Source organism: Salvelinus namaycush, chromosome 26 (assembly GCF_016432855.1).
Source record: "Salvelinus namaycush isolate Seneca chromosome 26, SaNama_1.0, whole genome shotgun sequence".
Lineage (NCBI taxonomy): Eukaryota > Metazoa > Chordata > Actinopteri > Salmoniformes > Salmonidae > Salvelinus > Salvelinus namaycush.
Window position 1 is genome coordinate 10,649,119 of NC_052332.1, and position 72,089 is coordinate 10,721,207.

General features: G+C 42.6%; 2 protein-coding genes across 2 annotated transcripts; one reads left to right on the forward strand and one right to left on the reverse strand.

Annotated features, from left to right (window-relative positions):
- Positions 1 to 22,228: 22,228 nt before the first annotated feature.
- On the reverse strand, positions 22,229 to 26,443 carry march5l (membrane-associated ring finger (C3HC4) 5, like). Its single transcript, XM_038964626.1, has 7 exons — positions 26,312 to 26,443; positions 25,775 to 25,861; positions 25,405 to 25,607; positions 25,133 to 25,263; positions 24,747 to 24,921; positions 23,258 to 23,424; positions 22,229 to 23,076 (listed from the first exon to the last, which is right to left on the reverse strand). Exons 2-7 carry the CDS (start codon positions 25,801 to 25,803, stop codon positions 22,900 to 22,902), a joined length of 882 nt encoding a protein of 293 aa, XP_038820554.1. The 5' UTR covers positions 25,804 to 25,861; positions 26,312 to 26,443; the 3' UTR covers positions 22,229 to 22,899.
- A 5,838-nt stretch (positions 26,444 to 32,281) lies between these two features.
- On the forward strand, positions 32,282 to 40,787 carry LOC120020972 (beta-centractin-like). The gene is made up of 11 exons (XM_038964644.1): positions 32,282 to 32,481; positions 34,686 to 34,750; positions 34,872 to 34,947; positions 35,147 to 35,272; positions 35,417 to 35,541; positions 35,641 to 35,857; positions 35,982 to 36,074; positions 36,224 to 36,398; positions 36,556 to 36,617; positions 36,777 to 36,817; positions 38,761 to 40,787. Exons 1-11 carry the CDS (start codon positions 32,434 to 32,436, stop codon positions 38,861 to 38,863), a joined length of 1,131 nt encoding a protein of 376 aa, XP_038820572.1. The 5' UTR covers positions 32,282 to 32,433; the 3' UTR covers positions 38,864 to 40,787.
- The last annotated feature ends 31,302 nt before the right edge of the window (positions 40,788 to 72,089 follow it).

The window sequence follows — 72,089 nt, forward strand, 5'->3', positions numbered from 1 at the left end:
CAAGCTTGGCACACCTATATTTGGGGAGTTTCTCCCATTCTTCTCTGCAGATCCTCTCAAGCTCTGTCAGGTTGGATGGGGAGCGTCGCTGCACAGCTATTTTCGGTACTCTCCAGAGATGTTCAATCAGGTTCAAGTCTGGGCTCTGGCTTGGCCACTCAAGGACATTCAGAGACTTGTCCCGAAGCCACTCCTGCGTTGTTTTGGCTGTGTGCTTAGGGTCGTTGTGTTGGAAGGTGTACGTTCGCCCCCAGTCTGAGGTTCTGAGCGGTCTGGAGCAGGTTTTCATCAAGGATCTCTGTACAGTTCTCTGTTCATCTTTCCCTCGGTCTCCCACTCCCTACCGCTGAAAAACATCACCACAGCATGATGCTGCCACCATGCTTCACCATAGGGATGGTGCCAGGTTTCCTCCAGACATGATGCTTGGCATTCTGGCCAAAGAGTTCAATCTTGGTTTTATCAGAGCAGTGAATCTTGTTTCTCATGGTCTGAGAGTCTTTAGGTACCCTTTAGCAAACTTCAAGCGGGATGTCATGTGCCTTTTACTGAGGAGTGGCTTCCGCCTGGCCACTCTACCATAAAGGCCTGATTGGTGGAGTGCTGCAGTGATAGTTGTCCTTCTGGAAGATTCTCCCATCTCCACAGAGGAACTCTCGAGCTCTGTCAGAGTGACCATTGGGTTCTTGGTCACCTCGCTGACCAAGGCACTTCTCCCCTGATTGCTCAGTTTGGCCGGGCGGCAGCTCTAGGAAGAGTCTTGGTGGTTACAAACATCTTCCATTTAAGAATAATGGAGGACACTGTTTTTGGGGACCTTCAATGCTGCAGAAATGTTTTGTTACCCTTCACCAGATCTGTGCCTCGACACAATCCTGTCTCGGAGCTACGGACATTTCCTTCGACCTCATGGCTTGGTTTTTGCTTTGACATGCACTGTCAACTGTGGGACCTTATATAGACAGGTGTGTGCCTTTCTAAATCATGTCAAATCAATTGAATTTACCACAGGTGGACTCCAATCAAGTTGCAGAAACATCTCAAGGATGATCAATGGAAACAGGATGCACCTGAGCTCAATTACGAGTCTCATAGCAAAGGGTCTGAATGCTTATGTAAATAAGGTATTTCTGTTTTTTGCAAAAATATCATTTTTTTTTTTGTCATTATAGGGTATTGATGAGGAGAAATTGAATTTAAACAATTGTAGAATAAGGCTGTAACATAATTAGAAAAAGTCAAGGGGTATTTTCTGAAGGGACTGTATATAGACGGGGATTCTCGTTGCCTCTTCAGAAAGTTGCAATAAATACGAATCACTCGCATTCTGTTGATGTCTTATGATAAACTTGGTCAAATTAATAAACGTTCAAACATTTAGTTGATTGCTTGCTAAGTTAGTCCCGTGTAGCTCAGTTGGTAGAGCATGGCACTTGCAACGCTAGGTTTGTCGGTTCAATTCCCAAGGGGGACAAGTATGAAAATGTATGGACTGAATACGCAATACTAAAATGTCAAATGTCCAACATATTGTTGAATTCCATTATAATGTCTGGATTCAGTGTTTTGCGGCCATGGTCTCCACATCACATATTTTATAGGGCCCTATACCATGAAATGTCCATGGTCCCAAAGTGGGCTACATGAATCATTTGATTGTACAACTATACAACCCAGCTGAAGTACGGTTACATAGAGAGGCTGAATGTCTGGAGACAGAGAAGAGGACATGTTGAGAGTAGCACTGGATAACAGCTCACTGGTAAGACCATACACTTCTATCTACCTCTCCACTCTCTCTCTCTCTATATATATTTTATTATATCTATCTCTCTCTCTACTCTTCACCCATCTGTCTCTCTCTTGCTCCTCCCTGAATGAGGCATCTGATATAGAACAGCAATTACAAATTCGCTCCGTTCACAAATTAGTCAGGAGTTCTTACACACACATTCAGCGTCTCTCACTGTTACCCCGGTGAGTAAGATTTCCAACGTATGCATTATGCAAATACACTTGAAACTGAACTCTCACACCATGACATGATTATCATTATTGTGTGTGTGGCTATATTACCCTATATGTGCAGATATGAAAATACAAAGTTGTCTTCTGAACATAATGTTCCGATTTCCCAGACAGAGTCTGGTTCCCAGACAGAGCCTAGTCCTGGCCTAACAATGCTCAATGGAGAATCTCGATTTAAAGTGCTTTTTAGTCGAGGACTAGCTTTAATCTCTGTCCAGGAAACCGGTCCAATAACATTTTCAGTGCCACGGATCATGTGGCAATATAACTAATTCAATTCCATTCTATTCATCAGCCGGTGCCAGTTGGTTCCGCGCGTGAGTCACCGGTCAAGCGCGGTGAGTCAACAAAAATCGCATGCATCAGCCAGGTCTCATCAGACGTGACACAAGCGTCATTTACCGTACACCGACACATTTACAGCCACGTCTGTCGGACACAATGTCCCCACATTAGCAGTGACCTGTGACTGACTGCTTGTGCTGTGTTCCTCAGAGAGAGACATGGGTCAAGTATTACCACCTGGACTCTCCCCTCTGGTTTGTAAATGTGGTCACCTTTGTGTATATCTTATACATTATTAATGGCGCCTTCATAAGCCCTTTATAAGATATATGGATTAATGGTTATAAGTCATTTGAAGCATTGTAGTTCATGAAGGGTTCGTTCGTCTAGCTGATAAATCAAGAGGAAACCCTCGGATATCCAACTAATTCCAAACAAGCCCTTTGTTATTGCAGTTACATAGTTATTCAATAGGCTACCACATGCAGGGGCTCTAAAATTCCATAGGCAATTTTTCTTAGAAAGACTATGCATTTAAAATCTATATGAACATGCTTGACTAGATACCCTACACCTACTTAATTTAAACGTAGCATTGTTTTTATCAAAAGAGCAATGATTCTGAAAAATAATGAACCAATGTTTACAGACCACAGAATGCAAGCTGCATGCAACATTGTGTGACTACAGTCTTGATATTTATTGGATTGCATTGGTGTCTCACCTGCGTTTCTGATCCTTGTGCAACTACCCTCGAGGAGGTAGGATAGGAATTAAATGTCCGATTCCTTTGATGCCTTCAAGTCACAACGCCGAGTTCAAATAGAGTGGCGCGGCTAAGCCACGCGTAATGGACGTTGACTGCGGAGTATGGTGCGGTCTCTCTTTCTACCTTCCAACAATGTTTTAAAACTAAGACTTTCAGTTCGAATACAACATAATTTAGTTGTTTATCCGTTTCAGTAAACCAGCAAACCTCAAGGCATTTTAGTTTACTCCAAATGTGCCTATTCCTGCCTGGAGAAAACGTCGGAACTCCGACCGTTTTCTGTATTGTCTTGGAACGGTCGAATAAAGTCGCGAAAAAAACGTTTGCACAATCCTGCAACCTAATATTTTGCTAAAATTATATATTTTTTTTTTAAGTCAACAACGCAGAGATGTACTGTATTTTGTGAATAGCATGTGAGGTGAAGTGGCTGGCAACTTCAACTAATATATTTCAGAGCAGCGAATTCCAACTCCCTGCAGGCAGCGTCTGTGACCTCCACAAAAAACTTCGCACCGCGCAGTGTGTGCGTTGTATGCGCGTGTTTGGGAGGATGGGGTTACAGAGCTGGGAGATTCTGAAGGAGACCTCCCCCTTCCCTGCTTGTCGCCCCACCCTCCGTCTCAATTGCAGGAACTCCAAATTATTTTAGCCTACACTGTAAACCTGTTGGTCTGTCCCAAATAAAACAGAGTTCTCTACTGACTTGACTGACCAAAACACGGCATAATTTGGAAATAGACAGTAGCCTATGTTTGTTTGTGTTTTGGCAACATTCTCATAGGCATTGATTACTCATCGTTGTTGTCCACTGCATTTTTAACTATGATCTAACAGGGAAATTGCCTTCATATCTTGTTGGAGGGAGAGCCCTGCTGTGTGAGTTTGTGAGTTGTGGGGGAAGGGGGGCTGACTGGCTAAGCAGTGATGTAACTGGGCCTGGTCTAAGTAGGTTATACAGTTGATTAAAATAAGAGGAAAGCTATGCCGAGAGAGAAACACACACACACTTTTATGTTCTGTCTGCGTCCATTTACAGGAAACCTTGGGATGGGATACTGTATGTTGGCTGGCTACAGTAGGAATGGCTGTTTTATAATTAGCAGTAAATGCTATTGGGCTGTGATGAATGAACTGTAAGGAGTGATAGAGATGTGATACAGACAGTAAACGCGGTCCTTACATTCAGTACATTCTGTTGGTGTGTGTGTGTGTGTGTACGTGTGATGGATGAACTGTGAAGGGTGTTACAAGCTGTACTTCCTGGTGTTGTCAATAATGTCAAAATTTTAACTACTTTCCTAGCATGCATTAGAGATCCCAAAGTGGAAAATAACCCAATAACATCTATTTATGGGGTACCTCATTCAATCTATTCTATCTATCTGACTGTCTATCAGTCTGTCCGATAGTGTGCAAACTCCACTGAAGACAGGTTAGTGTGATGCTATATAAGGAATACGTGCTGTATAAAAATGCTTAATAAAATGCAAGCAAACAAATAAAAGGCCCCTAAATTCTATAAATAAGCCTACAGTTATATTTGTATACATAGGCTATCTCAGTTGGATGGATTGACACCATACAGTCACAGATCGCTAACCTAGATCACATCGTTAAATGCCACACATGTTGCACTACAAAGCAGCACTCGTCACATTGTTCTGGTTAATCTGCTGTTAATGCAGACACAGAGTCTGCGCCCTGAGTGTGTGACACACACACACACACACACACACACACACACACACACACACACACACACACACACACACACACACACACACACACACACACACACACACACACACACACACCCACACACACACAGGGCCTGGTCCGCTCTATGGCTTTTCTAAAAACACCTCATAAACCGAGAGCTTCTTTTCTCCTCTGGTGGCTGTGTGTGTGCAGAAGCAGGTGTGTATGCATGTGTGTGCCTGTGTGAGTTTGTGTGTGTGTGTCTGTGTAGGGTGGGGCATAGGCAGGGTAGGCGGGCAGCATGGCGCCCAGACCACATCACATGTGTGAGCGGGGGGCACATATGGAGCTGGTTGCTGCTGACGCCACATTAGGGGGGGGGGGGGGGGGGGACAACGAGAGATGAGAATGAATGAGGAATGGAACAGGAGGTCCTAAACCAGTGGTTTATTTTTTTAAGCACAATTGTTTCTAGTTCCACCCCAGCCAGCCCTGTCTCCAGCCCCAGAGACAATCAGCTTCACATACCATTAAGGAAACACTAACACTAACACTGTGTGTTTATCCTCTAGATTAGAGAATAAACAGCTCTGATTGCCTCGCAATTGCGGAGCCCCAAACACCCCTCTACCATCTTTAAAAGGTGGCCAGAGATCTGTCCAATACACACCGCTACACACACACACACACACACACACACACACACACACACACACACACACACACACACACACACACACACACACACACACACACACACACACACACACACACACACACACACACAAGTAGCGTAGCCAGAAATGTGTTGGTGGGTGGGCCTGCGGAAATTTGGGTGGGGAGGACAGATAACTTCTTGCTATTCTACACATTTTGCCACGAGGCTGAGAGAACATTTAGCGTTTTTTAAGCTAATTCAAGCACAAATATAGGTGTTGACTTTGATAAAGGTGCTGGATTATGACCTGTCTTGTTTGCTAAATGAACAAATGAAGAAGGCAGTGGCATGATGCATATACAGCCAGGTCATCCGTGATACAAATCAGTATTGTCCATGTCTGAGGACGTCGGGAGACGATGTGGAACCGGCCACTAGGGGCAACAGTGAATGCTGTTACCTTCAAGTAGGTTTTTGTTTTGCTAGGTCATTGGGGGTGGAGATGGCATATGGTTGTAAGCATATGCCTCTGGTCCAAGGTTGCATGTTTAAATCCAGCAATAGAAAGTTGTTTTTGAGATGTTATTTTTAAGCCTATCCCAAACCTTATCTCTTACCTTAACCATCAAGAGTTAATGCCTAACATTAAGATTTTGGAGTTAATACCTAAACGTAACCTTAAACACTTTGAAATGTGATGTTTGGAAAAAATTTGACATTTGAGAAATTTGGATGAGTGTCTAATTCTGACGTGAGACTGTGAGAGCTAGTTCTGCATATAGCCTTAGAAGCACAATGACATATGCCTCAATGCGGTCATATTCGTGCGGTGGAGGCTCCTCAGAGGAGGAAGGGGAGGACCATCCTCCTCAGTGAATTTTATAAAAATAGCGAAACACTTAAAAAGTTATAATTTTTAGATAAAACTACAGTAAATATATTCACATGTCACCAAGTAATTAAAATACACTAGTTTGCAATGAAGGTCAACAGTAGCCTCAACAGCACTCTGTATGGTAGCACCATGGCGTAGCCGGAGGATAGCTAGCTTCTATCCTCCTCTGTGTACATTGACCTCAAGACAAAACTTGGAGGCTCATGGTTCTCACCCCCTTCCATAGACTTACACAGCAATTATGACAACTTCCGGAGGATGTCCTCCAACCTATCACAGCTCTTGCAGCATGCTGAAATGTTGTCCACCCAATCAAAGGATCAGAAAATGAATCTAGTACTGAAAGCATAAGCTACAGCTAGCTAGTACTGCAGTGCATAAAATGTGGTAGAGATAGAAAGACAACAGTTGAACAGTTTTGAAAAATGAATTTCTTCAAAAATTATCGAGAAGCAAGAGAGAGATATTTCGTCCTCTTTTTCACTTTTACTTACTTAGCTAGAAAATTCAGCTAGCTGGTTTAGCCTACTCAAACACCTGGCTATGACTATTCAACATAACACTGGAACTCTTCCAAGTCAAGGTAAACTTTTGATTTGACTAATTTATTGCCAACGGGGCCCGCCTGTGTAACTGCTAAACTGCTTACTGACTGTACTGCATGATTGTAGTGGTTTTGTGCAAGGCGCTTTTGAATGTGTCACTGTCCATGTGTCACTGTATGTCACCTCAAATTTTTCTCTCAACCTGTTTGCATCTATGTTGTAAACTTTCATTCATAGGCTAGGTTGTAGCAACCTCATGATGTGGGTATAGGGAAAATTAGACTATCATGTAGTAGCATACACCTATCAATGCTGTGTGAATGGAATATGAATGACAGTCATCCAATATGCTGTAATAGTAATAAGGCCATGCTCATGAAAACAAATAATAGTCCTCCCTCATTTTAAACAGCACCGACCGCCACTGTATTTGTGTCTTATTGGGGATGTGGCTTTCAGTTAGTTATTTTTGGCCACCCATCCCATGAGAGTCAATGTCATTCCAGTTCATCTGAATGTCATTCCAGTGCACTGCTTGCTATGAATTCAATCGGATGGTTTTTGCATGCTTAGGTAAAAATAATAATGTACCGTTTGAAACACTGACAAGTAGAGAGCATAAAAATGTATTAAAATAAAACATTGTTTTAGTTATTGCTCAATCTGATTGGGTGGACCTTGCTCCCCAGCGGGTGGGCCCGGGCCCACCCAGGCCAACCTGTGCCTACACAGCTGACACACACACATACACACCAGGGCACATAAGGACGTTACCAACTGTAGCAGGCTCAGTCCAGTCCAGCCCCAATCCTCTCCCCAGACCCTAACCCGGCCTTGTCAAGTCACAACAGTCCTCTCCCTCTAGCACAGTAAATACTGTGAGACCCTTGTTCTCAGCCCTGACCATGCCACTGATCTCAGCCCTGTCTAAGTCACTGTAACTCCAACACACAGATACTGTACATACGCTCAAGCACAAGCAGGAGCACACAAGGACATCAAGTCATGTCCACTACTGCTTAATATGCACGTTTTTCAGGCCTGCCAAGCTCTGTGTGTGTGTGTGTCTTCTGTCTTCTGGCCTAGCCCTGTGTGGTCAGGCTGACCTCAGAAGAGCAGTGAAATATGTTTTTGTATATGTATGTGTGTGTATGTGTTTGTATGTGGCTTTATATGAGGCTGTTTTATTGGGCGTTACCCGGGACGACCTCGGACCACAAAGGGTGACATGCCATGAGGAACCAAAATGGTTGCAGAGAGCGAAAGAGAAGGGCAGAGGTAGAAAGGGGGATGGGGAAAAGGAGAGGGAAGCAAAGAGAGGAGGGTGGCGAAAGAGATAGAAGGAGGATGGGGGAGACTCCCAAACCCTCGAAACCACAGGTCTTATAAGAGGCACATAACATCCTAGAACAGGATTTAAAATATGAAACATTCCCTCAAACCAACAGGAACATCCTGGAAGGAGCCTTCTTAAAGACATTCATGGTCTGTAGAAACACGTCATTACGTCTGTGTGTCGAAGGAGAGGACACTTGGTGCATTTAGCCACCTCCTCCAGTAGTCCTAGGTTCGCTCCACAGGCAGGGTGAGCCAAGATGGGCATGAGTGATGACCATGCCTGCCTCTCTGTGTCTGGTCAGGTCCCCACCTCTTCACTCTCACTTAAATAGGCACAGAATCAGCTAACATTAACTAAACCATACACACAGCTCAAGAAGTGAAATAAACACACAACCCTCAAGCAGTCAAACCCTAACCTCTCATTACACACACCCACTCGATCACCTCATCTTATCTTTATCAGCTATCCTCTCCACATCTCTGCCTTCTCTCTCTCTCCTTCCCTCTCTTCTGTCTGTCTCCAGTGACAGTATGCCAGCTCATCTAAGGACCTGGTCCTTAGATGAGCTCATCTAAGGACCAGCTGCTGGAGGGAAAATGGTTGCTGTTGCTGAGTCACCAACTGCCCACAGGGCACACACTGGTTGAATCAATGTTGTTTCAACGTAATTTGTCAACGTATTGTGATGTGGGATCAACGTGGAAAATACATTGGATTTTTAAAAAGTAATCAACCAGTACTGTTTCCATCTCGTCTTATTAACAAGCGTTGTAAACACTGCAATTAGGGTAAAACTTCAACTTAAATACGTTGACTTAACCTGACTAGCAAGTTGTTACATCATTCTAGTTTCAACATAATCATCAGATCTATGTATACGTTGAAATTGCGTTGAAAATTCCACATATAAACTTTAAAAATATATTTTTCATATTGGTTGGTTCAAATTATGTTGCATTTTAGATGTGATTAAACATATTTTAGTCGACCTTGTTTCAATGTTGATAGTAAAATGGCATGTTTGAATAAACATTATTGTTTCACCATCATGCTATGATCCCTAAATAATCAGGTATATTTAAATAAAATGTGAAGCCAAAAGTCCAGCAATTCCTGCCTGAACAGTGACTCCTGCTGGTATATGAGGGGTGATGCACTTCAGATGCTTCTAGATGCTTTCCTCTATGTACCCCGTTTTGCTTTGGAAACAAGATGTGCTTGTTTCAGCTGAGCTACCATGTCAACACATTCACATTGATCCGCATCCATACTCATTTGCGTAGACTACCTAAATCAAATTGAATAGTTGAAAGTGACTCCTCCAACTGTTCTTACACAAGCCATATGTGAAAGTAAATTCGGAGTGAGGTTGGGTTTATGTAGGCTACATTGACCTCTGATTTGTCCAACAAAGGACACCATCATGTAGCTAGGTATATTATCATTCGTCCATGGTTGATTGGTTCTTTGGAAGTTTAGAAGTACACTACCTGACTACTATGTGGATACGTGCTCGTCAAACATCTCATTCCAAAATCATGGGCATTAACATGGAGTTGGTCCCCTTTGCTGCTATAACAGCCTCCACTCTTCTGGGAAGGCTTTCCACTAGATGTTGGAACATTGCTGCGCGGACTTGCTTTCATTCAGCCACAAGAGCATTAGTGAGGTCGGGCCATGGAAACCCATTTTATGAAGCTCCCGACGAACAGTTCTTGTGCTGACGTTGCTTCCTAGGACAGTGGTCCCGCTCAAGGCCTACCACTTCACAGCTGAGCCGTTGTTACTGCTAGGCGTTTCCACTTCACAATAACAGCACTTACAGTTGACCTGGGCAGCTCTAGCAGGGCAGAAATTTGATGAATTGACTTGTTGGAGAGGTTGCATCCTATGACGGTGCCACGTTGAAAGTCTCTGAGCTCTTCAGTAAGGCCATTCTATCGTCAATGTTTGTCTATGGAGATTGCATGGCTGTGTGCTCAATTTTTTCCACCTGTCAGCAACGGGTGTGGCTGAAATAGCCGAATCCACTAATTTGAAGGGTGGTCCACATACTTTTATATATATATAGGGTAGTTACCATTAGCCCTATAAATAGGATGCCAAATTAATGATATTACCAATACACTTTTACCTTTGTATACTTTTCGACCTCAATATATTAAGTTTAAGTTTTACCCTAATTTTAATGTTTACAATGCTGGTTGAAATGAGATGAAAACAATACCGGTTGATTACTTTTTTCAAATCCAGTTTATGTTCCACGTTGACAAATTATGTTAAAACAATTCAACCAGTGTGTGCACACTGGGTGTGTTCAGACTGGCACGCTGACCTGTGAGTGTGTGTGTGTGTATATATGTGTACATGTGAGTGTGTGCACGCGCGTGTGTGCATGTGTTTGCGTGAGCATGCACGGGTGTGTGTGTGTGTTTATGTCAGTCCATGTGTGTGTCTACATGCGCGTGTGTGAATGAGTGTGAACTTGTTCGTCTTCTCTGAGTTTTACAGCTATGTCTGAGCTTTACAGCTATGTCTGAGCTTAGCGGAGAGAGGAGAGTGTCTTTATAAAGGAAGTGAGTTCTGGGCTGACTGAAGGGACATTCTCTGTTCTCCAAATAAAACTGCCTGGCCGTGTAAACTCCACGTTCCAGAGCTGGTGGTCTCTCAGTCTCTCTGAAAGGGAAGGACTGGGGCAAGACTATATTCATGCTCTTCAACCACACACACACGCACACGCACACACACACACACACACACACACACACACACACACACACACACACACACACACACACACACACACACACACACACACACACACACACACACACACACACCACGCCATTACCCACAATGCATACCAGGGGTTACCCAGCAATCCCTCCATGAATGGCCTTGCTGACCCTCAGTTCTGCTTTGTTGGGAGAGAAGGGGCACATACGAACACGCGTGCAAATTAAGGCCACACACAGAGCTGGATCATCTGTGAGGTCATATGAATTAAAGCTTCTCCACCATACACAAGGCTGCACTATAAATACAATGCATTACCATGCATATTATACGCACACTTGCATACGCATGTGCAGTGAGCACACACACACACAAGTGCACACACACGCTGTCCAAGCCCGCACACACACAATCTAGCCCAGTATCAAGACCCTGTCATTATTTTAGAGTTCACTGGGTCTGAGAATTTGAAACTCACCAAAATAACAGTTTTACAGCCCACATTCATGATCCACCGAGAGAGAGAGAGAGAGAGAGAGAGAGAGAGAGAGAGAGAGAGAGAGAGAGAGAGAGAGAGAGAGAGAGAGAGAGAGAGAGAGAGAGAGAGAGAGAGAGAGAGAGAGAGAGAGAGAGAGAGAGAGAGAGAGAGAGAGAGAGAGAGAAACTTTGTGTCTCTGCCCCGAAAATAGATATTAAGTTGTTTTGGTATGTCTGGCTTTGTGTAAACGAGTGGGAGCCATTTTCACTTGTACTGAAAGATAGGGAGAAAACAAATAGTAAGAATTGATGCTCAGTAATAACATGAGAGTTCTTGCTGAAGTAAACACTCATGAACTGTCATTCTACCTATGATGTGTACCTCATCACCCTCTCTGATTGGACCACTGGCCACAGCCCCCCAACCTCTCCCCCCTCTCCCGTGGTCCCGCCCCCACAGCCTCAAACATCCAAACAAGGCCCCCTACCCACAACCCCATTTAACCATCTTCTTCGACACACACGCACGCATGCACACACGCTACCCCATCAGTCACAGCTTGTTAGTGAAAGCCACATCCATCCAATCAGCCCTGTGGTTTGTCTAAAGAAACAAGGAAAAAGAGATTGACAGTTGACTGTTTATCACCATCATTTTGGCTGCAAGGACTTTTTTAAGCCACGCTCATTGAGATTTTTAAAGAGAGGTGGAGGTGTTCTCTGTCCTGGGACCCCAATGGTGGAACAAGCTTCCTCCTAAAGTCAGGACAGCGGAGTCCCTGCCTATCTTCTGAAAACGTCTGAAACCCTACCTCTTCAAAGAGTATCTTAAATAAATCCTGTCATATGCAGGAGTCTCACCTGGCCATTTTAAGATGAAGGGACCAACTGTAAGTCGCGCTGGAAAAGAGTGTCTGCTAAGTGACTAAAATGTTGGATGTAAATGTGAAGGATCGTCTTTCATTCTTTCCAATGGATTTATACCTGGAAAACAGGGTCTGCAGACCAAGCTAATCAATGACGTTGATTGATCGATTATACAAAAAAGTCCGGAAAAATCCAAAAGGAAAACCCACAGTAAATGCCCAGGGTAAATCTCTGCACTCTTTTCAACAACTTCTGAAGGAATCCTGTATGATTTTTAAAAATATATATAAGGGCAGGCATCTGACATTTGCTTAGGCTAAGCACTTGATACCAAACCTGGCCACTGATACTGAGACACCACCACTGAGACATCACTGCCCTCATCTGGATATAGAGGGAATTACAGCCAGCACCAGTAGTATGAAACTGTTTTTCAAATCCAATCTTATTTGTCACATGCTTTGTAACAACAGGTGTAGGATAACAGTGAAATGCTTACTTACGGACCCTTTCCCAACAATGCAGACCGAAAAATAAACAATTATTATAATACGAGGAATAAATACACAATGAGTAACGATCATTTGGCTATACTGTATAAACAGGGTACCAGTACCGAGTCGATGTGCAGGGGTACGAGGTAATTGAGCTAGTTATATAGGTAGGGGTAAATTGACTAGAAAACAGGACAGATAATAAACAGTAACAGTAACGTATGTGATGAGTCAAAAGAGGATCAATTCAGATAGTCCGGGTAGCTACTTGGTTAACAATTTAGTAGTCTTATGGCTTGGGGGGTAGAAGCTGATCAGAGTTCTGTTGGTTTCAGACGGTGCATCGGTACTGCTTGCCATGCGGTAGCAGAGAGAACAGTCTATGACTTGGGTGGCTGGAGTCTTTGACAATTTTTAGGGCCTTCCTCTGACATCGCCTGGTATAAAGATCATGGATGGCAGGGAGTTCGGCCCCAGTGGTGTACTGGGCTGTACACACTGCTCTCTGTAGAGCCTTGCGGTCGGATGCCAAGCAACTGCCATAGCAAGCAGTGATACAGCCAGTCAAGATGCTCTCAACAGTGCAGCTGTAGAACTATTAGAGGATCTGAGGGCCCATGACACATCTTTTCAACCTCCTGAGGGGGAAGAGACCTTGTCATGCCTTCTTCACGACTGTGTTGGTGTGTGTGGACCATGTTAATTCCTTAGTGATGTACCAGGTTTCAAACCAAAACCCTCACAGTGTGGTACATTCCTGTTCCTGCACATTTCTTCTTTGCCAAGATAATCCATCCACCTGACAGGTGTTGCATATCAAGAAGCTGATTAAACAGCATGACCATTACACAGGTGCACCTTGTGCTGGGGACAATAAAAGGCAGTTTAAAATGTGCAGTATTTTCACACAACACAATGCCACAAATGTCTCAAGTTTTGAGGGAGTGTGCGATTGGCATACTGACTGCAGGAATGTCCACCAGAGCTGTCAGAGAATTCAATGTTAATTTCTCTACCATAATGCCATTTTAGAGAATTTGGCAGTACATCTAACCATCCTTCCTCACAACCGCAGACCACGTGTATGGTGTCGTATGGACAAGCGGTTTGATGATGTCAACGTTGTGAACAGAGTGCCCCATGGTGGCAGTGGGATTATAATATGGGCAGGCATAAGCTCTGGACAACAAAGAAAATTGCATTTTATCGATGGCAATTTGAATGCAGAGATAACACGAGTAGGGCCAAATGAATTGATTTCAAACTGTAACTCAGTAAAACCGTTCAAATTGTTGCATGTTGTATTTAGATTTGTGTTCAGTATAGATACTAAAAATAGGCTAGAGACTTACTGTAAAGAACTACATGATAAAACAGTAATTATCCAGTGATGATGAGATAATCAGATACAGTGTAGCAGCACCATGTGATGAGAATCCAACACCAGCCATGACATGGAGAACATGGCCCATGTAGACCAGTGTACATTGCCACGAGCAGCAGAATGAACTGCAGATAATGCAGATAAGAACAAGGCAAGACGGTGCACTCACAGAGTATCTGCGCATGTGAACGGGTGCATTTCACGTTGCGGCGACGTGAGAGCTGCGGGACCAAAACAGCGGAGAAGTTTAGCCTCTTGCCTCATATTCTTAGTTGTAGCGGAAGTCGGCCCTACTCGGTTGCTTACTTTGTGCACCGCTGAATTTACTTTTAAAAATAAATCTAGTATTTTAAATAGATGTGGGACCTTTTTTCAATATTACAAACAAACGTTTGATACATTCTTGTGTGTCTGAGACCAACCTGGTAGTCATTTCTATCAAGGCACAAGGCGAGACCCAGATGCAGACACAGGAGGCAGATGGTTGGAGTCTTAAAATGTTTATTTATCCAAAAAGGGGTAGGCAAGAGAATGGTCGTGTACAGGCAAAAGGTCAAAACCAGTTCAGAGTCCAATAGATACCGATGGGCAGGCAGATTCAAGGTCAGGGCAGGCAGGGTGATCAGGCAGGCGGGAAAGTAGTCCAGAGTCAGACAGTGGTCAAACCCGGGAAGACTAGCAAAAGAGAATAGAAAATGAGTACAGGGGGGAAAACCACGCTGGTTGACTTGACTAAACATACAAGACGAACTGGCACAGAGAGACAGGAAACACAGGGATAAATACACTGGGGAAAATAAGCGACATCTGGAGGGGGTGGAGACAATCACAGGGACAGGTGAAACAGATCACGGCGTAACAATTTCACATTCTCTGCTCATCATCCGCTGCTCTCAGACAAGGCCAGGGCAACCAACATACTGTCTAGGAGGGGTAACTAAGTACAGCAACAACAACAAAAATGTTCTTAACTGACTTGCCTAGTTAAATAAAGTTTAAATAAATAAATAAATAAACACCAACATAAATTGTCTTAATAGGGCGTTGGACCATTGCCAGAACAGCTTCAATGCACCTTGCATAGATTCTACAAGTGTCTGGAACTCTATTGGAGGGATGTGACACCATTCTTCCACAATAAATATTTTAAATACATGTGGGACCTTTTTACAACATTACAAACAAACGTGTGTTGAGCCTAGATCTGATACATTGCTGTGTGTCTGAGACCAACCTGGTACTCATTTCACATTCTCTGCTCATCATCCGCTGCTCTCAGACCAGGCCAGGGCAACCAACATACTGTCTAGGAGGGGTAACTAAGGACAGCGCAGCTCTGACTTGGTGGGTGTGGCCAACAGGAAACGCACACACTCCTTCCTGGTTAGAGGGGAATGGTCATCGGCAGGCTGGGAACTCTGGATAGGAGACAAGATGGTTCAGTGAGGACACATACAGGGATTGTGCGCACCTATAGCATTCAAGACACACACAGGCACACACACACCTTGATCAGGGTCTCCAGTTGCTCAGCCGGCTGATCGATGCCGAAGAACCGAGCCTCCTCCAGGACTGATACAGATGTGTGTGTGGGGTACCCAGTGGGTTGATGATGAGTTGTCCGTATCTCAGGTAATTGAGGATGGGCTCAAAGTAATCTGGACTACTGTCTATTAGATAGGCACCCCTCTCTCCAATTCCTCATTTGTCAGTGTGCATCAAACGCATGGTGTGAAGAGAGAGCGGTTGTCATGGTTACCGTGTGGTGGTGAAGCAGCAACACCCGACATTGAACATCAGCCAATCAGTGTGAGCCTGGAATCTCTCTGGACCGCCAGGGCTATCCTGAGGATCTGCACACAGATATCATACAAATAGCTAGTACAGTGCTCAGAAAGTATTCACACCCCTTGACCTTTCCCACATGTTGTTGTTGTTGTTACAGCCTGAATTTAAAATTGATTAAATTGAGTTTTTCTTTACACTAGACTACACACAATACCCCATAAAGTGAACGTTTTTAGAAATGTACTAATTAATTAAAAAAAATGAAAAGCTGAAATGTCTTGAGTCAATAAGTATTCAACTCCTTTGTTTTGGCAAGCCTAAATAAGTTCAGGAGTAAAAAAGTCACATAATAAGTTGCATGGACTCACTCTGTGTGAAATAATAGTGTTTAATTAACATGATTTTTTATGACTTCCTCATCTCTATACCCCAGACATACAATTATCTCACCCTCAGTCGAGCAGTAAATTTGATTTGATTTGAATTTCAAACAGATTCAACCACAAAGACAAGGGAGGTTTTCCAATGCCTCGCAAAGAAGGGCACCTATTGGTAGATTGGTAAAAAAATAAAAATAAGAAGCAGACATATAATATCCCTTTGAGCATAGTGAAGTTATCAATTGCACTTTGGATGGCATCAATACACCCAGTTAATACAAAGATACAGGCATCCTTCCTAACTCAGTTTCTGCAGAAGAAGGAAACCGCTCAGGGATTTCACTATGAGGCCAATGGTGATGTTAAAACCGTTACAAAGTTTAATGGTTGTGATGTGAGAACTGAGGATGGTCAACAACATTGTAGTCACTCCAAAATGCTTACCTAAATTAGTGTAACGAAAGAAACCTGTACAGAATATAAATATTTCAAAACATTTATCCTGCTTACAACAAGGCACTTGCACATACTGCAAAAACACAACACAGCCCTGAGAACCACTCTTCATATTTTCAAGCATGGTGATGGCTGCATCGTATTTTAGGTATATTTTAGGTATGCTTGTCATCTTTCTTTACCAAGACGACATTGAATGTTCCTGAGTGGCCTAGTTACAGTTAACTTAAATTGGCTTAAAAATCTATTGCAAGACTTAAAGGGCTTTCTAGTAATGATCAACAACCAACATGACAGAGCTTGAATTTATTAAAGAAAAATGGGCAAATATTGTACAATTCAGCTGTGCAAAGCTCTTAGAGACTTACCCAAAAAGACTCACAGCTGTAACCACTGCTAAAGGTTTTTCTAATGTATTGTCTAAGAGGGGTGATTACTTATCTAATCAAGATATATTAGTGTTTTATTTTTTTAATAACTTTTTAATAAATGTTAGAATTGTAACGTTAATCCCACTTTGTAAAACAACAAAATGTGGAAAAAGTCAAGGGGTGTGAATACTTTCAGAAGGCACTGTATCTTCTTCCCGGGGGACTTTGGTTAACACCCTGACGCTAGGTCTTGACGCGAACACGCATCGCTTGAGGTACTGTTTTGGAAACATAAGGAACGTACCTTTCATATCAGCGAGAAATAACACAAAAACTGATGAGGTTAAATTACTACACACCTTTATAGGGTTAGTGTTCCCTCATGGCCATATCTCTATGTTACAGCGCATGTTTAAGGAAGACAGGCGTAAGACTTAGGAGACCAACTGTGCTAATTAGCCTTCTAGCATGCTCCGAACATCTGTGTGGGACGGAAGAAGGCCTCCAGAAACGTGTTGTAACTGAAAAATACTGTCGCCTGCAACTATGATAAAGCTGGGTAAAACAGTAAGTGTGTACTTTGCATTTGTGAAATTATTTTGGATGTGATATGAAAGTAAAGGGCTTGATGTTTCTAGACCAATATCGCAATTGAGAGTCGATTCATGTTTAAATGCAATATTTGGCTGTTTTGACTGCCAGAGCCAGTCTACCTCTGAAAATAACATACACTACATGACCAAAAGTATGTGGACATGTGCTAGTCGAACATCTCATTCCAAAATCATGGGCATTAATATGGAGTAGGTCCCCCCTTTGCTGCTACAACAGCCTCCACTCTTCTGGGAAGGCTTTCCACTAGATGTTGGAACATTGCTGCGGAGACTTGCTTCCATTCAGCCACAAAAGCATTAGTGAGGTCGGGCACTGATGTTGGGCAATTAGGCCTGGCACGCAATCGCCGTTCTAAATCATCCCAAAGGTGTTCGATGGGGTTGAGGTCATGGCTCTGTGCAGGACAGTCAAGTTCTTCCACACCGATCTCAACAAACCATTTCTGTATGAACCTTTCTTTGTGCACGGGGGGATTGTCATGCTAAAATCAGGAAAGGGCCTTCCCCAAATTGTTGCCACAAAGTTGGAAGCACAGAATCGTCTAGAATGTCATTGTATGCTGTAGCTTCCCTCCAATGGAACTAAGGGGCCTAGCGCAAAGCATGAAAAACAGCTCCAGACCATTATTCCTCCTCCTCCTTATGCTCTGATAGAAATGAGTACCAGGTTGGTCTCAGACACACAGGAATGTATAAAAACTGTACAGTTGGCACTATGCAATCGGACAGGTCGCGATTTTTGATTTGTCAGTCGAACTGCCAGATGGTGAAGTGTGATTCATCACTCCAGATAACGCATTTCCACTGCTCCAGAGTCCAAAGGCGGCAAGCTTTACACCACTTCAGCCAACGCTTGGAATTGAGCATGGTGATCTTAGTCTTGTGTGCAGCTGCCATGGAAACCCCTTTCTATAATTTCGATTAAGACATTAAATGAGCGAGCAACAATGGATGTAGTCAATGAAACTATGTGTTCAGCACTTTTGAAATGTACAGCGACAGAATGCAGAACATGGGCTGCTCTTAGAGTATTTTCCCTGTACACCAAATCAGAACCGTAGGATGAATAAAGAGGGCATATAAGCAGACAGTGAAACCTCTTACAATATTAGATGATGACATTTCTCAAAACAGGTTATAGGCTACATGTGCAGCACCACCGAGTCAGAACAGTCACGTTAGGCAAAATTAAGAGGTGAAAATAGACATATATTAGGGTGAGGCACATTGGCTACTAACAGCTTACTACACAACTTACCCTTAGTATTACTTTCTTAGCTACAGTATGCATATCTCCCTTGCATATTACATAATTTATGCAGCAGCATACAAGACATTTTTGGACTCACCTTGGCTTGTGATGTGCTCACTTACATTTACATTTAAGTCATTTAGCAGACGCTCTTATCCAGAGCGACTTACATTTAACCTTTTTTTAATTTATTTTTATTTAACTAGGCAAGTCAGTTAAGAACAAACTCTTATTTTCAATGACGGCCTAGGAACAGTGGGTTAACTGCCTTGTTCAGGGGCAGAACGACAGATTTGTACCTTGTCAGCTCGGGGATTTGAACTTGCAACCTTTCGGTTACTAGCCCAACGCTCTAACCACTAGGCTACCCTGCCGCCCAGGGTAGCCCCTGGGCGGCGCGGCGCGACTTAAACATGAAGGCGGCGCGGCGGTTTTGTTATCAAACTTTGTCATCAAAGTCTGACATTCTCTGGATTTATGGTGGGAACTCTGGGGGAAAAAACACACAGCCACTCCATTGAATAGCAGGCTACTGGTTGCTTTGCACTGCTGGAAGTTGGCAGTTAGCCACCGATTCATTCCAAACTACTCATTGTTGAATTTGTGATTTCCAACTTGTTGTGTAATCTTTATGTCCAATGGCCGATACGTTTTATCTATAATTTCTCTTCATTATCTCTCTTCATATGACAAGGATTAAAAAGGATTTGCCTGTAGATTGTAGACTTGATTCACGATGACGACTGCTAGCTAAGACTTTGAAAGTAATTTGTTGACATGATCAGTCCCATCAAAGCTACTGTACATATAACGTGATTTGACGTCATTTTATCTGTGGCCAATGACATTGAGCCTTCTTGGAAGGGCACTTGTAATAAACTCATCAAAAACGTCCTCTCACTGTCAACTGTTTATTTTCAGCAAACTTAACATGTGTAAATATTTGTATGAACATAACAAGACTCAACAACTGACACATAAACTGAACAAGTTCCACAGACATGTGACTAACAGAAATGGAATAATGTGTTCCTGAACAAAGGGGGGGGGTCAAAATCCAAAGTAACAGTCAGTATCTGGTGTGGCCACCAGCTGCATTAAGTACTGGAGTGCATCTCCTCCTCATGGACTGCACCAGATTTGCCAGTTCTAACTTTGCCAGTTCTAACTCTTCCACCAAGGCACCTGCAAGTTCCCGGACATTTCTGGGGGGAATGGCCCTAGCCCTCACCCTCTGGTCCAACAGGTCCCAGACGTGCTCAATGGGATTGAGATCCGGGCTATTCGCTGGCCATGGCAGAACACTGACTTTCCTATCTTGCAGGAAATCACGCACAGAACGAGCAGTATGGCTGGTGGCATTGTCATGCTGGAGGGTCATGTCAGGATGAGCCTGCAGGAAGGGTACCACATGAGGGAAGAGGATGTCTTCCCTGTAGCGCACACCATTGAGATTGCCTGCAATGACAACAAGCTCAGTCCGATGATGCTGTGACACACTGCCCCAGACCATGACGGACCCTCCACCTCCACATCGATCCCGCTCCAGAGTACAGGCCTCGGTGTAACGCTCATTCCTTCAACGAAAACGCGAATCCGACCATCACCCCTGGTGAGACAAACCCGCGACTCGTCAGTGAAGAGCACTTTTTGATAGTCCTGTCTGGTCCAGTGACGGTGGGTTTGTGCCCATAAGCGACTTTGTAGCTGGTGATGTCTGGTGAGGACCTGCCTTACAACAGGCCTACAAGCCCTCAGTCCAGCCTCTCCCAGCCTATTGAGGACAGTCTGAGGGATTGTGCGTTCCTGGTGTAAGTCGGGCAGTTGTTGCCATCCTGTACCTGTCCCGCAGGTGTGATGTTCGAATGTACCGATCCTGTGCAGGTATTGTTACACGTGGTCTGCCACTGCGAGGACGATCAGCTGTCTGTCTCACTGTAGCGCTGTGTTAGACGTCTCACAGTACGGACATTGCAATTTATTGCCCTGGCCACATCTGCAGTCCTCATGCCTCCTTGCAGCATGCCTAAGGCACGTTCACACAGATGAGTATCTTTCTTTTGGTGTTTTTCAGAGTCAGTAGAAAGGCCACTTTAGTGTCCTAAGTTTTCATAACTGTGACCTTTAATTGCCTACCGTCTGTAAGCTGTTAGTGTCTTAACGACCGTTCCACAGGTGCATGTTCATTAATTGTTTATGGTTTATTGAACAAGCATGGGAAACAGTGTTTAAACCCTTTACAATGAAGGATTTTTATGAATTATTTTTATGAATTACCCTAGACAGGGTCCTGAAAAAGGGACGTTTCTTTTTTTGCTGAGTTTATAACTCTGGCAGGATACAAAGGGCTGAAATTTTGTATGTCTACATTTACTAAGGACATAAACTTCGCGATGACAGTGTCCCCATGAGTGACAGAACAGAGCCAATCATGGCGTAATACTCCTATTTTTTGGTGGCTCGCCCCACCGCCACAGAAAGCACTGAGCTAGGCTGAAACACCTGCATTTTGGAGCTGCCTTACTCAAGAAAACAAAAATGAGACCATGTGTGTATGATATATATATTTTTTTACATTGTTTACAAACCTATATGTGACACATATTAATGCCAAAATAACATGCAAAACAGGCAAGTCCCCCCCCCCAAAAAAAATATTTATATTATTTTTTGCTAAAAATGTGGGGCTCAAAACATGTAGGGTTCTGATTTAGCTTATTCATAATTAATTCATCATTAACGTTTGGTTCATGCATGTGACCGACCAATACCTCACAAGGCTTCTTCTCTCCAAGCTGAGACCTTGAAACTGAGATATCCCTTTGTTCTGGGCGTACTGCCAAATTGCTTAGGCTGATGGTGAGGATTCCTCCCAGGCACCATCAATCAGTCACTTGTATGAACCCAGTCAAATTGGTTATTAGAAAAGCACAAACATAAAATGTTCCTTCACAAATTGTTGCAATAATGTCAGCCAATCAGCAATCAATGAGTAAATGTTGTCCAATTGCAATGGAGGCAGTAACTCACATGGACTTACCGAGATGGCATTGGTCATCATTTGTTCCCCTTGTTTCCTCACTTAAAGTTCTACACCACCCCTACTATCAAATTGACCTACCTCTGGCTGATGAGGCACTAACAGAAAGTAGAAGTCATCCCACTTCAATAATAACAGAGAGAATGTAGTATTTAACAATCAAATCAATTTATTAGCTAATTCATTCTTACAGGCAAATAAAATAGCAAGGGTTCTACAAAGTAGACCAGGGGTGTCGAACTCCTTTTATCCAGGGGGGCACGTTCAGTCTTCAACGAGGTCCAAAAGGGCAGCACTAAAAATTGGTTATATTTCCTTGTATTAAAAACTTGCGAAAAATTGTTCATATATATATATTTTCTTTTTAATATATACTCAAAGCACCCACGGGCCGGATTCGACCCCCTCGCCGGCCAGATCCGGTCCGCGGGCAGTATGTTAGACACTCCTGGTGTAGACATGCGCACACACAGAAACACACACACACATGATTGGGTGGATATCTTACAATGAAATACCAGAGCATGGTTGAGTTCAGGAGACACCAATGGGAGAAAACACTTTCAAAGAAAAAACTAACAATTGCATTTCTATTTGACAAGTTATCTGTTTGGAAATGTAACACACCTCTTAAACACACCCCTTGTCTGAGTAAAATAAAACTACATTGTGCTTGATTGCAGGTTTCTCTTTGTGTGAGGTCAGGGAACAGAGAGGATTCTGGGAGGCTGTCAATCGTTTCTGCTCCAACTTATTATATCTCCGCTCTACCTCTCCGTCCCTCCTTCGCCCTCTAGGGTTAGGGGGAGTGTTGTGTTCACTCGTTTCCACTATCCTCTGTGTCGTCCTCTCCTCCCTCACTCCGTCCCTCTCCATCTATGTCCCTCTCTCTCTCTGGGTAGTTGAGGATGTGGCGGTTGGCCTGGGTGAGGTACTGCTGCTGTTTGAAATACACCTTAAACACTCCCTTCATCACCACAAATGCTATACCACCCTACAACACAGAGGGAGAGAAAGGGAGAAAAAGAGAAATATAAAACACCTGCCACCCCAGACATACTGTACACACACACACACACACACACACACACACACACACACACACACACACACACACACACACACACACACACACACACACACACCCTCACCCTCACCCTCACCCTCACCCTCACCAGAACGGTGCGTTGCAGAGATGAAGGTACCCTGCTGAAGATCAGCCGTCCCACCAGGCTGGCCACGGAGGGGAAGATGAGAGCTCCACACAAAGTACGAGACACTGACAGGTGGTCCCCTCCATTACTCCCATCAGCTGGCACACGGGGCAATGGACGCCCTATACCTGTGTGGGATGGGGGTGAGGGGAGGAGAGAGACAAAAAGGAGAGTTAAAAAAAATTATTATCAAGTGAATTTCATTTGCAGAATGTACCACAGCGCCTTTGTAAAATATTCAGACACCTGGAATTGTTCCACATTTTGTTAGGTTACAGCCTTATTCTAAAATTGATTAAATGTTTTTCTTCCCCCTCATCAATCTACACACAATACCCCATAATGACTAAAGCAAAAACAGGTTTCTGTAGCATTGAAGGTCCCCAAGAACACAGTGGCCTCCATCATTCTTAAATGGAAGAAGTTTGGAACCACCAAGACTCTTCCTAGAGCTGGCCTCCCGGCCAAACTAAGCAATTTGGGGAGAAGGGTCTTGGGCAGGGAGGCGACCAAGAACACGATGGTCACTCGAACAGGGCTCCAAAGTTCCTCTGCGGAGATGGGAGAACCTTCCAGAAGGACAACCATCTCTGCAGCACTCCACAAATCACGCCTTTATGGTATAGTGGCCAGACGGAAGCCACTCCTCAGTAAAAGGCACACCTGACAGCACTCTTGGAGTTTGCCAAAAGGCACCTAAAGAGTCACTGGTGTGATGAAACCAAGATTTAACTCTTTGGCCTGAATGCCAAGTGTCACGTCTGGAGGAAACCTGGCACCATCCCTACGGTATAGCATGGTGGCGGTAGCAGCATCATCATCACACTGTGGTGATGTTTTTCAGCGTCAGGGACTGGGAAACTAGTCAGGATCGAGGGAAAGATGAAAAGAGCAAAGTAAAGCGAGATCCTTGATGAAAACCTGCTCCAGAGAGCTCAGGACCTCAGACTGGGACAAAGGTTCACCTTCCAACAGGACAAGGACCCTAAGCACACAGCCAAGACAATGCAGGTGTGGCTCCGGGACAAGTTCTTTAGTGGCCCATCCAGCGCCCAGACTTGAACCCGATCGAACATCTGTGGAGAGACCTGAAAATAGCTGTGCAGCGACACTCCCCATCCAACCTGACAGAGCTTGAGAGGATCTGCAGAGAAGAATGGGAGAAACTACCCAAATACAGGTGTGCCAAGCTTGTAGCGTCATACCCAAGAAGACGCTGTAATCGCTGCCAAAGGTGCTTCAACAAAGTTATGAATAAAGGGTCTGAATATTTTTATATATTTGCAACCATTTCTAAAAACCTGTTTTTGCTTTTGTCATTGTGAGGTATTGTGTGTAGATTGATGAGGTGAAAAACATTTGATCCATTTTAGAAGAAGGCTGTAACGTAACAAAATGTGGAACAAGTCAAGGCGTCTGAATACGTTCCGACTGCACTGTGTGTGTGTACCTGGAACTAGCAGCTGTAGTTTAGAGGAGTGTCTCTGCCACAGCCTCAGTATGTAGTCCTCCCAGCGTATCATCTTGCCCAGGACCAGCATCACAGGGATGGTAGGTAGACCCATCAGGAGGAACAGAGGGTCGGCTCTCTCCATCACATCCAAGCCCTTCTTATGGCCTACCACCTGTAGAAATAGGGGGAGGATGGAAAGGGAGGGGGGGGAGGAGGGAAAGGGAGGGAGGTAAGGAGGGAGGGAATTGTGGATCTCGTGTTCTGTGTTGCATTGGCGTTCGCAATGGATTCACTGAACTAGTTAGTAAGTTAGTGTTAGTTATGGTCAATGGCAAGGGTATAATGGTTTGAGGTTCAGGGGTCAGGAGTAGAGGGTCATGTACCTGCATGACAGTCACAGCTCCATAGGTGACAGCTGACCAATAGACTGTCCCCACCACCACCCCAGCAGCAGCGAACGGACTGGCCCGCGACAGAGCCCTGTCCACCTGCTGGAGGAAGTACACCAATGGCCCTGGAGGGGGGGACAGACAGACATATACAGTCAGTAAAATACGCACACCTGGACAGAAGGCACTACAGAGTAGAACTATCTTGTGTGTGCGCTGCAAGTTGCCCATATCGGGAAAGACTATACTCTGTGTGTGTCAGTTACCCATCTTGGGGAAGACGATGCTGTACTCTGTGCCACACTGAGGGCAGCAGACAGCTCCTCCACTGTTTCCTTTCTGCTTCTCATCGAGCCAGCGCTGCAGGCAGGCCTGGTGGATCCACTTGGTACAGCCTTTACACCTGCAGGGGCTCACCCACTCTGCCACGCGGTCCTCTTTCTCTGTCGCAAAACACACCCAGCAGTGCCTGGACATGCACACACACAGTGGGAGATACAGGTGAATACACACAGACAAAGGCAGGCAAAGGTGACACACACACACACACACACACACACACACACACACACACACACACACACACACACACACACACACACACACACACACACACACACACACACACACACACACTTCTCAGGGGGCTCCTCTACACAGGCCATATTGAGTCCGTTCAGTTCCTCTAGGTCCCTGTCTCAGCATGGGCCAGCCAGGAAGGACCTGCATACAAAGAGTCATTTTCACTTTCTCTACATCCTGCATCTGGTTATTTTACAGAAAACATTTACCAACTGTCTGTATTAGCTTGCTTCTCCTACATTCAACTAACTCACTTTTGGTTTGGCCAAACTTGTAACTAATTTAACGTTAGCTGTCTCGGCCATGCCAAACTGACATGCCCCAGTCAGTGAACAACTGCAAGCTAACCTGAGATAACGTTAGCTAGCTAATGCTGTGATGCTGGTTTTCTGTGTTTTAGTTAGATCATAAAATGACATGTCGTCCATACAACTTGCCATTAAAACGTTTTAATCGCTTTGTGATTTAAGTTTAGGCCGAGATTGCGTCAAGTGTATAACGTTACCGCAAATAGACTAGCAAAATAGTTTAGTAGCTATGGAGGAATTCATAACTTCTAGTTGTTGTTGAACAATGACAGTGGTTTCTTACCTCAATAATGCCTCTATATAAATACCCCGAAGTACCTCACAGTCAGTTTTAAACTAGCTGAATGACAAGAGAAGAGTTTTGATCGCTAAATAATCTTCGTCAACTGTCACCACCATAAAGCAGACAGGAATAATAAAGTACTTCCGGGTCACGTATTTTTGGAATCCTTCAGAATAAGAGTAACGTCCTGTATACGTTGTAGCTGAATTAATAAACAGAGCGAAATTGTGCAGAATTATATATATATATATATATATATATATTATACTAACTATCATACAAAGAATACTTTCAAGTATTTCTATGACATATTATGGGATTATTATTTGTATAAATATTAAGCCTAAATGGTGAACAATATTTTTTGTGCATGTACAGTGCACAGTGCACTCCAATCATTTAGAGAACCATACACAATTTCCTGTAGGTTGTGTTGCAGTAAATGGAGGTTCCATTCTACTTAGCAGCACTTCTAGTTTCCAAATCCACAGAGTTACACCCAGAGGAGCGTCACTGCTTGTTTTTCGGCCCTTCAAGAGAGTCCAATCAGCTGAAATCCAGTTGTTTTTTCATATCGGACATAAATATTGCACTGTACATAATCGATTGTGTGTCCATAAAATCAGAGGCCTACTTACTAGAGTCCCTAATATACAAAACAGATGAGTTTCAACCAAAAGTTTGCGTAGGGCCCCTGAACACTATATGCTACAAACATAGCACTGTAAAGGAAAAACTATTGTTTGTGTTCATCAAACCAGGGTCCAGTCTACACTTTTGTACTATCACTTTAACTCTACGCTGACCGACTAATTCAGAACTATATCTTATTTACAAAGGAACAAATAAACTACTTTAACTTACTCTTTGTTTGCTTTCAGTGTGAAATAAAACGCCATTCCATATCAGACGTGCGCTCTTGACTTGCGCTACAATGGTGGTGCCAAATTCCGACAATTAGCAGGTGGTTAGGTGAGAAACGAACTGCTAAAGCGAAACAATGGAAACAATGTGATCAGTAGATAGAGTGTTAACTGACTGGCATTCCTGTAAATTACCTACTTTTTCTAATGATGATGAGCAGGCTGCAGACCTTATATCAGACTTTAAATCGGTGCAAGGCCAGCCTTTTGTGACAAAATATGCCTCAGGTCAAGCGTTTTGGCTGGACAAATAAAAAATATCATCCTAGTAAGATCATGTAAATGGGTTAGTATCACACCAATCATCAGATTGCTTATGTTTCTTAAAATGGCGGGGAAACAATGTTGATTTGTGCCCAGTGGGGTGATTCTACCGATGAGTGTTACTGTTGATGATCAATTTCTGTTGATGATCAAGTAACTTCATTGTGATATTTGTTATGAATAAAGCATGCTTTAAAAAAATATATATATATACTTGCATCTCTCTTGACTTTTTTAATGTAGTCATTTATTACTATTCTTTGTATATTTTCCGAAGTGTTCACCAGAAGGCTTTGACTTTTACATTGTAAGCTATTTTGGTATGCAATGCGTCCTGTGACTCAGTTTTTTATTCAAACTCACCTGTTTTGTACTTTAGGGACTCTAGTGAGTATACTGGACCCTAGTTGTATGGGCATACAATCAATCAATTTTCCTGTATAGTGCTATATTTGTACCATATAATGTCCAGGGCCGCATTATAAGCTGTTTGACCACAGTAAAAGTGCAGCAACACTTCCTGACCTAAGTTTTTGTTCAAACTGACCACTTTTGTATTCTAGTGACTCTAGAATACACTTTAAGCTGTTTGACCACAGGAAGGGTTCTATTCAATCTGTATCGCAGAAGTTCAGCGTTACAGCGCTATTGACATTTAAAGGCAATATTCCTGTGTTAGTGAAGACTGCATTGACAGTAAACGCTGCACATATCGGCTCAATCGGAAATTATCTTTACATTTCTATTGCGCAATCTGTAACGCTTCAGCAATACAGAATGACTAGATCACTGAAGGTCCAGAAACACTTCCTATGACCTAGGTTTTTGTTCAAACTCATCTGTTTTGTACAGGTACTTGTCTATGGTGCAATATCTATGTCCAATATGAAAAACATACTGCATTTAAGCTGATTGGCCACTCTTTAATGGCTGCAAAATGAGCAGCAAAGCTGTCATCAAGGCAAAGAGTGGCTACTTTGAAGAATCACAATATAAAATATATTTTAATTGGTTTAACACATTTTTGGTTATTACATGATTCCATATGTGTTATTTCATAGTTTTGATGTCTTCACTGTTATTCTACAATGTAGAAAATAGTAAAAATAAAGAAAAACCCTGGAATGAGTAGGTGTCCAAATTTTCACTGACACTGTATATATATATATATATATATATATATATATATATATATATATATATATATATATATATATATACTACATGACCAAAAGTATGTGGATACCTGCTCGTCGAACATCTCATTCTAAAATCATGGGCATTAATATGGAGTTGGTCCCCCCTATACCAGCCTCCACACCTCTGGGAAGGCTTTCCAGTAGATGTTGGAACACTGCGGGGACTTGGTTCCATTCAGCCACAAGAGCATTAGTGAGGTCATGCAGTGATGTTGGCAGATTAGGCTTGGCTCGCAGTCAGCGTTCCAATTCATCCCAAAGGTGTTCGATGGGGTTGAGGTCAGGACTCTGTGCAGGCCAGTCAAGTTCTTCCACACCAATCTCGACAAACCATTTCTGTATGGACCCCGCTTTGAGCACAGGGGCATTGTCAAACTGAAACAGGAAAAGGCCTTCCCCAAACTTTTGCCACATAGTTGGAAGCACAGATTCGTTTGGAATGTCATTGTATGCTGTGGCATTAAGATTTCCCTTCACTGGAACTAAGGGGCCCGAACCATATAAAACGGCCCCAGACTATTATTCTTCCTCCACCAAACTTTACAGTTGACACTATGCATTGGGTCAGGTAGCGTTCTCCTGGCATCCGCCAAACCCAGATTCGTCCATCGGACTGACAGATGGTGAATCGGGATTCATCACCTCAGAGAACACTTTTACACTGCTCCAGAGTCAAATGGTGCAAGCTTTACACCACTCCAGCCGACACTTGGCATTGAGCACGGTGATCTTAGACTTGTGTGCGGCTGCTCGGCCATGGAAACACATTTCATGACGCTCCCGACAAACAGTTATTGTGCTGACTTTGCTTCCAGAGGAAGTATGGAACTCGGTAGTGGGTGTTGCAACCGAGGACAGATGATTTTTACGTTTCTCCTAGACGTTTCCACTTCACAATAACAACACTTACAGTTGACTGGGGCAGCTCTAGCTCAGGGCAGAAATTTTATGAACTGACTTGTTGGACTCCTATGACGGGGTCACGGGGAAAGTCACTGAGCACTTCAGTAATGCCACTTTACAAAAAAAAGTATCAATTGAGATTGCATGGCTGTGTACTTAACTTTATACACCTATCAGCAACGGGTGTGGCTGAAATAGCCAAATCCACTAATTTGAAGAGGTGTCCACATAATACTGTATATATAGTGTACATACAGTTGAAGTCGTACGTTTACATACACTTAGGTTGGAGTCATTAAGTCGTTTTTCAACCACTACACAAAATTCTTGTTAACAAACTATAGTTTTGGCAATTTGGTTAAGACATCTACTTTGTGCATGACACAAGTAATTGTTCCAACAATTGTTTACAGACAGATTAATTAACTTATAATTCAATGTATCACAATTCCAGTGGGTCAGATGTTTACATTCACTAAGTTGACTGTGCCTTTAAACAGCTTGGAAAATTCCAGAAAATGATGTCATGGCTTTAGAAGCTTCTGATAGGCTAATTGACATCATTTGAGTCAATTGGAGGTGTACCTATGGATGTATTTCAAGGCCTACCTTCAAAGTCACTGCCACTTTGCTTGACATCATGGGAAAATCAAAAGAAATCAGCCAAGACCTCAGACAAAAAAAATTGTAGACAAGTCTGGTTCATCCTTGGGAGCAATTTCGAAATGCGTAAAGGTACCATGTTCATCTGTACAAACAATAGTACGCAAGTATAAACACCATGGGACCAAGCAGCCGTCATACCACTCAGGAAGGAGACACGTTCTGTCTCCTAGAGATAAACGTACTTTGGTGGGAAAAGTGACAATCAATCCCAGAACAACAGCAAAGGACCTTGTGAAGATGCTGGAGGAAACTGGTACAAAAGCATCTATATCCACAGTAAAACAAGTCCTATATCTACATTACCTGAAAGGCTGATCAGCAAGGAAGAAGCCACTGCTCCAAAACCGCCATAAAAAAGCCAGACAACGATTTGCAACTGCACATGGGAACAAATATCGTACTTTTTGGAGAAATGTCCTCTGGTCTGATGAAACAAAAATAGAACTGTTTGGCCATAATGACCATTGTTACATTTGGAGGAAAAAGGGGGAGGCTTGCAAGCCGAAGAACACCATCCCAACCGTGAAGCACGGGGTGGCAGCATCGTGTTGTGGGGGTGCTTTGCTGCAGGAGGGACTGGTGCACTTCACAAAATAGATGGCATCATGAGGAAGTAAAATTATGTGGATATATTGAAGCAACATCTCACAACATTAGTCAGGAAGTTAAAGCTTGGTCGCAAATGGGTCTTCCAAATGGACAATGACCCCAAGCATACTTCCAAAGTTGTGGCAAAATGGCTTAAGGACAACAAAGTCAATGTATTGGAGTGGCCATCACAAAGCCCTGACCTCAATCCCATAGAATATGTGTGGGCAGAACTGAAAAAGCATGTGCAAGCAAGGAGGCCTACAAACCTGACTCAGTTACACCAGCTTTGTAAGGGGTAATGGGTCAAAATTCACCCAACTTATTGTGGAAGCTTGTGGAAGGCTACCTGAAATGTTTGACCCAAGTTAAACAATTTAAAGGCAATTCTACCAAATACTAATTGAGTGTATGTAAACGTCTCACCCACTGGGAATGTGATGAAAGAAATAAAAGCTGAAATAAATAATTCTCTCTACTATTATTCTGACATTTCACATTCTTAAAATAAAGTGGTGATCCTAACTGACCTAAAACAGGGACTTTTTACTGGAATTGTGAAAAACGGAGTTTAAATGTATTTGGCTAAGGTGTATGTAAACTTCTGACTTCAACTGTAATTTCAAGCCTTATTCATACAGTTTTGTTGAATAGAAATACATCATATTTCATATTTTTATTATATTTGTATTGTGTATTTCAGCTATTTTTACTTTCTTTGAGTATACAGCATTACTAGTTGTTTTTTGCCCTCTCATGATAATTACTTTTGGGTATTATGTAGATTACATTTTCGATGACATTTAGTTTAATTTAACTGGTTAAACAAAATTGTAAGTGCTAACATTTCCTCACAAAATGTAACGAATTTTTTACATTTGTATAATTTTTTACCATCTTCATTATAATACTTTTATTTTGAAGGGAAATCGCCAAAGTCATCGCGTTATTCTTTCTAGGTCTTGCTTTTTCTTGCTTGCTTCTCAGAGGTCTGACTGTCCTACTGACCGCCAAAAATCCATACATCAGTGCCAAAAATACACAACAGTCCTTCTGATTACAGAGACTTTATTCTTAAAGGGAAAGAAACACTGTCATTTAAAAAAAAATCTAAACATTTTGGGGTGTTCTGAAATTTACGACAGATACACTACACATATTCAGTAAGAGCTAATTACCAATGCTAATTAACCATGATTTCAAAAACATTCACATAAATATAACTTCTCTAATGCTCATCTAGTCATTTTGTAAAGGGAGCAAAGTTGATTTAGCTGAAGATAAACGTATTCATGAAGATGATGGAAAAGCCAGCCAGCCAAAACTGTGCACACGCTGACAACCCTGAATAGAGGGTTTAACAGTGAGCACGTAAGCTCTAGCTGGCAGCATTGCGATTGGCTGTTGCCAGTGTCCGTCTAGACAACCAGACACAACGTTAGGTTGTGATCAAAGCAAGCATCGGCAGCGAGTCGGATGAGCCCAGAGTGACAGGGCGTTATTTACATGTTTAAAATATCCAATAGGCCACATTTTATTGAAGGAATAATTGAAACATATCTTAAACAATCAGTTCGTCATGGAGTCCTATGACATTATAGCTAACCAGCCGGTTGTGATCGATAATGTAAGTATGATGTCACTCACCCACACCCTGACTTGCCCGCTAAATGACTAGCCAGGAAGGTTAGCTAGCTTATTGTGTTGGAAGCTTTGTTAGCTGACATTATTGAATACTGTGTACTAGCCTGCTATTCATCAATATATTCCAGTTGCGCCTAGCTAGTTAGCTCTTCCCATGTGGATGTCGTGTAGAATGTCTCTTTGTCGATTTAGTTTTGTTACATTGCATAGCTTGCTAGCTAACTTGTGTGCTGCAGAACCAGCTTGCTAATGCTAGCTATCCAGCTTACGTTACGTGGTTTTTCATTTAAACGCTGTATAACGCTACCTACATCTCACATCTCCATCATATTTTCTGTGCTGGAAGAATAACAAGATGCACATGATGAAATTATAGTCGCATCAGCTACTAGGTAACTAGCTGCAACACCGGCTAGACACATTATTTCGCCGGGAGACGAACCCCACCTTGGCTTGCTAACGGCTAGCCATCTATGCTGAGTCGTTCCATGTCATTTCAGCAAGCCATGACACCCACCATCTCCGATTGTTCTGATATTTTTTTCAGTAGTTAGAAACCGATAGGATTGACATTCCTGAAACATTCTTTTCATAAAATCTAATTTTGTCTTGGAGAAATTAAGCTATTTGATTGCACCCAAATTGGCAATTTTTGTTAGACCATTCCTGATGAACAAGCTAACTATTCGACTAGAGCAGTTCTAATGGTTTCAATGTTATTGTCTCTGATGGTCTTCAATGGTGAAAGTCCCAAACACACACTGTATAGTGTTTTGCAATTGGTGTTTTTTGTTGTTGTTGGTAAATGTCACTAATCACATACATATAGAGCTGTTTCCTGATCATTGTTTTGGAAAACATAAGACTGCCATGCAATTCATTATTTTATGAGGGTTGTCACAACATTTTAGCCCATTTGTATTGTTTTATTTTAGCCCATTTATCCATCAACATTTTGGTCGAAAAATTATTCATATGGGAATTGAATAGGGATAGCCCTCTCAGAGAGCGGCCGCTTGTTGGTCTATTCAAGGAGAGTTGGGTTGAAGTATAAGGTTGCTAAGAGATGGGAAAACTGAATTGCTTTCATGGAGGACTGGCTTGAATTGAGCTAAATCGATTGGTTTACCATCTAAAGTTGCAAAGGAAATGTTGTGATATATTTAATACACACAAGAGACCAGCCAAATGGATAGTGTGGCGGTATAGCAGAAACAACGACATCTAGTGGTCAACTTGGTATAATGGTAAATATTGCAAGCGACTTCAATTACACATTCTCCGAACAGGAGGAAAAACATCACCAGATTTACAGGGAATACATTACATAGTATGGAGAAGCAATACTCAAAGTCACAGCTTCATACTACTTGTCTAACATACATAACTTATACTGTTTACTGGTTGTTGGAGTGGGATTGGCGTGGGGTGTATGTGGATTGATTTTGACAATTTTGGGGGGATTTTTAGGGAATGCTAATCGTATCTGTTAGTAGCTACATCAGCATTTTAAGAGCAATCTGAGATGGTGGGTGTCAATCCATTTTCTTATGCTTTTTGAAGTGGAACGACCCTGATGCTAGCCCTGCATTGCCAGAGAAATTAGCTAGCTAGCAGCATTAGCAATCGCTAACTATCGCCATCAGTCACTGATCATGCGCCTTAGGGCATACCAGTCTAAAAATGAACAACTTCAATCCCCCAAAAAACCTACTTGAAATTGCATTTTCAATTTTCTTTGCTAGATTATTTATCCTGAATGAGTGTACCCGACCTTGCAGGTTGTTGTCAACGTAGTACTACCTGTGTCATCTGTTGCCCTGATTAGCCCAGAGGCTTGTCATGGGCTCTGTTTTTAAAGCTATACAAGTAGCATACTGTTTTACTAGAATGGTACTCAAACCCTTATGAAAAGTTGAATTATAAAGAAGGGACTGTGATGCTGCCATGACCCAGCAGACAAAGGCTGCAAAGTGTAATATCTCATCCAGAGAGGGATGATGCCTTCTTCAGCTTCAGGCGGTGTCTTGTGAGACACACACACACACACATATGAGGAGTGTTAATTGCATTGGGTGAGGACAGACAACACAAGCAGTTTTTAGCTCAATATGGACCCATTTCTCTCCTCTCCTCTCTGTTTTAATTTCGACTCCTATTTACCTATATCGTTCTTTCTCTCCCCAGGGTTCAGGCGTTGTCAAAGCTGGCTTTGCTGGAGACCAGATCCCCAAATACTGCTTCCCCAACTAGTAAGACCTCAATTTTTACTTATCCTACAACAACAACACACCACTGATATTCAGTCAGGTGGCATCCAAGGTATTTGTGTTGTGTTCATGACTGTTGTGTTCCACTGTGTGCGTGATCCAGTGTGGGCCGTCCCAAGCATGTGCGCGTGATGGCAGGAGCCCTGGAGGGGGACCTCTTCATCGGACCCAAAGCAGAGGTAGGCTTCACACCATAGGCTTCCTCACACACACACACACACACACACACACACACACACACACACACACACACACACACACACACACACACACACACACACACACACACACACACACACACACACACACACACACACTATGAATGGGCCTGTCTCAACAAGCCTCTATCTAACCCTTCTCTTACCCCTCCCCTCTCAGGAGCACAGAGGGTTGCTGTCAGTGAGGTATCCCATGGAGCACGGCATAGTGAAGGATTGGAACGACATGGAGAGGATCTGGCAGTACGTCTACTCCAAGGAACAGCTGCAGACCTTCTCAGAGGAGGTGAGCTCTCCTCTCTCTTTCATAACCTCATTCCTTGTTTTGGTGGTCATTGCAGAACAGTCGACCACATGCTTTCTTCAGTAGCCACGGCCACTGGCTTTAGTCACAGATGATAAAACTGTCCTTCTCTCTCTTTCCCTCCAGCACCCTGTCCTGTTGACTGAAGCTCCCCTGAACCCCAGTAAGAACAGGGAGAAGGCGGCTGAGGTTTTCTTCGAGACCTTCAACGTCCCCGCCCTCTTTATCTCCATGCAGGCAGTCCTCAGTCTGTGAGTATGTTTCACTGTGTGTTTGTGTGTGTGGTAGTGTGGTAGTGTCTCACTCACGCTTTTGTGTGTATGTTATACTTGCATCCCTCTCTTGCTCAGCTATGCGACAGGGCGCACCACAGGGGTGGTGTTAGATTCGGGTGACGGAGTGACCCACGCAGTGCCCATCTACGAGGGCTTTGCCATCCCCCACTCCATCATGAGGGTGGACATCGCTGGCAGGGACGTGTCCCGCTACCTCCGACTGCTGCTACGCAAGGAGGGCTACGACTTTCACACCTCCGCCGAATTTGAGGTGGTTCGCACCATCAAAGAGGTACGGGACGGATTGTGTGCGCGTGTGACCCACACACACACGTGTGTCACCAAACGAAAAGAAACGCAGGGCTCTATAGCTGTCGATAGGAATGTGTCGATAATGTGTGTGTTTCTGTCCTCAGAGAGCCTGCTACCTGTCCCTGAACCCCCAGAAGGATGAGACTCTGGAGACCGATAAGGCCCAGTACACCCTCCCCGACGGCAGCACGCTGGATGTTAGTATTTAACACACACACCTTTTTTGTTTTCTTTTGAAGGATTACAAACATCAACAACATCATAATCACCATGATGACCCTGAGCCTAATCTCTGACACCCAGTTGACCCTAACTTTGACTTTTGACCTCTGCCCCCCCTGTCCAGATTGGTCCAGCCCGGTTCCGAGCACCAGAACTGCTGTTCAGGCCAGACTTGATCGGAGATGAGAGCGAGGGCATCCATGAAGTGCTGGCCTTCGCCATCCAGAAGTCTGACATGGATCTCCGACGCACACTCTTCTCCAACATCGTACTGTCTGGAGGATCCACACTGCTCAAAGGTTACACACGCACACACACTGACTGTTCAACATCAACTAATACCAGTGTGTTGTGAATGGGAAGTGGGTGTTTTCTCATGTGGTTTAAGGCTCCTTAGCTCAGCATTGCACAGAAACACATACACCCTGTTAGCTAACATAGTCTTTTCTGCTGTAGGCTTCGGTGACAGGCTACTAAGCGAAGTGAAGAAGCTCGCTCCCAAAGACGTGAAAATCAAGGTATAGTAGCTAACAAGTTCATGCCCAGGGGCCTCTTCTTGGCCAGAGCTCAGCATGTTAGTATGTAAGCCTGATGTTTTTAGCATATGTTGGCAGGATGTTGTCACGTCAGCAAGCCCCTGCTGACTTTCTGTCTCCCTCGCTCTGTTTCATGTCCAGATCTCCGCCCCTCAGGAGAGGTTGTACTCCACGTGGATTGGGTAAGAGATCACCACACCACACACACACCAGGGATGCAAACTCGTCGCTTATTGGAGGTGTTCGCCGTTTTTGATCTCAGAATAGGCTGTCCATGTAGATCCAAAGAAAAAAAAAAGAAAAAAATTATGGAAATCATTGACTGAGCACAAAATGCATCCCTACGCATTCTAATAAGGGAATAGAATGACGTCAGATCAGAATCAGCGTTCCATTCAAAATCACGTGTGTCCCCTGTGATCAGCCAGCCGCATCCTCTACCAACCATTACTCACCTGCGTCTCCCCGTCCACTCTTTCTGTGCATCTTTAAATGTAATTTAGCCGCGATGGCGAGCCGGGGTATGCAGGAACAAGTCTTCTGTTACATTTGTGTAATTATTGGAGCAGCTCAAGCAAAGTGGATACATAGTGTCTTTTCATTTCGCCTGTTTAGAACCAAGAGCACAGACCAGTCTGACTAGGCTCCGCTGTCACGCAGCTCCTGAGTGCCATAGAGGAAAAACAGAGCACAGTGGCGGTCATGCTTGTGCCTTTTACATCGCTGAAAACCATATGTCTCTAGCCTAAACCATTCAAAAGTTATGCCCCATTTACTGGAGCTACCTTTCTACCACGAATTCCTGCGCGTTTTATATGTTTTCATAAACCATGACGCGGGCTGTCTTTAAAGTGGAACTGACAGTGTTTTAGCAACATGAAGTCGTATTAAAATCTGTTAATATTTTTACAATTTCTGACAAGATAACTTGAAAATGTACCATATCTAAGTGTTCATACTTTCATAGAATGCTTGGGAATGACTTAGAGTGAGGCATTTGTGAAAATTCTATAGCAATATAGAGTGGGAAAGCGGCCGTGCGTTTGGAAAATTAATAGATACTGCAGTAAATAAAACCTAATAAAACATCTGTCTTGTCCAGGACCGGACTCTACACAGACCGGTGCGCCATTGCCAATCAGAGCTACTGTAGGCCTACTGCAGCCATCATTCACTTTGAACTGGACTGTGTGTTTACAGGCAGTTGCAAAAGCGCGACTTTAGATCATTAGAACGCATTCGCCGAAAGCCACAAAATACACCTGAATTGATTTCTGCAAATATGTAAACACCACGGGAGTCCTCTTACATTTGGGAACTTTACAGTCCTATTGATCAAACAACCATGAAAAGTTAGGCTCTCTCTCCCTCAGTTTCCTATCCACATCAACAAGATGAACAACTAATGTTAGCCAGAGCGAGATGAGCTAAAATCTAACGAGTGAACAGTAGATAAACCCTCTCAATTTTCCGCTTGAGGTTGGCCGTCAAAATAGCACTGTTAAACGATGGGGAATGGTAGCCTGCTCGCCATTCTGCAGCTTGCCTGCCGATGCATGCTTGTCACCCAATGCATGCTGGTCCCAACCGACATTTGAATAACTGAATGGGAACTTGCCTGCCTCCCTGCCCATTTTGAGCGATGCCAAACACATTGGATGGACAACTAAGACATATGCTAACTGTGGATAACAGTCGTTCAAGTTCAGCATAGCTAGCTAGCAAAGTGATTCACATTTCTTGCTAGCTAACCAAATGACACCTGCATCTCTAGCTGTAGCAACAGAAAAACGACATGGGGGTGAAAAAGTCGGCCACTCAACCATTCGTCCAATGACATGACATCGTCCCAGAAGATAGCTAGCTAACATTAGGCTCCGTGTTTGTAGCTCGCTAAATAAATGGCCACACAAATAGATAACCTAGCCTATTAGTCACGTTATGAGTCATTTGTGATCATTGCCCTTGCTAATTTAAATGTGTTGACATTTGTCTGTTTTTGTCCAAAATATTGAGTCATTGAAACTGAATCCCTAATGGCTGGAGGCAGCAAACAATATACCAGGCCAGCTGTGATTTACAACCTGCACTCACTCACCTCTCATCCCTCTTGTGTTCTGTGTAGTGGCTCCATCCTGGCGTCGTTGGACACCTTTAAGAAGATGTGGGTCAGTAAGAAGGAGTATGAGGAGGACAGAGCACGGGCCATCCACAGGAAGACCTTCTAACCCCGCTGCCCTTTAGCTGCTCTCAACATTAGCTATCTGCCCCCAACCTTCCCTCACACTACCATCCAATGCTCCTGTATCAGCCCTCAGTTGCCCCACATTACCAATTTGCCCCAGATAATTCCAACTACCCCCATATTGCCCTCCATTACCACGCCATACAGCCCAATGTCTGTCCCCCCCCCCGCTGGCTCCCCTCTCCTTTGCTACCCCCATCCTCTGGCCAGGGGAGTTTATATACACCTTCCCTCAGTTCAGCATGCCTTTTGTTGCCACCCACCGCACCCATGGGTGTAGGGAGAGAGCAGGGTGCCCCTTCAGGTAAACCTGTGACCCCATCACCTCCTCCCTCCACACACACACACCCCTCGACCCCAAAGATAACCCTCACACTGTGTGGGCATCTGTCAATACTGTGGACTGTCTGTTTTTCTGTTCTTAAGGGGGCAATGCTATACTTTACTCAACCCTGAAGTATTTATATTACTTTCCTATCTACCCCGCCCTGTACGATACCTAGCATCATATCATTCAGTGACAATGAAGGTGAATGTTTTTTTTTCTTTCTTCGATACTGTAAGAATTTCATTCCAAACCGAAGAGATTGACTTTTGCTTTTTAAAATTATTTTGTAATATTTCGGTCATCACGGTTACAAATCACCACGTTGAAGTCACCGTTGTGTTAGTTTCCATTTGTTGAATGAGTTCGTATTGAGGGGTATTGGAATGGGTCACGCTGCTCTGTGTGGTCTGGGGTAAAGAATACCACTGTTTGACATTGGCTCATAAAACATTAAAGGAACTTCTCTCTCCGCCAACCCTCCTACAGGTGTTTAACAACAATGACTACTGGTCATGTTTAGACGGCAGCGATGTTTAACGCTTCCTTATATTGATGTGTCAAAATATAAAGTGTCTCCATTCGGTTAGCTGTGTTTTTATCCCCTCTTTGTCTAAAAAGGATGTTTGTGAAATGGTGAGATGTACCCTCCTCACTCAGTACAAAACCCAATATGGTGATTTAGACATTATGTGACCATTACTATTTCTAAATGACCGTTTAAAGATATGAAAGCTAAACTTGAATGCCTTATAAAAATTGTATCTGACAAAGTGCTGTCAGTGAAAAAGTTGGCATTTAGGCCTACATCAGATGTGTTCCTGTTATTAGTGGTCTGTGTTCAACAGAGAGGCTGGTCTGAGAGCTGTGTACCTGGACAGGTTACATTTTGAGGAGGTCTTAAGTCTCCCTTAACCACTGATGCAGGGTCAGATTTATTCATCGCCCAACTGGTTAACCTTGAGATTGTTTGTTTATCTGATCCTAAACCTGGAGTGAACTCTGATCTCAGTGTTAGCGGTCAAGGGAAAGTCACTGAGATCCTCCTCCGACAAACATTTGAGTTTTTCATCTCCAAAGGCTCCATTTTAAACCATGGTGGGGATTAACTGTTAAATATGCAACTGTTATTTTAAGTGTATGTATGGGATAGAAACATTGAGAGATGTTTAGTTGCTATAGACTGTAGTAAGACCATTCTCATAATAAGCATGTAGAAGCACAAGATGGCGGAGTATTATCAGTTAGTTTCTACCATCTATTCCCCCTCATGTACCAGTAAAAGTCTGGGTGTTGTTATGGCTAAGCTGGGTTCCCTGCATCTCATTGGCAGTAAAGAGGTTGTGTCCAAACCTTCCTTCCGTTCCCCGACACCGGAAAGTCCACTTTATCTTCTGGGTGTTTTTAAAAAGGTTCGTAACTTCATCAGCCTTGTGTACAGTGGAACACTTTTCAAAAAGTCAACCCCATCTAAAGAAGATCATTAAATACAGGAATAAAAATGTACAATACTGTTTATTCAAGTCTTGCTTTTACTTTTCATTTTGTAAATTCAGTATAATAAATAAGTTAATGACTGCTGTTGGAGGTGTCTGTGTTTTATATATAATTAATTATAGTTGTAATTATAACCACAACCAACAAGATGCTATGAAGTCTTTTAGACATTGTGACCCAGTTCGGTTACACTTGTAACTTTGGTCACATTTTATTAAACAGACATAAAAAGGCTTTATAAGGCATTCATTTGTAAGCTCTACACAAATGCTTAACAAAGTCATACCACATTTATAAGCGTCCTATTAAATAAACAGAGTGCTCTCTGGATCTTTTCTCACTTAAGAGGTCATCCATGGAGAACAGAAGGAGGCTGCAGTGGGTTTATTGGTCAGAGGTAAGTGCTGTACACTACAGTACATGTTTATGAACATCTAAATGATAACAACCAGTCTGTTTCCTTGTACAGCACACTCCTACTTTCTCATGTACAGTAGGTAGGATTAATAGACAATATTAATTCTCAATATGAACTAGTTATCATGCATATCACAATCACTCTTGGCTTGATGTCCTAAAGCATTTGATTCTCATTAGTAATACATGTGATGAACGCTCATACCCCTCTGATGCATATTACATCTCACTGGCATTTAATTGGATAATGTGCCAGATAGTTGAGTTATCACTACCTTCAAATCACTATTTTGTTTTACATGATCATTATTCATGACTCCATCGTAGATAATGGATGATCAGGAGGGATATTGGGTGGTTAAATACTTATTTGGCTGTTTTGTACCAATGACACTAATACTATAAAGAAGTAGTTGGCCTTGTGAACAGCAGTGTGTCTTCAAGGCTCAAAGTATATCTGTTTGCTTACATTTAACAATACTCTCCCCAAATGCTCCCGAAGTAGGTTGCATTATCGTGTGTTTGTCTTTCAACTTCCGGCCCATTGACACACAAGCAAAACCATCAGTAAATGTGAATTACATTTGTCAAAACTATGTACTAAAGTGCACAGAATTTGAAAGATATCATAGTGAATTCGGGAGGTATCCCCGACCAGGACTTAAGCCCAGATCTAGTGACTTGCTAGCTCATTTTGACTGTATCTAATGGTCTATTTCCATTAGATACACACAGGCTATTTCCTGTATCCACACAGGCTATTTCCCTTGTTGCCAGGCTAGATAAGGTGAATAGACATTCATCAAAATCTACTGAATGTGTTCACCTTATGTATCCCGACAAGGACATATTTATTGCGATTGTTTTTCAACTTCCGGCACATTGACGAACAGGGAGGAGATGTCCTAAAGAGAAATTACATTTATCAAAAATATTAAATAAAATGCACATAATCTGAAAGATGTTTATTCTCTGTTGAGGAAAATTCTTAGATGATGTCTAAATGTTGACGCCAAATAAGATCCAACATTATTTAACAACCATCTTAAATGGGTCTCTGATGAGTCAGTATGTTGACCAGTGTCCTGTGGTATGTTGCAGTGGGGGAAGTGACCCCAAACTTCCACTGAAGAGAAGAAAGAGCATGGAGGAACCTCCACTTAGTGAGTTAGGTTGGGCTGGGTCAGGAGAAACTCATCAAGTTGGCTTCTTCACAATCTGATAGGATTCACCATCACAGTCCATGTGTAGAACCAGATCAGATCTACTGTCCACTGGACCGTGGTGTGTGTCATGGTGAACATGGGGAATACCGGTCAGAGTCTGGTCCTGTCTACTGGGTCTAGAGAAGGAGGGGGAGGGACGTCTGTAAAGGTCTTGATGAAAATTTGAACAAAATTCCAAACCAAGGTAGATAAGTGACCTTGCCCTGCACACTTTTAGAATGGATAGGCTTGTTAGGGGTGTTCTGCCAGGTAGGCTGGAGGACCTGGGAGAGTCAGAGACTGACAACTCTAAAGATGAGTGAGACGTTTACTCAGTGTTGGAGAAGGTTTACTATTGGCAGAGAGAGAACTGCACTGTATTTACCCCACAATATGTATATGTTTTAATCAATCCAAGTGCACAGACATACTGTATGTTTCATGTTGAAACTTTAAACATATCTCTACAGTGAAGGATTGATGAGTGATGCATGTGTTTATTGTTCAATGCTTGTTACTTGAACAGTGCTTATCAAGTTACTAAAACATACTGTATATCAATAAATTAATGTTTAAAAAAAGATACAAAAAAAGGCTGTTACTTTTCCTGTGCGCACCCATCTCTTATCTACAGGGAGTGGCACTAGGGGGTGGTGGTAACGTCAAGATTAGAGTGGTGGGCCAGTAACCAGAGGTTTGCTGGTCTGAATGGCAGGGCTGACGTTGTTAATCTAGCTGGAGTGAGCTGGAGTGGTTGCTGGCATCAGAATCCCCAACATGCAGTAAAGTTTATTGCCAGCAGGTAACAGTAAAGTATATAATGTGATCTATGATCTAAGTTGATCCTCAGTTGAGTTGGTGATTTTGTCATTGTCACTGATCTTTGGAACTAGAATGTTCAGAGCCAAGCCTCAAGAACCAATCAAGACTTTATTATCTGATGGCAATAAACTGGACTGAATGTTGCTGATTATCTCACGCTTTTCCTACTCATATCTTTGACAACAATAGGTAAACAATTGTGTGGATGGCGCTTACACTGTGTTTTAAAGTGGTCCAACCCTAAAACCACAACCTTATGGAACAATCCTTGTATAGAATTTCAGTATTCACTGTTAATTCAGTCCACGTGGAAAACTAAAGGCATAGAAACCGTAAATTACTTGGTAACAGAAAATACATTTATTTCCATGACAGAGTTAAAAAGTGATTTTGGACTGACCAATGTAGATAGTTTCAAATACATCCAACTTAAAAGTTTCATATCACAAAACGTTGATTTCAAATCTTTTGGACATCAGAGCAACCTTGAGGGAACCCTATTTGAGTCAGAACATTTTGTTCATATGACAGGAAAGATATATAAAACCTTGCAGAGAGAATATCCAACTGACAATCTCTTAGAAAAAAATATAAACTATTGGAACCAAGACTTAAAAATAACTGATGTTGGCACAAGATGGAGGGAAAGTTGGAGCATAAGTAATTAAATTACAGTTAATGAAAATGTACACTTAATCCAGTATAAAGTCATGTATATAATTTATTATACAAGAGACAAAATTCACAAATTTTACAGCACAACAGCAGTGTAAAACGAATAATGACTCAATAATCAATGCTTTCTGGGAACGAATAATGACTCAATAATCAATGCTTTCTGGGAACGAATAATGACTCAATAATCAATGCTTTCTGGGAACGCTATAAAGTCCGGAATTTGTGGGCAGAACTAGAACGTTGGTTGTCAGAAGTATTACAAACTTTTACTTTTAATCCGCCTGTCTGCATTTTTCAAGACATTGCATATGAGGGTGTAGTGAGATACACAACGGGCTGGACAATACACTTCTCATCACTCATCTTGAAAAAACATATAGTAAAAACTTGCAAGTCAATCAATCCGCCATCATTGACACAATTGGAAAATCGAATGATTTCATATTAAAATATTGAAAGTGCGTGCGCTACGGAGAGAAACAAAATGGTACAGTTTCAGGACATGTGGCGGAAAGTGATCCGGGTCCTGGAGATAGTGGTGTGTGCTAGTGGTTGAATTAGTTGATGTTTATATGATGTTGTCATTTGTATGTGTATGTGTTGTATTGTTTATAAAATATCAAATACAATCTTGCAACAACAAAAAATAAAGTGGTCCAACCTCCAGAGAGTCAATGTGTTGAGCAGTGCTGTGTGTTATGTTGCCGTAGGAGGAGAGAGCAGCAGTCCAGACTCCCCAGTGTCTCCCAGTGTGTCTGAGCTGAGACTGGTGCTGCTGTGGAGGACTGGGGCTGGGAGGAGTGCAGCAGGAAACACCATCCAGGGCAGAGAGGAGTTTTGGGCCCAGGCCAGCCCCTCTGCAGTGACCCAGAGGAGTGTGAGGAGAGGCGGACGTGTGTGGGACACGGTTGGTGCTGGTGGATAACAACGTTATTGCAGTTAGAATTCCCATCGAGATAAAGTGGATGATTAGCTAGCTAGCGCATTTTGACTGGATCTAATGATCGTTATCCACACAGGCTATTTCCCTTGTTGCCGGTGCTACATAAGGAGATTAGACATTCTTCAAATTCTACTAAATGTATTCACCTTATGTATCTTGACAACAAGGACCCGGACATATTTTTTGCAATCATTTTTCAACTTCAGCAACATTGACAAACAGGGAGGAGATGCCCTGAATATAAATTAAATGAATCAAAAGTATTAAATAAAATGTACATAATCTGAAAGATATGTTTCATCTCTGTTGAGGAATTTCAACGTTTGTTTTAATTCTGTATAAGCAAAATTACGCAGACGTTAGCGCAGTTAGCATTCCTATAAAGATAACATTGATGGTTAGCTAGCTAGCGAAATGTGGCACAACAGTTATCCATATAAACAATATTTCCATTGTTTTGGTCCTTTGTTAATCGTATTCTTTCAAGTATTACTCTGATTGAAAAGGGAAATAGATACACTAGATACAGTCTTGATGCGCTAGCTAACTAACCATCCATGTTTTCTCTATGGGAATGCTAACTGTGCCGAAGACGTGGATGTCGATTATGGCAGCCCCCCGCCCCTGCCTGTCCACGACCATTCTTTTGCCTACTCCTTTTTGGATTATTGAATTTAGACTCCAACCATCTGCCTCCTGTTTCTGCATCTGGGTCTCGCCTTGTGTCATGATAGTACGAACTGGCCATGACAGACCCAGCAGACTTGGACCAGCTTCACCACGCTGTCACCCTGCAGGGAGCCACCATTGGAGCTGTTACAGGACCTTCTGGAAGGGCTTCGTTCTCTGACAGAACGCCACGACCAAGGGTTTAAGGCTACTATGGAGCTAATTAGGGAGTTAACTAATAGGCTGTCTGCCATCCCTGAGAGACCCCAACCTCCCAGTACATTTTTTCCTTTTAGTGGTGAGTTGGTACAGCCTACCCCGGTTCCCCGAGAACCCTGCTTACCTCCTCCGGAGCGATATTCTGGAGATCCTGGTACCTGTCGAGGCTTTCTTTCTCAGTGCTCGCTTATTTTGAGCTACAGCCATCTTCATTCCCTTCGGACCGATCGAAGATAGCGTATATTATTACGCTAATGTTTGGAAGGGCGCTCTCCTGGGCCACGGCTGTTTGGGAGCAACAATCCACCCTTTGTTGTCATCTGGAGGAATTCATGGCGGAGGTGAGGAAGGTATTCGAGTCTCCGGTATCCGGGAGAGAGGCGGCCAGTAAACTTCTTGATTTACGTCAAAATTCCCGTAGTGTGGCAGACAACGCAGTTGATTTTCGCACATTGGCCACCGAGAGACTCCGGATTCCAGGCACTCTCTTTGATACCTTTCTTCACGGAATATCTGAGGTGGTAAAAGATGAGCTAGCTGCTCGGGAATTGGCGGTGGATCTCGACTCCCTCATTGCCCTAACCATTAAAATTAATGGATGCTTAAGGGAACGCAGGAGTGAGAGGAGGTCTGGCCTCGAGCACACTCATTCATCCGCTATGGCTCGCTCACCTTCGAAGGAATCCGGAAGTTCCCGAAGGCAGTTTTCCCAAGAGGATCCGAAGCCACGCGAGCTCCCTCGTGAATTATCAATGATGGGTTAGTTGGATTCTCCTGAGCCTATGCAATTGGGAAGAGCTAGGTTTCGGTTGGGGAACGCTCACGTAGGCTGAATTCCAACTGTTGTCTGTACTGTGGAGGGGCAGGACATTGCATAGCTACCTGCCCTGTTAGGAAACCCCATGTCTCTGGTGGGTACAAGTACTTTGGTGAGTCAGATTGGGAGTTCCCTAATTCCCATCACCCGCACACCTTTTTTGTGCTTGTGCTGTGGGGAGACCAATCTAAGTCTCTCCGAGTGCTTATTGAATCTGTGGCAGATGAAAGCTTTATGGATGCTACTATTGCTTCTGAGCTAGGTATTCCCATTCAACCTCTCTCGGTTCCTAGGGATGCTAGGGCACTGGACGGCCACTCAATAGGTGGAGTCACCCATTGTACTGTGCCCATTCAAATACGGATTTCCGGTAACCACAGTGAAACCATACAGTTCCTCCTCATTGCATCTCCCCATGTTCCTGTTGTCTTGGGGTTTTTCTGGCTCCAAAAACTTAACCCTGTTATTCACTGGACCACAAGCTCCATCATGGGTTGGAGCCCATTTTGCCATTCCCACTGTCTTCAAGCAGCATAGCCTTCCCCCAGACGTCTTCCTCAGGACGTCAGCAAGGCTTTGGATGTTTCTGTCATTTCCACTGAATACCATGATCTACTTGAAGTTTTCAGTAAGGCACGTGCTACTTCCCTTCCTGGAAGAAGCAGAACAGCCATTCTTGGTCTGGACCGACCATAACAATCTGGAATATCTTCGTACAGCCAAGCGCCTTAACTCCAGGCAGGCCCGGTGGGCTCTGTTGTTTACCAGATTCAACTTCACCATTACCTACCGCCCAGAGTCCAAAAATGTGAAGCCTGACGCTCTCTCTCGCCTATACAGTTCCTCTGTCACCGAAACAATTCTCCCTACCTCATGCCTAGCAGCCATAGTGGATTGGGGTATTGAGACCCTGGTTCGCAAGGCACAATGCTCCCAGCCTGGACCTGAAAGGGGCCCGGATAACTGGCTGTCCCCAACTCAGTCCGGTCCCGGGTCCTGGAATGGGCTCATTCCTCCAGGCTAACCTGTCACCCTGGTTCCCGCCGGACCCTAGCCTACCTTCGACAACGTTTCTGGTGGCCCACAATGGTTCCTGACGTCTCTGCCTTTGTCGCCGCATGCACAGTGTGCGCCCAGAACAAGACTCCACGGCAAGCTCCTTCTGGCCTTCTTCAGCATCTACCGGTCCCTCATCATCCCTGGTCCCATATCTTTCTGGACTTTGTCACTGGGCTTCCCCTGTCTAGAGGTAGAGTATCTCATGATAAGCTGTAGACCACACTATCTACCTAGAGAGATTTCATCTGTATTTTTCGTAGCTGTCTACATACCACCACAGATGGATACTGGCACTAAGACCGCACTCAATGAGCTGTATACCTCCATAAGCAAACAGTTAAATGTTCATCCAGAGGCGGCGTTCCAAGTGGTCGGGGACTTTAATGCAGGGAAACTTAAATCCGTTTTTACCAAATTTCTATCAGCATTTTAAATGTGCAACCAGAGGGAAAAAAAATCTAGACCACCTATTCTCCACATACAGAGACTCGTACAAAGCTCTCCCTCGCCCTCCATCTGGCAAATCTGACCATAATTCTATCCTCCTGATTCCTGCTTACAAGCATAAATTAAAGCAGGAAGCACCAGTGACTCAGTCAATAAAAAAGTGGTCAGATGAAGCAGATGAGGGACTGTTTCACTAGTACAGACTCCAATATGTTCCGGGATTCTTCCAATGGCATTGAGGAGTACACCACACCAGTCACTGGCTTCATCAATAAGTGCATCAATGACGTCGTCCCCACAGTGACTGTACGTACTTACCCCAACCAGAAGCCATGGATTACAGGCAACATCCGCACTGAGCTAAAGGCAGGAGCTGCCGCTTTTCCTAGTTAAAACTCCCTGTCTTCAGTCAGTTAGGTTCACCATTTATTTATTTTAAGAATGTGAAATGTCAGAATAATAGTAGAGAGAATTATTTATTTCAGATTTTATTTCATTACATTGCCAGTGGGTCAGAAGTTTACATGCACTCAATTAGTATTTTGTAGCATTGCCTTTAAATTATTTAACTTGGGTCAAACGTTTCGGGTAGCCTTTCACAAGCTTCCCACAATAAGTTGGGTGAATTTTGGCCCATTCCTCCTGACAGAGCTGCTGTAACTTAGTCAGGTTTGTAGGCCTCCTTGCTCGCACACGCTTTTTCAGTTCTGTCCACACATTTTCTATAGGATTAAGGTCTTGACTTTGTTGTCCTTAAGCCATTTTGCCACAACTTTGGAAGTATGCTTGTGGTCATTGTCCATTTGGAAGACCCATTTGCGACCAAGCTTTAACTTCCTGACTGATGTCTTGAGATGTTGTTTCAATATATCCACATAATTTTACTTCCTCATGATGCCATCTATTTTGTGAAGTACACCAGTCCCTCCTGCAGCAAAGCACCCCCACAACATGATGCTACCACCCTGTGCTTCTCGGTTGGGATGGTGTTCTTCGGCTTGCAAGCCTCCCCCTTTTTCATCCAAACCTAATGATGGTCATTTTGGCCAAACAGTTCTATTTTTGTTTCATCAGACCAGAGGACATTTCTCCAAAAAGTACGATCTTTGTCCTCATTTGCAGTTGAAAACCGTAGTCTAGCTTTTTAATGGCGGTTTTGGAGCAGTGGCTTTTTCCTTGCTGAGCAGCCTTTCAGGTTATGTCGATATAGGACTCGTTTTACTGTGGATATAGATACTTTTGTACCTGTTTCCTCCGGCACCTTCACAAGGTCCTTTGCTGTTGTTCTGTGATTGATTTGCACTTTTTGCACTAAAGTACGTTCATCTCTAGGAGACAGAACGTGTCTCCTTCCTGAGAGGTATGACGGCTGCGTGGTCCCATGGTGTTTATACTTGCGTACTATTGTTTGTACAGATGAACGTGGTACCTTCAGGCGTTTGGAAATTGCTCCCAAGGATGAATTGTTTTTCTGAGATCTTGGCTGATTTCTTTAGATTTTCCCATGATGTCAAGCAAAGAGGCACTGAGTTTGAAGGTAGGCCTTGAAATACATCCACAGATACACCTCCAATTGACTACAACGATGTCAATTAGCCTATCAGAAGCTTCTAAAGCCATGAAATAATTTTCTGGTTTAAAGGCACAGCCAACTCAGTGTATGTAAACTTCTGATCCACTGGAATTGTGATACAGTGAATGATAAGTGAAATAATCTGTCTGTTAACAATTGTTGTAAAAATGACTTGTGCTTTGCAACTTAGGTGTATGTAAACTTCCGACTTCAACTGTACATATTACAATTTCCTTGACTAACTGGTGCCCCCACACATTGACTCTGTACCGGTTATATATATATAGTCTCACTATTGTTATTTTCCTGCTGCACTTCAACTACTTGTTACTTTTATTCATATTTTTGAAACTGCATTGTTGCTTGTAAGTAAGCATTTCACTGTAAGGTCTACACTGTATTTGGCGCATGTGGCTAATAACATTTGATTTGATTTAATTTGATCACTGGGGCCAAGCTTCCTGCAATCCAGGACCTATATAATAGGTGGTGTCAGAGGAAAGCCCATAAAATTGTCAGAGACTCCAGTCACCCAAGTCATAGACTGTTTTCTCTGCTACCGCACGGCAAGCGATACTGGAGCACCAAGTGTAGGACCAAAAGGCTCCTTAACAGCTTCCACCCCCAAGCCATAAGACTACTGAACGATTAATCAGATGGCCACCGGACTTTTACATTGACCCCCCTCCAATTGTTTTGTACATTGCTGCTACTCGCTGTTTATTATCTATGCACTTCACCCCTACCTACATGTACAAATTACCCTCAACTAATCTGTACCCCCACACACTGACTCAGTATATAGCTGTACCCCCTGTATATAGCCTCATTATTGTTATGTTATTGTGTCACTTTAAATTTGTAATTTTTTTTCACTTTAGTTTAATTGTTAAATATTTTCTTAACTCTTCTTGAACTGCACTGTTGGTTAAGGGCTTGTAAGTACGCATTTCACGGTAAGGTCTATACTTCTTGTATTCGGCGCAAATGACAAATAAAGTTTGATTTGAATTATTGTTAACGCTGTCTTTGGTGTGCTTTGCTGTGCTCATCAATGCACAAGCACCTTTTTCTCACTCGATCCTTCTGGAACAGCTTGTTGTGTTGTGGGCCATAGACATACTGTATAACCCATAGAAGGGTTTTTGGAACCTCTAACCCTGGCAATTTGACTGTTATTAAACTCATGGGCACACTACCAATGGCTGCCAGCCTTGACATGAATGGAAACTGCCATCTACGGACTATGTGTCTATGGTTGGTTGCGGCTGTGAGTTTGCCATTCACAACAATCAAAATATAATCACGCTAAAAGCATACAGTTTGGAAAGCAAATGCTGTCCTAACTAAATGTGTATTGTGATAGATATTTTAACATTATCATTTTTGATGAATAAAATATTGAATCACTTGTTATCCTCAAATGAAGCGGATGATGATGACACAATCTTTCCGAGCGGGAGGGTATCTGATTTCATTAGTCCTCAACTCGTGGCTCAGACACTTTATTCAGGATAAATTGAGTTAGGCCTTGAGCTTGACTGCCCTGGAGCAAGTTAGTTCTGAAGGATTTGTTGCCATAGAAATGTACCTGGCTATAAGGTGAGCCACTTTCACGGTACCGGTTATCCCGAGTTGAACTCGGAGTTGACCGAAGTTACCTCACTAACTCCTTCAACCTGATTCGTAGTATAGGGCTCATGACAAAACCCTCTCTGTTGCCCGCCCCTTGGTCCCACCTCTACAGCACTGTGCTCCCAGTTCACCCCCCAACAAGCTGATTGCTGTGTCTGTGAATGCACGCACGCACGCACACACACACACACACAATCAACAAACCAATCAGTAATTAGGAATTGATGATTCATCAAAATGAGATGGTAAGTGAGTACTGAATGACTCCAACTACTTAAGACCTTTGCAGCCTGTACGATTTTATGCCACAATTTTGGCGTTCCAGACAACATTTAAGTCGTGGGTAAATTCTTAGGTTGTAAACGATTGTCGGAGGTCTTGGCTCATTCAGTGTAACAGGGTCTAGGTCTGCTGATTAAGTACCACTATATGTGGTCGTAGGCTCAGACAAAGTTCTGTCAGTGTCAGGATTTTTTGCCCTTTATCGTGTAGCGTGGCTGGTGTTACGAGCCGATCCCGGTGACTGACCAATAGGAACACGATCGGCACTGAGTATGCGCACAATAATGCGATCATTGTGAAGTCATATTAATATAATAGTTCGATAAAAACATTTACATGCTGATGGGATTTTGATAAATTCACAAATAAACTTTCTACCACAGCGACCATGTTATTTTTGGGAAGCCTATTGGATTCTGAATTCGGACATGTAATGTTTGTAAGTAAAAACAAGATACACAGGCCTACTTTTCAGTTTCATGTTGGAAACAAACATATTCACAGCGTTCTCTCAAGTTTTCAGAACGTTTGTGGTTAGCTGGGATCTTTGTATCCCTCTCTCCCTCCCTGTTTCTCTTTATACTTCCTCCCACCCTTTCTCTCTGTATTTCTCTCTTAGTATGCAATCCATCTCTAAGAATCAGGAACTCATTATCAAAGTAAATTGCGAACGATTGTGAACAAAGGCAGCTCTACAATCTGCTTGTTTCATTTCTCCCCAAAGTGGCTTTTTTTCACCTTCGGCAGCAGTTATTCTGAACAATGTGTGAACTCAGATTGCACAGTGAATGCAACTTCCCTGAAGCTTCTAAAGAACATTAGCAATGATTCCCCCCCCCCAAAATGATGTGTCCCCATAGAGATGTGTGGCATCATGTCCATACATTCACTTCAAAGAGAGAGTAGAGGCCTTTTGAGCACTGACACACGCACACTGATTCCCAATTACTCATGGCAGACAGGAACTCTACTCACAACTGCCTCAATGTAGAGATTGTAGAAGACAGCGGTGGTTGAGCTGGGCTTGAACCAGCAACCTTACGAATAGGGCAGCCAAACTAACTCCTGGGCTATAAAGGTCAGGGTTTATAGTGTCCTCACATACAGGGAAGCTCCACTGAACAAAAATATAAACTCAACATGTAAAGTGTTGGTCCCATGTTTCATGAGCTGAAATAACAGATCCCAGAAATGTTCTATACGCACAAATAGCTTATTTCTCTCAAATAGTCCATCCACCTGACAGGTGTGGCATATCAATAGGGGGGGTGCTGTTTTCACTTTGTAAAAATTTGTTCCCAAATTAAACTGCCTCGTACTCAATTCTTGCTCATACAATATGCATATTATTATTACTATTGGATAGAAAACACTCTCTAGTTTCTAAAACCGTTTGAATTATATCTGTGAGTAAAACAGAACTCCTTTTGCAGCAAACTTCGTGTCAGGAACTGAAAAATCTGAAATCTGGGGCTCTGTTCCAGGGTCAGTTTATAAATCTGCATGTAATCTATGAGTCGACATGCACTGCATACGATTTCCCCTAGATGTCAGCAAGCAGTGAGAATTGGAATGGAGTTGCTAGGTAGATCTGAGGCAGTATAAAGGCTCTTGGAACGGGTGGTGCACTCTTTTCAACGTTCGTCATGGCGCAAAGCAGACCTCAGGATGGCATTCTGAAAAGCTCTCGTTATAGGCCTTAGATATATCCGGCTCTGATTTTATTCGATATGGGTGTTAAAAACATCATAATGTAGTTATTTTAAACCGAGTTATATCAGTTTATATCAGTATATTGCGATTTTCGGAATTTTCTTTGTGCTGCGTTATGAATAGTTGGACACGTCTGGGCCACATAGCTAATGTTTGCTGCTAATTCCTAAGTTGAAGACGACAATCTACAACCGAGCAACGATTATTCTGGACAAAGGACAACTTGCACAAGATTCTGATGGAAGCTCATCAAATAGTAAGAACTATTTATGATGTTAATTCGTTGTTCTGTTGAAAAATGTGAAAGTATTATTCCGCCATTCATTTCGGTGCGGTCTCGCTTTAACGCACGCTGTATGTCGTAGTAACGTTAATTTTAAAAATCTAACACAGCGGTTGCATTAAGAACTAATGTATCTTTCATTTGCTGTCCAACCTGTATTTTTTAGTCAAGTTTATGAATAGTTATTGATTAGATTAGGTGCCTCTCCCAAGATTTCTCCCGACATTTTATTTGTTGTTTGGCTACTATTCATATTGTATAACCACGATTTGTGCCGCTAAATATGCACATTTTCGAACAAACCATATATGTATTGTGTAATTTGATGTTATAGGACTGTCATCTGAAGAAGTTTGAGAAGGTTAGTGAAAAAATGTATATTTTTTGCTGGTTTATTTGCTATCGCTAACGTTATGTTGAATGAATGGGGCTGTGTGGTAGGCTATTGTAGTAAGCTAATATAATGCTATATTGTGTTTTCGCTGTAAAACACTTACAAAATCTGAAATATTGGCTGGATTCACAAGATCTTTGTCTTTCATTTGCTGTACACTGTGTATTTTTCATAAATGTTTTATGATGAGTATTTAGGTAATTCACGTTGCTCTCTGTAGTTATTCTAGTTGCTTTGGTGAGAGTTGTGATGGTGGCTGCAATGTAAAACTATGATTTATACCTGAAATATGCACATTTTTTGAACAAAACATATGCTATACAATAAATATGTTATCAGACTGTCATCTGATGAAGTTGTTTCTTGGTTAGTGACTATTTATATCTTTATTTGGTCGAATTTGTGATAGCTACCTATGCAGTAAAAAAATTGTGGGGGAAAAAAGTTGGCTCTTTTGCTATCGTGGTTAGCTAATAGAAATACATATTGTGTCTTCCCTGTAAAACATTTTAAAAATCAGAAATGATGGCTGGATTCACAAGATGTGTATCTTTCATCTGGTGTCTTGGACTTGTGATTTCATGATATTTAGATGCTAGTATTTACTTGTGGCGCTATGCTAGGTTATGCTAGTCAGCTTTTTTACTGATGAGGGTGCTCCCGGATCCGGGATGGTGACTCGTGAGAAGTTTAAACAGCATGGTCATTATACAGGTGTACCTTGTGCTAGGGACAATAAAAGGCCACTCTAAAATGTGCGGTTTTGTCACACAACACAATGCCGCTGATGTCTCAAGTTTTGAGGGAGCATGCAATTGGCATGCTGACTGCAGGAATGTCCACCAGAGCTGTTGCCAGAGAACTGAATGTTCATTTCTCTACCATACGCCGCCTCCAACGTTGTTTTAGAGAATTTGGCAGTACGTCCAACCGGCCTCACAAACGCAGACCACGTGTATGGTGTCGCGCTGCATGAGACAAATGGTGGTCACACCAGATACTGACTGGTTTTCCGATCCATTCACTGATTTTCTTATATGAACTGTTAATCAGTCAAATATTTTGTTACATGTTGCGTTTATAGTTTTGTTCAATATACATTACATCACAAAAATCTATCTAGATGAGAGAGTCGCTAGTTGACAGATTACCAAGCGAATGTGTCCCACAGGAGATGATTGATCTGAAAGGAGAGGTGAGGGACGTTCTGTCCTTTTACACTTGATAAATATGGACCTACCCGCTCCTTTTACTGATAGAAAACGCCAGGGGTACAGCTCAATGAGCTAACATGAGCTTCCTCTCAATGCTTTTATACAGTACGGGTTCATCTCATTTAGCTTTACCTCTCCTACCTCCTCGTCTCTTCATCTCAATGGTCTTGGCTGGCTTCCTCTCCTCACCTTCCTTGTCTCCTCTTCTCCACTCCTTCCCTTTCTCGTCTCCTTTGTTTCCTCTCATGTACTCTTTCTGCACTGATCTGAAAACGTAGGGGAGGAGAAAGTAATATTGGTGATGCTAACTAATTTACCTTCACCCCACCTGAATTTAATTTGACCTGTACTGTTCTTTCACACCAGTGTAGTTAAAGGAAAGGAGAGAAGAAGAGAAGGAGAGGAAGCTATCTTAGAGTATACTATCAACACAGTAGCCTATCAGATTGAAACCAACTAATTAAACCATAAGACAAAACCATTATTTTATAAATTTGCGAGCATCTCCAGCCTATTCTCTTCTGGAATACGCCAGGAGGTGCCGATTCTGCAGGTATCAGATTACGTTTGAACCTGGCGAAATGTGGACGCTATACCAGCCACTAGGGACAGGAGCGCCTATTAGCATCTAGTAGACTTGTCAGGTCAAAGAGTACCACTGTATGAGTCATAATACCCACAAAACCTAATGGTCAAACAGAGAAATGGTTCCAATTGTTTTTCCATCATTAATTTTCCCCATTTTTATTTTTATTTTTATTTTTTAGAAACACTTAAAATAAGGGCTGTGCTTCGTGTGGGCTTACGCTGGCTTGACGTTTCGATAACCATGCAAATCTTTCTAGGACAAGGTGACTTTCATCAATATATTTGCTTGTATTTACCCCCCCAAAATGAAATGCTAATTTGCTGCTAATGTGGCTATCATAAAGAACTACAAATGCCATGATGATCTGGACAAGACTGCTGAATCGAGGCAAAGGTAAGAATCTCTGGATTAACTATCTAATGTTAGATAAATTGAGTAATTAATAAATTGGCTACATTTCTTTAAATTGACAATTCTATGAACTGTCTTCTGCAAGTTTTAAATTTACACAATACCTGCTAGCAAAGGTGTTAGCTAGAGATGACATGCAGGAGCTTACAAGGATTTGTAGTCTTGCATGATGTTTACTTTGATGCTAATTATCATTTTCGAATCTGAGAGGAAATAGAGTGGAATATATGGATAAAAGTCACCTTGTCCGAGAGATATTTACATGGTTATCAAAACGTCATGCCAGGGTAAGCCTACACGAGAAACAGCCCTTATATGAAGTGTTTTTTTGGAATCACTAAGACTCTTCCAAGAGCTGGCCACCTGGCCAAACTGAGCAATCGGGGAGAACTCTTTGGCCTGAATGCCAAGCGTCATGTCTTGAGGAAACCTGGCACCATTCCTACGGTGAAGCATGGTTGTGGTGGCATCATGCTATGGGGATGTTTTTCAGCGGCAGGGACTGGGAGACTAGTCAGGATCGAAGGTTCACCTTCCAACAGGTCAACGCTCTTAAGCACACAGCCAAGACAACAGAGGAGTGGCTTCGGGATGTCTGAATGTCCTTGAGTGGCCCAGCCAGAGCCGGGACTTAAACCCGATTGAACATCTCTGGAGAAACATCTTCCATTTAAGAATGATGGCCACTGTGTTCTTGGGGACATTCAATGCGGCAGAAATGTTTTGATACCCTTCCCCAGATCTGTGCCTTGTCACAATCCGGGCTCGGAGCTCTACGGACAATTCCTTCGACCTCATGGCTTTTGGTTTGAATAAATGTAAAGAAATGTCTAAAAATCTGTTTTCGCTATGTCATTATGGGGAATTGATTGCTGAAGATTTTTTTTATTTATTTAATCGATTTTAGAACAAGGCTGTAACGTAACAAAAAGTGTAAAAAGTCAAGGGGTCTGAATTCTTTCCGAATGCACTGTATATTTACTGCAACCGCCGCCAACCACAGGAGGAATCAGGAGCCCGCTCTCAATGAGTGTAGACAGCCTGCTGCTCTGCTAGTTGTCAGATGGGGGAGGGGAGGAGGTAGGGGCCCACGTGGGTAACTGGGGGGCCCTGCCTTGATTGGGTAACTGATTAACACAAAATAAAAAAGTTAACTGCATAATAAATAAATATGACTGGTCAATTGTGTGAGTCGGGGGCCCAACCACAGGAGCCCGCTCTCAATGTTCAAAATACACCAGAGAGCATAATATAGCAACAGAGGATCAATAGTTTCAAAAATATAACTGTGGATAAAATGCTATCTCAAGAGCATACAGGTAACTGCCAAAATAAAGGAAACACCAACATAAAGTTCTTAAAAAGATGTTGGTCCACCACGAGCTGTCAGAACACCTTCAATGTGTCTTGGGCATAGATTCTACAAGTCGACCTAAACCATGCCAGGAAAATACAGCCCACAAACATATTGCCACGGTCTGCGCCTTGCTGAAACTTTCCCTCCTCTAGATCTGAAATAATTGGATGGCGAAACTTGCATCCACCCAACCAGAATAGCAAGGTGAAGCATTTCAGGCAATATTGAAAGTCAGGGTAATCCTTGTCCTGCAAATAAACATTTTTATATTTGAAAAACTAGATGCAGTAGGCATTTAGAATACGTTGTGGAGTGGAGCTTTATAGTTATGTGACAACATCACGTGCCCCAGGTACCTTCAAAATGATTCAGCAATCATAATTTATTTGAAAAACACTGTCTCGATCATCATTTGTCGCAATAAAGTTTGACAAAAGAAAAATACAACCCTGTCGAACATATGCAAATGTTGTCTATGTTTAGAACATTTCTCCTTACAGCTGCCATTTCCATTACCCATGTCCCAATGTTGTTGTTTTTTGCGACATTGTTTTTGTCAAATAAACCTGGGTCAATGAAAACCTGCCTAATGACTTCACTGAGCTTCAGCAGGTCCTCCACACAGCTCTGTCTCCAAACTATTGATGTTACGTTTGATACCGGAGCTTCGAGGCATGCACTGCATTTCCTAAGCAGCTAACATGCTGACCAAACTGCTCGCATGTGCGCGTCCGCCCGCGCCATCACGCGCATGTTGTCCACCCACACCAGACGCGATCAGGACACGCAGATTGAGATTTCAAAAGGAACTCTGAACCAACTATATTCATTTGGGGACGGGTCGAAAAGCATTAAACATTTATGGCAATTTAACTAGCTAGCTTGCTGTTGCTAGCTAATTTGTCCTGGGACATAAACATTGGGTTGTAATTTTACCTGAAATGCACAAGGTCCTCTACTCCGACAATTCATCCACAGATAAAATGGTAAACCGAGTTTGTTTCTAGTAATCTCTCCTCCTTCAGGTTTCTACTCCTTATTTGGACTTTATATGGCGGTTGGCAACCAACTTTGAGGTGCATAACCACAACCAACTGGACTGGAGTGTGGACCTCTGTTCATCTTCAATCACCCACATGGGTATATGCTCCTAAAGACCAATGAGGAGATGGGAGAGGCGGGACTTGCAGCGTGTCAAGCATCACAAATAGAACCAAGTTCTATTTTAGCGCCTGGCTACGCAGACGCTCGCGAGCAAAGTGGGTGCAATGATTGAATAACATGTAAGTGCAGTGGTGGTTCTAGCTTGTATGGCTCCCTGGGCGAACCCCCCCTTCTGCACTAACTGTAATTTTTATTCAGACTTTTGGAACAACACAAATAAATAATCATAACATTTAGAAATATATACATATAAAAATATATACAAAAATAAGACTCATAAATATCAAAAATAAGTAACAAATACAAATAGAAACAAATTGAAGTATATAAATACAAATAAAAAAGAGAATCGAATTATTACACTATTACCCTATTGCTAACATAAAACACACAAATAAAACTAAATTGCACAAATCCTATATCACACAAATACACAAACAGAATAACACACTTATAAAGAAGAGAACCTGATTATTACACTATTGCACTTCAAACAAGAAACACACAAAATAAATTGCACAACTGCCATCTAACCCTTTCTTGCCTTCCTTGATGCAAAGTCATCAATTACATTGTCATAAGAAATCTGCCCAGCAATTGCATGGTTAATACTGATGACAGCAAGGCCACTAAGGCGTTCCTGTAACATGGTGAACCTCAGGTAGGATTTAATGCGCTTCAGCCATGAAAAGCTCCTCTCTGCTTCAGCTACGGTCACTAGAAGAGTAAGACAAATTCTGAGAGCAGTCCACAAATTTGGATACATTTCTGAGAGCTCCCTTTCGTGTATAAATATCAGCATCTCAAGCAGGGTCATGGTCTTTGATGGCAAGTCAGACAAGTTCTTCATTTCCTGTGCAAGTTCTCTGCCATACAAGTCTGAACATCGACAACTACTGTGATTATTATTATTTGACCATGCTGGTCATTTATGAACATTTGAACATCTTGGCCATGTTCTGTTATAATCTCCACCCGGCACAGCCAGAAGAGGACTGGCCACCCCTCATAGCCTGGTTCCTCTCTAGGTTTCTTCCTAGGTTTTGGCCTGTCTAGGGAGTTTTTCCTAGCCACCGTGCTTCTACACCTGCATTGCTTGCTGTTTGGGGTTTTAGGCTGGGTTTCTGTACAGCACTTTGAGATATCAGCTGATGTAAGAAGGGCTATATAAATACATTTTATTTTATTTTATTTGCCTGTTCTTTATAGTGCAGTGTCATTCTAAGGGCCTCACATTGTTCTGTCAGCTCCTTTTTTGAGAGACTTTGGAAGGTTGACAGCACTCCAAACTTCTCTCCCACATTTTCCAATGTGGAAAATCTTTCCTGAAGGGCTGAGGTTGCACCATCAACAACGACATTGAAAAATGTCACCGCCAGCTTCTTCAGGGCATCACTCAAAGGCTCATCAAATGATTCGTATGAAAAGTGCAGCTTTGTGGACATCAGTCTTTTTTGTTGTAGAACGGCCTCTACATTCATACCCTGGAAAATATCCTTGGCTGACGTTTGTGCAGTCATAAAGCCTGTTGCCCTGTAGTTGCTGAGACCTCTCTCTGTCTTTCTGAGAAGACTGACTGCAACATCCACATGCATACTGGGAGACTGCATCAGCTTTCTCACATGTAGGATCTGGCTCAAGATGTCATACCACACCACTGTACAGATGCTGAAGCGGTATGATCCCACCTCTGACAAGGACTGGGCCTCAAGCTTCATCACATGGTCTTTGGTTTGATCCCTCACCTCAATCAGTGCCTCTCTCACCGCTGCTGCCTGATACATCAGTGGCTCGACACTCGTAACTTTACTCTCCCACCATGTCTCAGTTCACATCTTCAAAGTGATGTCCACATGTTTTTTCAGGATGACCCACCGCTGTGTGGAGGCTGAGAACAAGGTGTACAGTTTGTGTAAGATGCCAAAGTAAGCTGTGGCATCGACAGAACTTTTAGCATATCAGCCACAACCAGGTTCAATGTGTGAGCCCCACATGGCACAAATAGAGCTCTTGGATTCATTTCCAGGAGTCTGGCATGGACACCTTTGTTTTTGCCTCTCATGTTGGCCCCATTATCATAAGACTGTCCTCTGCAGTCCTCAAAAGGAATCAGGGATGCCAAATGATAATCAGGGATGCCAAATGTTGGCCCATGGACCCCTCTGCCTCCAAAACACCCAGAAAATGTTCCTTTATGTGGGGCTCCTCCTTCAGCGACACAATTACAATCACAACTGACAAATGTTCAGTATGGCTGACATCTGAGGTGCAGTCTAGAATGATAGAGAATCATTTTGCCAATCACTCACTGTTATTGAAATGACCTCGCTGCTCAACATATCAATGAGTTCATTCTGTATTTGGCCAATGTAGCTGGTGGTGTGAGTCGAGGTCTCTTTTTAGACACGGTTAAGGTGCTTTTTCATGACTGGAGAAAATTGTGCCATCAGTTCAACTTCTTTGAGGACATTTCCATTTGATGGAGAGTACAGTGTTTCTGTGTGTCCCCTTAGTGACAGATTTCTAATTGCCAGAGACTGCACAATAACAGTCAGACGTGTCAACACCTCTCTCCATCTTATCCTCTCAGCCTCCATAAGTACCATCTCATGCTTATCAATTGTTTCCACTTTTTTGATTCTCATTGCCAGTTCTATCCTTGTTTTCATGCAGTTTTGGTGTTCTGGACTGCAGTCGTGTGAAGTCAGCAAAGAACTTGCATGTTTCCAGTCTGTCAGTCCTGAGATAGCTAAATAAAATTTGAAAAGAGTTTGCAGCAGAAGACGAAAATGCTGTTGTTTCTTTCAGAATACAACAACCAACTTCTAGGGATTTTTTCACCACTCACCAAGGTCTTCCTGAACTTCTTCCATCACTCTCATTCCTTGGGAAAACAAAGTTAGGTGGTACCTCACTTGGTCCTCTGCAAACTAGTTGTGTCCGAGTTCTGTCAGTCAGAACTGAAGGACAGTCAGCAGAGTCTGTAGATAGTGGTTCATCATCAGCAGCAGGATTTGGTGGGGCTTCTACTACAGGTATTTCTAATGGAGAGCACATTGGAATTATTATAAACACATTATTCACAGCATTTATAGTGGTGGAACATCCCACATACACACCCAGTAATATTGTTGTTACCGACAATATGGAAACTTAAAACTTTGCACAAGGGAAATTATTTATTGTGTTTATGTTATGCAGGGATGCACACATAAACACATATGCGTGTACCCACACACACACACACACACACACACACACACACACACACACACACACACACACACACACACACACACACACACACACACACACACACACACACACACGTGCGCATGCACACAACCACACCTGAAGAATTCTGCTGGGGGGGAAGTGGAAGCAAATGGGTCTTTATCCTCATCCTCAGACAACATTTATGAAGACACCTGTGTGGCTGAGGAGTTGGATGGCTCCTCATCCTGAGGCTCCGAGATAATTTCTGAAGAGGCCTTTGTGGCTGAGGAGGTAGATGGCTCCTCATCCTGGCCAGTGCCAGAGGGTGCTCCAAAATATTTCAGAAGTGCCCCTGAATTTGCATTGAAATACAGTATATAAATGCAACAATATGTCTGTGAAACTATATATTCACAGTATTATGAATGAATTGTGGTTTATTTGGTAGCATTTCGTAGTGTGACTGATTTGACCAGTTGCATTAGTACTACCTTGGGCTTCTAGTGGGGAGACCTGAGGTCAACCTAACCCCGCTCCCTCCCCATCTCGTACTTCTGAGTCGGAGACCTTTCCAGGCATTAGCCTGCCTAGCTGACAAACTAGAATCAGGGCGCCAACTCCAACAAGGTTAATCGACTCACAGTCCCACACGGTGGTGACATGATATTATTGACGTGACGTGCAAATGAGCGATAGAAAACCGAATCCGCAAATGTCACCATTTTCAGATTTTTTGTGTGCGGGCGCTCCATGCCGGCCCCGCCCTGGGCAGTTGCCCATGTCGCCCATACCTAAATCCGCCAATGTGTATGTGCACATTTATTTTGCAACGCTTGCGCACGCGACTTGAGCGGTGTGGTCAGCATGTTACTTTGAAGCAGTGTGCCGATGTTTGTATCACTTTATTAGAAGTACGTCATCAATGACGTCCGAAGCTTCGTTTAATCACATGCTTTTTCAAATGGTGTATTGCAAAATGCAAGAACCCACTGATTTCGCCGTGGTTCCAGAGCTTTCTTCTATTCAGAACTGCTTTCAAACGGTGACCTACTGGACACAATACTTACAAATATAGTCAGGATTTTGTACAGAAGTTGATGGGGTAGTTTAGCAGGTAGAGTAGGGAACATTCAGGCACGTGGGTATGAGCAGTGGAGGAGAAAGTACTCAATTGTCATACTTGACACTAGAAAATGACTCAAGTAAAAGTGAAAGTCACCAAGTAAAATACTACTTGAGTAAAAGTCTAAATGTATTTGGTTTTAAATATACTAGTATCAAAAGTAAATGGAATTGACAATTGAAGCATTTGTGTTTAATGGTCGAAACCCGTTGAAGACACACTATTTAGAAAATATTTTTATTTGAAACCACACTTTCTGCACTGTTGTTCAAATAATTTGTTTTATTTAGTATAGTATAAGCTTCTGTCTTAACCATTCTAGAAAATGCCATAGATTCCGTTTTTGAAAAATAGTAAACTTGATGGAAGATGCAAACATCTGGTATTCCAACTGTCTACAGGCCACTAAAGCCAACGATTTACCACTGCACCACGAAGTTTTGATGAAAACACTGTAGAAAAAGACGTATTTCTGATATTCACACGCTACTATTTATTGCTGACCACCAGATGTCACTAATGTGCAGATTATGAAGCTCCAAGTAACATTGTTTTTGGCACAATTTGGTGAAAGAGCCGAAGCCTTCAGGAAAGCCTTGATTTCCCATCACTACTCCAAAATGTGAATGCCACTGCATGGCCGATGTACTGCTGATGCAGCCCTAATTGCCGCCAGGTGTGTAGTGTGCGGCAGCAGTCAATTAAGTCTCTGTAGAGAGTTGCCACACCTTGTACCAGGTTGACTTAGCCACCTGATGGGGCCAAAAGCATCCTTCAGGTTGTCACACTTGATTGCCAATTTGTCTTCTTGCTCACTTATAATAGGAAGCAGAAGTGGAAGTCACCCTGGTTGTAAACATTCGAGCTCTCTGCTTTAAATCCCATAGGTGTTTTTTGCATTTGTGAACATAAGCAATCTGTTGAAAGGAGAGTCTTGATTTTGTTTTACACATGATTGAATTTTCAACTAACATGTATTTAAAGGGAAATCAACTAAAAATGTCTCCACGTCATTGGATTTAGGTTAAAAGTTGGATGAAAAAAATACGAAATGCCCTTACGTTGATAACTTTTTGCAAATCCAATCAGTTTTCCAAGTTGATTCAACGTCATCAAAGATTTCTGGGGGTTGAAATTAAATCGAACTCAACTTGACACACACTGCTGATAAAGAAGATGTTGCTAAATATCCCCAAAATATCTCAAATTTATCGAAACAATTCAACGACTTTCACAGAATTGGAGAACTACAGCAATGTTCTGGTGAGAAAACTAGAGGAAATATGTAAAGAAATGTTTCGATGTAGCATAAAACCCATGAAGGGATTTGTAGGGGAACACGAACACTATTAGTGTATTAATGAGCAGGCATGACATCACACATCACTCCAATAATCCAATCCATTTATAGTGTTTGATTGTTTGCACTTTTCAGAACCTATATCAACATAGCTATGAAACTAAGTCAAACTATTGAGGTTATTATTATATTGGCCAGCAGCATACCACCCTGCATCCCACTGCTGGCTTGTCTGGGTTGGTCCCTGAATGGGAGACCAGATGCTGCTCGATTTGGTGTTGGAGGGCCAGTAGGAGGAAAAATATTCCAATGCCCCAGGGCGACATTGCCCTGTTTAGGGTGCCGTCTTATGGATGGCACGTTAAACGGGTGTGGTCACTAAAGATCCCATGGCACTTATTGTAAGAGTAGGGGTGTTCACCCCGGTGTCCTGGCTAAATTCCTAATCTGGTACTCATACCATCATGGCCGCCTAATCATCCCCAGCTTCCAATTGGTTAATTCATCCCCCTCCTCTCCCCTGTAACTATTCCCCAGGTTGTTGCTGAAAATGAGAATGTGTTCTAAGTCAACTCACCTGGTAAAATAAGGGTTAAATAAAATCTAATTTTGTCCAAACATGATATATTTAAGCAATAAGGCACAAGGGGTGTGGTATATGGCCGATATACCATGGCTAAGGGCTGTTCTTACACACAACGCAACGCGGAGTGCTTGGATACACCCCTTAGTTGTGGTATATTGGCAACATGTCACAAACCCCCGAGGTGCCTTATTGCTATTATAAACTGGTTACCAACGTAATTAGAGCAGTAAAAATACATGTTTTGTCATACCAGTGGTATGATATACCACGGCTGTCAGCCAATCAGTATTTAGTGCTCAAACCACCTAGTTTATAATTCAATGTAAATGACAATTGCTGGTGGACACTCCAGACTGAATCTGCCCTGGACTCTCTCTGGAGGAGATGAGACAGGATGTGTGGCTCTGTGTCAGTCTGTCTGCCCCGGGACCCCAGGCCTTCCATCTGGTCCTACCAGTAGAGCATTGTGCAGAGTCTCCAAGCAGGGAGCCAGGGACCTCCAGCAGCTTGTAGAGAAAGGTGGAAGCAGGTACCATGTTTTCAACATTAAGGACAGGGCCCGTGGCACTCAGGTCTCAGAGTTCCTGGAGCAGGTAGTGGAGATGTAGGCAGGAAACAGAAAGAGCTTCTACAGCAGTCAGATATACTAGAAGGCAGAGGCCCAGGTCAGAGATATGGAAGGAATAATACACACAGAGAGGAAAGAGATGAGACAGAGGGTTGAGAGGGAGCTGCAGTACTCTAAAGTTGAGGGGTGATATATGAGGAAGATATCAGAACACTCAGAGAAAGACCCACTGAACTGGAGAGACAGGTGAAAGAAGAGAGAGGGGAGAAGAAAAGAGCTGGAGATGGAGGTGAAGAGAGAGTCTGATAGTAGGGAGGATATGGAAAGATTTAGAGAGAATGAAAGGAGGGAGAGGAAGGAGAGACACAGACAGGAGATTGAGGAGATCATGGAGAACCATGAAGAAGATGCCAGAGATGAAGCAGAGAGAAACCTGATGAAGATCGTTCTACCTGAGTTACAGAGGAACGTCATGATCTAACAGACAAAGATGCTGAGGGAGTTCAACAGACAGATGGAGAATAAAGATAGACTGGTGAAGAAGGATAGATAGACAGAGAGACTGAAACAGAACTCGGAAGAGGTCTATATTACAAGTGTGAGAGCAAGGCAGGAGTGTCATTAGCTTTATTTTGCCAACCCTTCAACGATCAAAGTTCACCGGCATACTGCTGTAAATGTTGAAACCTTAAACATACAGTATCTCTACAGTAGTCTGATTGTGTACAGACGTGCAGCATGCCGCTCACGTGAGATTTGGTTCCCGGTTTCGGAGACTACTCTACAGTGAAGGATTAATGAGTAATGCATGTGTATATTATGTGCTTGTCAGTTGAACCCATTAGTAATCAGTGATATGAATGAAGCTTACATTTAGCACTGTGTTGTCTCCCATTGATGCTGGGACTCTATCCTAATGGGACACTGACAATCACCACCTGAGACTGATATTGTTTAAAAAAGAAAAAAGAAAGTATTTATTTTGTAAGACATTTCTTGATTTGAAGGGTTCTCTACAGTACAGAGCTGACGTGCTGCTTTCATCAGTGAGCTAGTCTAGCAATGGGTCTCTCACCACCAGGTGTCTCTGTTACAACAGGAGCTGGAGGAACTGTGAGGAGTAACGAGCAGCAGTAAGCCAGACTTACCATGGCAGTCTGTAGGGATTCTTCTCTGAGGGATATATCAAACCTGATTTATTTATTATGCACACAAACACCGATCTATGGTATGTCCAAGCGGACAGATTTTAGAACAAATATGAGTGGAGGGCCACCGTAGTGTTGGGGACAGTTCAAGTGTGCATCGTGTGAATGGTGTTAACACAGTTGCTATGCAGTTATCTTTGCTGTGGCGTTGTGTGTGTGTGTGTGTGTGTGTGCGTGACTGTGCAAATGTCTCATGCCCAGTTCCCCAGTCACCACCACACAGAGAGACAGACACGGTTATAAAAGAGTATGCTTCAATGTTTTAAAGCCAGTGGTTGGCATATACTCAGACCTGACAGTGTGTTTCTGTGAGTGTGTGGGTGTGTGTGTCTGTCTCACCATGGTGTTGTCATGGTATTTATGGGGGGGACGACAGAGAGAGAGGGGGGGAGGAACAGAGAGGGGATGGGAGAGACAGGGAGGAACAGAGAGAAAGAGAGTATAAATATAAAAAAAATTGTCTGGCACATCTCTGATGTTCTGTCTTTATTTTGAAGGAAAATAACATGATGAATTATGGATGAGTTATCAAGAGATAAATGAGGAGAGAACAGAGTGTGGGGCCCGGGGAACGACAAGGGGGAGCAGGAAGAAAGTGAAGTCAAGGAAACTGCATTGCATCAGTAATTGCTAGCCTCTCTCTCTCGCTCATCATGTTTAACACACCAGTGAGGTGAGAGACCTGCTCCTGCAGCCATCCGTGAAATCGTCCGCCATGCGAGAGGGAGGAAAGAACCACTGAAATATCAGGGACAGACTACACAAAGAGAAGACAGAGTAACACCCTAACACAAACACATTTACTCTCTCTCACAAACGCACACGCAAGCAGGCCCATATGTGCGAGAAAGAAAACACACAGATTTACTCCACAGGCACTGTAATCTGCTCCATGGAGACTCAGATCTGCAGGAATTACAGAGGAAGGGAAGGAATACTAGCAGGAGGCAACAAGCTCTCTTCGAACATGATGATCCTGTTTCTCTAAGCCTCGACTCATATCTATCCCTCTCTCAAGCCGAGTATCCTCCTCTGACCCGTGACATTCCAGCAAAACAGAAAAATAACATTTTTAGCTTTGAATCCTTGAAAGAACACAAAACCACGGAGATGCAGATTGGACTCTTGTATTCAAACACATTTACGGAACATTTCAGCCTCATAAAAATCTATATGGAAAGTATATTAGAAACAAATGAAGACATCTAAAAGGAAAGCTTGGTTCAGAGGCTACATCTGCTTGAGGCTCCGTTACATTCATCAGAAAACAGAAGAAAAAGAAAGATAAACATTCTTTTTGGGGGTTTTAAGTGCATTTAAAAAGAATCTCAGTCCACTTCAACATAATACACTGCTCTCTCTGAAAGTTACGGTACAGACACACTCAAAAGCACACACATCAATTGTCCAGATGTCTTGTAGTCATGTCCAGCACACTGTAGTGTCATTAAATGTCTGTGTTTGCTGTACCTGCAATCTATGCCAAGGTCCCTGTATGTATGAGTGTGTGATCATTAGTGAGGGCAAACACACTTAGGGTGGTGATTATGCAACACACAAACACACACAATGATTATTTATGTTGTTGTGACTCATACAGCCGTAACCACCTGTTATCTATCTTTTATCTCATGTCTTTGAGTGAGTATGTGTGCGTACATGCGTACGTGTCTTAAATTAACCAGCAACATGCATCAGCCTACCAAACACTCCTCCACAACATACAGAGTGATGCACCATGGGGCACCAAGGCAAGAGAGAGATCGTCATATCACAGACAGAAACACAACGTAACATATCTAGTTTGCACCTCTTCTTTTCAGATGAATAAAAATGATTGGAAACAAAACCAGAAATAAATCGTGATTCTCTCCTCACCTAGCTGTGAGATCTTTCTTCGTGTGCTTCGTGTGTGTATGTGTCACTGTGTGTGTGTCACTGTGTAAGTGTGTGTGTGTCACTGTGTGAGTGTGTGTGTGCGTGGGTGTTTAGCCCTTGGAGTTGATGGTTTAAACAGTATATTCTTGGCAAGGAAATCATCCAGAGATGCTGAGTCAAATTTGTCTTGTCAAATTGTTGTGTGCGATTTGAACAGCTGGTGACAGCAGTCTTAACTCCTCTGTGTGTGTGTGTGTGTGTGTGTGTGTGTGTGTGTGTGTGTGTGTGTGTGTGTGTGTGTGTGTGTGTGTGTGTGTGTGTGTGTGTGTGTGTGTGTGTGTGTGTGTGTGTGTGTGTGTGTGTGTGTGTGTGTGTTTGTGTTCGCGTGTGTGCACACACTGTTGACTTGGTGAAGTGTGTTGGAAGTGCATACACCATAATTATATCTATTCTGAAACAGGAATTTAAATTCAGGATTTCTTATTTCAACGTATGAACATCTACAACAAGTATGAGGCAGGTTATTCCCAACACTTCAGTATAAGAATGCCAGGTTTCTCAGTACAGTATTTCTAGGTACAGTATTTTTACAGCAGCACAGTAATTTGTCAGAATACAGTAAGCATGTGAGTAAAGCATGTAAGTACAGTGGAGAGATACAGCGGAGAGAAAGGATGACAGTTCAAGTCTGTGAGCTAGAGTACAGAAGTTTCCCCTCAATCTAACCCTCTTCTGTCTGATCCAGGACCTGTTATCCTTTTAGCCCCTCTGATCTACAGCCTGATCGTTTCTGCTTAAGACAACTCCTTGTGGTTGTCATACCAACCAGTCTGACCAACAGTACTTTACAGTAGTATTCTTTTCATCGTTCTATCTCTCTGTAAACATTTAATCTCTCTTCAATACATTCAGATTCCAATCTATTATCCTCAATGCCAGATTACCATGAGAACTGGAGCTATATCAATATGTGATATAGGAGTATCAACAGCATGACCAGATAGACTGTAGAATAGAAACATAGAATAGAAACATAGTCAATATTATATGACCCTCTGTAGCACGCCTACAGATGCCGGACCTTAATTTGACCCGTTTTGTCGCAGAAGGAAAATAATCCTGCAGCAAGGGGATTTGAATGTCTGAAGAAAAATATTGAGAATCGCCGCCAGGGGACAACTGCAAGCGACGTTTGAATACAATGCAGTACTGTACATTCATTGTACCTTTGACTGCAGTTCCGCTGGGCACCAGTTCAAGTAGCCTATGTAGGATACAGCACGTCTCGTGTGAAAAAAAACGTTGTTTTTTTTACATCAATTGTTTTATTATATGTTCAAGGCAAGCAATACAGTACATTTCCACTTCCCTTTAACTCCCCCAGCTTCCCCGTCTTTCCAACACTGTTCTATCTCTACAATAAAAGCTACAAAATTACGAACATGTAAAAAAATACCTTTAAGAAAGAGTAAATTATTGGACAATAACAATTTGATTGTGAGCACACGTCCAACATAAAACATGATAAGGCTAAATACAAGGTAGGCTAAATTGATTAATAAAACATTAACAAATCTAGCAAGCAACAATATATGCTATGTTCCACCATTGAAAGAGAAAACCAACAAAGAAATAGAAAATAAACTCTGTGTGCTGGAATTCAGGTTGAAGATTTTGAGTAGGAAATTAAACACTTCAGAGGACTTTTAAGTCTTGAATACATTGCAAGTTTTCCCTTTCACTTTTGATTCACACACTGAATGAGTGGAAAAGTTCCACAATTGGATCGTTAATTTTTCAATTAATTTATGCACACAAGTTAATTACATTTTTTTCAAGAAGTAAAATGAATAGTCTAATAATTACACATCAAAAAAAAGTGTCTCAGCTCAACAACATTTTCTTTGGATAGGCTCAAATGCATATGCAACATCTTGACACCTTTATGAAATGAAATATTAAAGCCATACAATACAGGCTTTAAAATTCACAATAAGAATGACTTCAAATGCCGGGCATTAAACTGAAAGTACAGTAGACCTATGCTACTGTAGCCAGACCATAACAGCTTAGCAATGGAAATCTCACCAACAGTAAGGGATATCCTCACCAGACAATAACTATATTGTCTTCAGAAAGTATTCACACCCCTTGACTTTTTCCACAATTTGTTGTGTTACATTGAGATTTTGTGTCACTGGCCTATACACAATACCCCATTATGTCAAAGTGGAATTATGTTTTTAGAAATGTTTACAAATTAATAACAAATGAAAAGCTGAAATGTCTTGAGTCAATAAAGTATTTAACCCCTTTGTTATGGCAAGCCTAAATAAGTTGAGGTGTAAAAATGTGCTTTACAAGTCACATAAGAAGTTGCATGGACTGACTGTGTGTGCAATAATAGCGTTTAACATGATTTTTAAAGGACTACCTCAACTCTGTAACCCGCACATCTGTAATTATCTGTAAGGTCCCTCAGTTGAGCAGTGAATTTCAAACAGATTCACCCACAAAGACCAGGGAGGTTTTCCAATGCCTCACAAAGAAGGGCAGCTATTGGTAGATGGGTAAAAAACAAAACAAAAAAAAACAGCCATGGAATATCTGTTTGAGCATGGTAAAGTTATTAATTACACTTTGGATGATGTATCAATAGACCCAGTCACTACAAAGATACAGGCGTCCTTCCAAACTCAGTTGCCGGAGAGGAAGGAAACTGCTCCTAACTCAGTTGCCGAAGAGGAAGGAAACTGCCCCGGGATTAAAACATTTACAGAGTTTAATGGCTTGTGATAGGAGAAAACTGTGAATAGATCAACAACATTGTAGTTACTCCACAATACTAACCTAAATGAAAGAGTGAAAAGAAGGAAGCCTGTACAGAATACAAATATTCCAAAACATGCATCCTGTTTGCAATAAGGCACTAAAGTAAAACTGCAAATAAATTGGCAGAGAAATTAATTTTATGTCTTGAATACAAAGCATTATGTTTTGGGGGAAATCCAACAAAACACATCACTGAGTACCACTCTTCATATTTTCAAGCATAGTGGTGGTTGCATCATGTTATGGGTATGCTTGTCATCGGCAAGGATACAAAATAAATGGACTGGGGCTAAGCACAGGCAAAATCCTGGAGGAAAACCTGGTTCAGTTTACAATCCAAAAGACACGAGGAGACAAATTCACTTTTCTGCAGGACAATAGTCTAAAACACAAGGCCAAATATACACTGGAGTTTCTTACCAGGAACAATGAATGTTCCTGAGATGCAAAGTTACAGTTGTAATCACTGCCAAAGGTGACTCTAACATGTATTGACTCAGGGGTGTAAATACTTATGTATATTAAATATTTCTGTATTTAATTTTCAATACAATTTCTAACATTTCTAAAAACATGTTTTCACTTTGCCATTATGGGGTATTGTGTGTAGATAGGTGAGAGAGAAAAAAAATCTATGGAATCAATTTTGAATTCAGGCTGTAACACAACAAAATGTGGAACAAGTCAAGGGGTATGAATACTGAAGGTACTGTAAATAGCCTAACTATAGAACATGGGCGAGCACCCACACTGGAGGACAGTTTATAGTTCTACAGTAGGCCTAC

Coding starts and splice junctions, on each gene's coding strand:
- march5l (XM_038964626.1), bottom strand. CDS start 25,803: ATGGCCTGTGTAGAGGAGCCCCCTGAGAA. Junction 25,264..25,404: donor CATCGTCTTCCCCAAGATGG/GTAACTGACACA, acceptor CCCCCCCTCCAG/GGCCATTGGTGTACTTCCTC. Junction 23,425..24,746: donor ACTACAGCTGCTAGTTCCAG/GTACACACACAC, acceptor CATCCCACACAG/GTATAGGGCGTCCATTGCCC.
- LOC120020972 (XM_038964644.1), top strand. CDS start 32,434: ATGGAGTCCTATGACATTATAGCTAACCAGCCGGTTGTGATCGATAAT. Junction 36,399..36,555: donor AGGATCCACACTGCTCAAAG/GTTACACACGCA, acceptor TTTCTGCTGTAG/GCTTCGGTGACAGGCTACTA. Junction 36,818..38,760: donor TTGTACTCCACGTGGATTGG/GTAAGAGATCAC, acceptor TGTTCTGTGTAG/TGGCTCCATCCTGGCGTCGT.